The sequence below is a fragment of the Magnolia sinica genome, chromosome 3 (genome assembly GCF_029962835.1).
Source record: "Magnolia sinica isolate HGM2019 chromosome 3, MsV1, whole genome shotgun sequence".
In the NCBI taxonomy this organism is placed as follows: Eukaryota; Viridiplantae; Streptophyta; class Magnoliopsida; order Magnoliales; family Magnoliaceae; genus Magnolia; species Magnolia sinica.
Genome location: NC_080575.1, coordinates 102,512,250 through 102,584,338, shown reverse-complemented (window position 1 = coordinate 102,584,338; position 72,089 = coordinate 102,512,250). Strand labels below are relative to the sequence as shown.

General features: G+C 40.6%; 2 protein-coding genes across 2 annotated transcripts; both read left to right on the top strand.

Moving 5' to 3' along the window:
• Positions 1–15,932: 15,932 nt before the first annotated feature.
• Positions 15,933–24,741, top strand: LOC131240470 (uncharacterized). Its single transcript, XM_058238720.1, has 5 exons — positions 15,933–15,947; positions 16,506–16,811; positions 16,924–17,004; positions 17,475–17,532; positions 24,263–24,741. Exons 2-5 carry the CDS (start codon positions 16,606–16,608, stop codon positions 24,308–24,310), a joined length of 393 nt encoding a protein of 130 aa, XP_058094703.1. The 5' UTR covers positions 15,933–15,947; positions 16,506–16,605; the 3' UTR covers positions 24,311–24,741.
• Positions 24,742–27,450: 2,709 nt separating this feature from the next.
• LOC131240469 (uncharacterized) lies at positions 27,451–67,261 on the top strand. Its single transcript, XM_058238718.1, has 24 exons — positions 27,451–27,624; positions 27,714–28,106; positions 31,291–31,352; positions 36,004–36,141; positions 36,286–36,564; positions 36,929–37,015; positions 38,121–38,222; positions 38,299–38,364; positions 47,041–47,151; positions 47,266–47,327; positions 47,493–47,537; positions 49,239–49,312; positions 60,196–60,263; positions 60,375–60,443; positions 60,557–60,657; positions 60,749–60,830; positions 60,947–61,025; positions 61,118–61,205; positions 61,277–61,430; positions 63,858–64,049; positions 64,137–64,196; positions 64,567–64,868; positions 65,168–65,273; positions 67,056–67,261. Exons 1-24 carry the CDS (start codon positions 27,489–27,491, stop codon positions 67,107–67,109), a joined length of 2,910 nt encoding a protein of 969 aa, XP_058094701.1. The 5' UTR covers positions 27,451–27,488; the 3' UTR covers positions 67,110–67,261.
• The last annotated feature ends 4,828 nt before the right edge of the window (positions 67,262–72,089 follow it).

Sequence of the window (72,089 nt, the reverse complement as noted above, 5' to 3'; positions counted from 1 at the left end):
AGAAGGGAGTTTCTCTTGTGGTCGTTCGAGCAGTGGTTCGGTATGCCCACAATATTTTGGGAAGCTCTTCAGCCCATGCTCCTTTAGCTCGGTCGAGTTTAGTTCAGAGGTGCCGTTTAATAATCTTATTGACTGCCTCAACCTGTCCATTCGTCTGAAGATGATGGGGGGACGAGTAGACGTTTCCGATTCTAAGATTATTGCACATCTCCCGGTACTACTTATTATCGAACTGCTTCCCGTTGTCGGTAATAATGGTCCGAGGTATCCCAAATCGACAGATAATATCCTTCCAAACAAAGTCTATGATTTTCTGTTCGGTTATCTTAGCCAATGGCTCGGCCTCGGCCCATTTCATGAAATAGTCTACTGCAACAACAATGAATTTGGTTTGTCCCTTCCCCAAAGGGAATGGTCCGATGATGTTGATTCCCCATTATGTGAATGACTAAGGGCTGGTCATAGGAGTCAGTTCCTCGAGAGGCTGTCGTGGAACGGAGGCGAATCGTTGGCATTTGTCGAAGCTCTGGACGAGCTTCCGAGCGTCGTGCTGTATAGTCGGTCAGTAGTATCCTTGTCGTAAGACCTTATGTGCGAGTGATCGTCCTCCCGAGTGATTTTTGCAAATCCCTTCATGGATCTCCCATAACACATAATCAGCTTCATCGGGATTCAGGCATTGTAGCAGATGAGTGAAGAATCTTTTCTTGTACAACACCCCGTTAAGTATGGTGTAACGAGAGGCTCAAATTTTTAATCATCGAGCCTTGGCACGATCCTCGGACAACTCTCCACTGCCGAGATATTGGACGATCGAGTCGAGCCAAGTATGTTCTGAATCAATTGCATGTACGGTCAAGCTAACTGGGTCATCAATACTTAGCTTAGCGACGTACTTGATCGGAACGGACCTGGGTATGTTGTCTTCGTCAGCAGAGGCAAGTTTCACCAGTAGATCGGCCTTAACATTTTCTGTACGAGGGATCCAGGTCACATTACATAGTTGAAAACCATCGATCAACTCTCTGGCTTTCTTCAGGTATGCTTTTAGTTGCTCTTTTCGTGTTTATACACGCTAGTGACCTGGTTGACGACCAACCGCGAGTCGCTGAATACATTGAGATGAGTAACACCCAAACTGGCTGCTAGTCGGAGGCCGAGCAACGAGGCTTCGTATTCTGCTGTATTGTTCGAAGCTTGAAATCCAAGTCTTAAGGCATATTGCATATAGGTTTAATCGGAAGTTTCCAAGATGACTCCTGCCCGCTCGCCTTAGAGTTAGATGAGCCATCGACATAAAGCTTCTAGGGGATGGGGTCGGGTGATGACTAGGGAGAAGCAGTCGTCGATTGTTCGGTTCCAAGCCTGGTAAGTGAATTGGCTTGTGGTGTAACTTCAGCTATGAAGTCGGCTATATCTTGTCCTTGTATTGCTATTCTTGACTTATATTGAATGTCGAATTTACTGAGTTCGATCGCCCACTTCGTTAGTCGGTCGGAAGCTTCTGGTTTCTGAAGGATCTGACGCAGTGGGAGGTCGGTCATGACGATGATAGTGTGAGTTTGAAAATATGGCCGAAGTCGTCATGAGGAGACGACAAAGACTAGGGCCACCTTCTCCAGAGGCGGGTATCTTGTTTCTGCCGGCAACAATGCTTTGCTAACTTAATACATTAGCAATTGTCTTCCTTCATGCTCGCGTATCAAAGCTGAGCTTACGGCTGCGTCGAAAACCGCCAGGTACAATAACAAAGCTTCCTTGAGCTCGGGTTTTAATAAGACAGGTGGAGATCCGAGGTATGACTTCAACTGTTGGAATGCTGCTTCATACTCTTCCGTCCACTATACCGTTTGCCGACCCTTAAGTTGTTTGAAGAACGGGAGGCACTTATCGGTAGCTAAGGAGAAGAAGTGGTTGAGTGCGGCTACTCGTCTAGTCAGCCTTTGTATATTCTTGACCGTTTTTTAGGATTTCATGTCGAGTAATGCTTTGATCTTCTCTGGATTTGCCTAGATTCCTCCCTTGCTGACCAGAAATCTAAGAAATTTACCCGAGCCGACCCCAAAGGCACATTTACTTGGATTTAACTTCATCTAGTGTTTGCGAAGAATGAGAAACATCTCTTCTAGGTCAGCAATATGATCGGCCGCATGTATCCTTTTACAAGCATGTCATCAATGTATACTTCATGGTTCGACTGATCTGCCGAGCGAACATTTTATTTACCAACCGTTGGTACATCGCTCCTGCATTCTTTAGACCAAATGACATCACACGGTAACAGTAAAGTCATTTGTCGGTGACAAAGGTAATCTTAGATTTATCTAATTAATACATTACAATTTGATTGTATCCAAAATAAGCATCAATAAACTAAGAAGTTCGTATCTTGCCGTACTATCCACTAGCTGATCGATCCTTGGAAGAGAGAAACTATCCTTTGGCAGACTTTGTTTAGGTTGGTATAGTCAATATAGACTCGCCACTTCCCATTGGCTTTCTTTATAAGGACAACATTGGCTACCCATTCTGGATAGTAGATGTCCTCGATGAATTTAGCCTTGAGGAGCTTGCTGACCTTTTCTTCAAAAACAGCGTACCTTCCAGGGCTGACCGGACGTCATTTTTATTGGATCGGTCGGTAGGTTGGATCGATGTTGAGTCGATGAGTCATTACTGAGGGATCAATCCCTGGCATATCTTCATGGCTCCATGCGGATACATCAGCGTATCGTCGGAGTAGCGATATCAACTTGGCGATTGCAGAGATGATCTAATCTGTATTGTTTGGACTCGTCTGTCTCGATTAGGGGTATTGGGATAAGGTCCGCTACCGGTTGTCCTCGCTCATATGTCTTGGCTTGAGGGTCCAGCGATTCAATCGTGGTTACCTCGGCTGGAGCCTTTACAACCGTCACATAACAACGCCGTGAGTCATGTTGATCGCCTTTTACCACTCCTACTCCCGACTCGGTCGGAAATTTTATGGAGAGATGGTACGTTGATACCACAACTTGGAGAAGGCTGAGAGAGGGTCGGCCGAGTATAGCATTGTAAACCGATGATTGGTCGACTATCAGAAAGTCGACCATTACTGTCACTTGGTGCGGAGAGTTACCAGCAGTAAGTAGTAATGAGATGACTCTTTTGGGGAGTGTTCGTACTCCAGAGAATCTAATCAAGGGGGTGTGAACCGGCCGTAACGCTGATCGCTCGACACCCATTTTATCAAACGCCTGAGTGAATAGTACATCGGCGGACAACCCTGTATCAACAAGAATGCAAAATACCTTACGACTCGCTATAGTGAGAGTGACGACCAATGCATCATCGTGCGGATGATAAATACCTCGAGCGTCTTCATTGGTGAACGATATGCAGTATTTTTCCCTTTTCTTTTCTTTCAAAGGCCGAGCTAGTATTAGGATTTCTAACTCGGGCCGACTGATGCTCCTGACATGATTTTTTCGAGCATTGTTTGAGTCGCCTCTACCTCGGGGACCACCGACAATGGTTCGAATTTTCTCCATGGGTCGGTTGTCACCCGGGCGTTCTTCTACTGTTCCGGTTCTTTCGACGTGCTCTCTGAGACGGCCTTCTCGGATGAGTCGCTCGATTTCTTCTTTCAAGTGATAGCAATCACTTGTGTTATGTCCATGATCACGATGGTAATGACAGTACTTGTTTTTGTTCCGTCGGTTCGGATTGCTTCGGAGCCTATCTGGCCAATTAATGAATCATTCGCCTTTAATCTCCATCAAAACTTGCTCTTGCAGCTTGTTAAGTGGGGTGCATGTTGAAAACTTACGGTCTGGCCATTTGCCCGACTTACGATCATCATGCGTTCGATCATCTTTATGCTTCTTTCCACTGGCTGAGTCAGCTTCTTTCTTTGCTAACTCTTTGGCCATGACTTTTGTATTTTGGGCAGCTTCGTGCATGATCCGGGTTTCCTCGTTATCCGCATACTTATCTGACCGGATCATGAACTCGGCCAAAGTAGTAAGCGGGTTCTTATCCAGAGATGCCTGAAAACGGTTTATCTCTAATGCCTTGTATGATCGAGTTAAGTGTTGTTTCGTCCAAATGTTTTCGAACTTAGAGTGATTCAAAATTGAAGCGCTTGATACAGTCTTTCAGCAGCTCTCCCTCCCTTTGCACTATATTGTTCGGGTGCGCAGGCGGCTTCAGCTTTTTCTTCTCACCAATGAAATTGGTGAGAAAGGCATCACTGAGTTCTGCGAAAGAGCTAATGGACTTTGGCTTCAGCTGCTTAAACCAAAGTCGAGCTACGTCGGCTAAAGTGAGGGAGAAGGCTCGACACATCACAGCGTCCGAGGCATCGTGTAGTTCCATATATGTTCGAAATGATTTGATGTGCTCGGTTGGATCGGTCTTACCAGTAAAGGGCGTAATTTGCGGAAGACGTAATCGTTCTGGTAACCGAGCTTGCATTATCTCTTCTACGAATGAAGACACTTTTGTCTCGGGCCTCGTTTGATGTGCATCACAACCCTGCTTCATGTTAGTGATCTCTTCCTGTACCTCTCTCCTGAAGTCCTGAAGGTCGGCTTTCCAAGGTTCGTCACTATCGGTCGTACCTTCCATCGGAGGCCTGTTACATCTCCTCTAATCTATTTCGTGTCGTAGATTGAAAGCTGGCAGTGGGGCAATCACGGAATGAGGGGCCGTAGGCTCGGCCGGACCCTGGTGCTGACTCGGCTAAGGGATTGATCGTGGAGCGACAGGCTAAGGCTCGACAAATTATTGCGGAGCATTCGCCCGATCGCTGTCGTTTTGGGGCGAAACTTGCTGGCGATGGATCTGTTCCAGCATCTGCTTCATATAGTTAAGATCGGTCTTGAGCTCTTGGACTTCCTTATCTAACTGACCGTTTTATCGGTTCCGTTGGTTATGCCTGGTTGAAACGGAGGATGTTGGACGGGAGGCAGGGCCTTGTCAGTTGTCGGCTTGGTTTTGAGCCCCTTGGGCCCAGTGCATACTCGACGGACCTTCAAGTGCCGGTGGTCCAGTAACGACCTCAGCGAGCTCGTTTTGAACAGCTCTTCTAGTTCTCGCCATTGGAACTTGCTTAAAGCTACTGGATAGAGTCTAGAAAATGACTTTTCGTATCATTCCCATAGACGATGCCAATCTGTTGATGCTAAAAAATAGGTTCACCCTCTTCCGTCCTACCACCTGCAAAAAAGAGAGATAAAGGAGACCCCGGTTAGAGCCGGGGACCCTCTGAAGTTAAAGTCAATAATAGGACTGTGTGGGAAGGGTTTTGAGAATAGTTTTCTACGTACCTTTGAGCTTCGAGTTCTCCTGTATTTATAGGAATGCGAGGGTCCCATCGTGCAGCGATTCTTCTTGGAGATTTAATTTCAATTCATTTTTGGTTTCCATCCGATCCCGAGATCTTCGGGATCGAAGATCCTTTTACGAGATTTTCAAGATAGCGTTTTCATTCACGCCATCTTTTCCTTGCTCGCCCCAGTCCTGACCGACTCCAATAATGAGTTAGTCTGGGCCAGCTTTATGGATCGATTTTGCTCGCCATCTTTCGGACAAGATGGAGCCAATCCGTAATTGACATTCTCTCTTATTCCGATAGCTAACTTTATAACCGACCTAATTGGGTTGGTTTTATGGTCAATCAGGTGGCTTCTAAGCTTCAAGCCTTAATTAGTCTTTTAGATATCGCTGCCTTGTCTTCCGAGTCAACTTCATACATCTTATGTACTTTGCCTTTGGCTCACGACTTTATAAGTCTGGTCGGGGTTTATTCCCCATAATCCGATATAAGTCTCTCCTTGGGGCATTTAGTTCTTTTGCCTCGGTGTAACGCCCTGAAATTCAGGGTCCGAGCATAACTAAGCTCCCGAGTTTCAAAACATCACTTATGCAATATATTTAATGATGGATGTATGTTGTCTGTAAGAGTACATAAAACATGGAATAGATTACGCCAAACTGTAAACATAATTCAGAGATAAGTGAAAGACGCAAGCAGAAGACTTAAAGAAACATATGTGTACATGTGCCAGTCCCTGAAATACGTATACATACCAGGTCATACTACAAGTGTTTATATTCAATTAATACAAGCATTAAATGACATTATCTATTCCCAAAAGAAAATTCAGAACTCCCGCGCATCAGGACATGGCTCACTTGAACCCACCTGAGAACTACATAAAAGAAAATGCGGCCTCATCATCCTCGAACTCCTGCTCTGCCTCAGGGGTCGCATCAATATCTGCATCTAAGACAGAGTCTGGTTGGTGTTTAAACACCGTCCCAGAATGTGGGAGTGAGTGATCAACTCAGTGGAACAATAAAACAAAGGTTAACATGTTATCAATTCAATCAAGCAGAACAATCAAACATGTCCTAGTTACTCTTGTAAGTGCAAGGATGTATGTAGAATGATGCATGCCCTCGCCTGTACACCCTCAGCGTCTTCATCTTACGTTACGCATGACAACCGTCCTCAAGTGCTCCACCTCTTCCAGGCACATGCAATGCGGTGCATGAACATGATTACCAAGTTGTTATTAGTCCTTTTCATACAGCTGGATTGGGAAGCTAAGGTACCTTCCTCATATCAATTTCCACACAGTGATCCATTGTAGGGTCGTCAGTCCTAGATCATCTCATACGATCATATGGTTTTAGGGCGCTGCAAAGGGCTTGTCACCAATTAATGCACGCCTATCATACCTTCGTTACTACAAACAGGCTCGTCACCTCAATGCGGTATCCAGGTATGCTCGAGGTCACTACAAAGGGCTCATCACCAATCAATGTAGGCCGACAGCACGAATATAGTGTCCCATACCACCATAATCGGCTCACGAGTTTGGTTGCTCACTGGTCACTACGGGGAAGCTCGTCACCCCAGCGTAGGCCGACAGCTCGACCACGGTGTCTCATACCACCATGTCCGGCTCATGAGTCTTAGCGGATCAAGGTACAACGGTTAACGGGATTTCATCGGTATGTTTGGTACCCTAGATTCAAACAATAGCGTTCATACATGGTTAACATACATCGGATAATCGGGTTACTTGACGAACTCGACTAGCACGAGCGCACGTTGGGTTGAACGACATAGAGCGCGCAAACACTCCGTGTGGCCAAACCACTGCCGCCAACTCTAATACGACTCGGGTTCGTCAAATCACGTCCTTCGTGGCGAAAGCAACCTCGGCCACGAACTCAAAGCCGATTACCGATTTTCTGGACTATTCCATAGTCCCAAACACATTCCATTATGACAGATATTCATATCAACAATTTAGAATAGTAATGGAACAACAATTCACATCATGTAGCATGTGAGCGTTTGAAGAATGTCAACTTAACATGGATTTACACATAAGTGATACTGGAAGTTAAACAACAAAGAATGTGACTTACATATAGGCAATCATACACACCAATAGGAGAGTTGAGAATCGCTTCTCAACGCACGCAATTAGGATAATAAATTACACTTTAGACCATTCAGACATTTCTACAAATACTTAGACTACATAGTGCCACATACATGACGTATGTTGAAATACACGCATTTGAACAATTCATTTTGCCAAGGAGTTGACACACATACACAATTAGCACAAATACACGACAGTTAATCATGGCAAGTACATGTTCATATTTTATACGTATACGATACTTCCTACATATACATAGAATACACAAATCTCAATATAACACATACATATCAGGAACGCAAAATAAACATAGCATTTGGCATGTGAAATTTCACTAACAATAAGAATAAACCATTAACTGACATTGAAAGCCTTGAAAACCATAACCTATACGAATATAGTCCGCACCTTAAACCAGAAAAAGCACACTGAACTGATTCAGACGATATGTCTTCGTCAACGGCGACAAGATAACCTAAGGCAATAATGAAAATGAGCTACAACAACACATAGACTATTCTAAGCTCTAAAACAGATTATGGTTAGGTTAACTTACCCAAGAAGGAACTTAGAATCATCGGAATAACGATTCAAAAGTGATGGTTTAAGGATGTAGAGTAACAGGAAAGAATCTAAAGATGATTCACCAACTTCTCTCTCACTCTCTCTCTTTTCCTCTCTCTTTCTTAGCTAGGGTTAGGAAATTCGTATGGAAAAGAGAGTGAGGGTTTTAAGGTCTTTATATAGGCCTAACATTGATGAAAATAGCCCCAGGGCTAAGGTATACTTAGGTTATAATCAAATCAGGCCTCTCTCGATCCAACGGAGCACTTCCGGTGGTCCTTTCTCCACGTGCAGTCGGACTTAAGCTCACTGACCATGGATCTAGGTCAGGCTGAGTTTTCGTACCGATCGGCTTTACAGATCAGCCGTGGCGGACCACTCTCAATTCAACGGTCACCGAAACTCGATCAAGTCCACAAGCATCATGACACGCCTGGGCCATCTTCCCTGATCCGAGGGTGAAATTGGGTCAGAATCCAACGGTCAGATTGCTTAAAATCGTTGCGCAAGTGACACGACTCAGATTTCATAAAGTCATATTTAATTTCTCACCGTTCTCACACTCTTCACTCCAGACTCAATCAAATCGACCCAGGATATCATCTGGACTTGATTTTTGAGGTGATGGTCAAGTCCAACATGGTGACCAATACTGTCTAAGATCATCGCTATCGGACTTTCGACGCGCGGTCCAGGTCCGATCCAAAGCTTCTAAAAATTCCCAAGAGCAACTGGATTTAGCGTTGAATCCCAGATTTCAGAGTAACATAGCGCTAACTATTCTATAGGTTTTGAGTTCTGCAGATCAAATTTAAAGTGATTGATGCTAATTTCACAAGCAATCGAGTTTAACGCTAATTAACCCACAAATAGCTTCTAAGGAAAATAGAGTAGTACTCGGGTCTTGGCACGAAATTTTCCGGCTCATTACACTCGGTTAGGCTTATTGCCTCGGAATCCCGGGCCGTGTTAGTAGAGTTGGTCCATTCCATAACTGGGTCTCCAGACTTGTCATATTTTTCCCCAACAAGTACCTCTCTCATCCCATGTTCGAAATGACTAAAGTATAAATTCAAAGTCGCGAGAAATGACTTTTGCATAGGACTTAAGCCTATTTTTGGGACTAATGTGAATTTAGTACTACGAGGGGTTATGCCATCACCCTTAACTTACGCTTTTAACCACGTGTGTACGTTGGGCTAGGTGTAGGTCTAATTCTATGTGTGAATTGAGAGTACACTTACACAACAATTTTATACATTTCCACTTTTGTTTTTACGCAAAATTTCAAACCATGTGCCCTTTTGTTTGAGTAATTGCACCAATTGGGTTTTAACCCAACAGAACTGATTTGAAACGGTTCTTTACGCATCTAGTCATGGTCTTGGAAATGATTTACTCTTAATTGTATCTCATTTGTCCATAATTTATTCTCTTCACTTCATCTTCAAATTGTCTCTAGGTTCTTTGCAAACTATGTTCGCTGCTAAGTTAACTCACTTCGGTTCTAAGTTATGTATGTGTGCAATGAGTGCACCGCTAGGACCAGGTTATAGTCATTGTATCCTTGAGGCCAACTACTCGAGATTTCTATTATTACACTTGGGACACCATCAAATGAAGACAAATTTAGTTTCAAGCCAAGTGACTCAACCATGCGTTAACTCAATTTTGTAAGTCGTCTTTTTCTTTAATTTTCATTAATTTTATTTTCCATTTTTTAATTTTATTTACTATTCTTGGCACATATCTTCCAACAATGTGTTGGTGGTCCAAATGACTTTATCCTCTCAAAAGAAGTTGTAAATATAAAAGGTGTTCCGTCAAAAGCAATGGCTTTGACCATATGAATTTGAGGACACATCTTATTAATCCTAACTCCAGACTCACCATGCTGGCTAGAGTTGGTCACGGGATGGCTCGACTCGTCAGACTCGTTTAGATCCGACGAACTGAGTGAGTGAGTCAATCTAAACCGAGTTGACTTCGTTCAATCCGAACTCAAAATTGAGTTGAGTTTGAGTTACCCAGTTACTCGAATCGAAATCTAACTCAGTACCGGCTTGAATCGAAATCCGACTCAGTACTAACTTGACTAGATCCGAAACTCGACTCGTACATATATATTTTTAAAAAACTCATATATGACGTTTTAGATATGAGATGCCGTGTAGCTGATGTAGAGGCTGCAATTTTGACAAGTGCATTAGGTTTTTGAGTTGTGATTTCAGCCCGTGGATACCCGCTACACTAGACCTAACTTGGTGCCAACTCAACCCAACTCGGTAATTGTGACTGGGTCAAACTCAGTCCGGATTAGTCCAGGCAAAACTTGGACTCATATCAGGTCAAGCATGCCGGACTCGGTACTAAGTCGGGTTAAGTTCAAGTTAGGCCTATTTCAAAATTGAATCGAGTCGAGTTGACAATAACTCAAACCAACTGGACTCAATGCCCAGCTCCAATACTTGCCAGCAATATCAAATGGATCAAATGATCATGGTGGAGAGCTTCTACTCCACTGAACAAATCGCTGTGGTCAACACCACAAATGAATGGTTAAAACTAATCACCTTCTATCATGTGCTTATACGGTGCACATGTGCGGTTGAACGTGCATCATTGCGTTTGAATTGGTACACGTGACTGGCTCAATCGTTGGATATTAGAAGTTCACCCGGGTCTTTGATGCACCCCCTGGCAACCCATCATACTGAATCACGACCCAATGGCTATTTGACTACGCCAAGAGCCTAATCGCGGACAATCCTACGTCAGACTCGTCCTGGTTTTATCTTTCCGATTATCATGCTGTTCGCAAACACTCATCATAAGGATTATGTGGAAAATGTGGAGTACGTCCATATCAAAACTTGATACATGGCACATATATGTGGTGTTTGAAAATATAGTTGGCTTGTGTAGCATATATAAGATATTTGAAGATGGAGGGTTGTGAGCAAGGTGCATTCTACGTTGTATGGGGGCACACATGATATATAAGTAGTATTTACAACTTGGCATATGCCGCATATGGAGTGAATTTAAAGTTTGAATGTGGATTATGTGGCATACCAAGAAAATTTAAAGTTTGAATGTGAAGATGGATAGTGGCATTTATGGTGCATGTGGCTATAGGAGAATAGTCCAACATGCATACCACAGATAGACAAGCGTACATTTCAAAAGGTTTTAGGTGCAGGAAAAGCTGACAACGGCTAAGAAGTGGACAACTAATAGTCAAATATCGTACAAAAGACTATCCATGTTGGTCTGTTACCAACTTGGCTAGATACAAGAAACACCTTCTCTTGATTCAGCCAGTTCCCACCAGGGTTTTGTTTGCAAACTGATGGCTGGAACTTTTATGAAATGGGTTCATCAAGTGGGTCACCTTATTTTGACCATATAAACTAAAAACTGTGATAGTCAAAATTTCAGGCAGGCCACACTGTATGAAACGGTTGAAATAGAACACCTATTACTAGTTCGTGTAGGGACCACTGTGGTGTTGGTATGCCATCTAACCCATTCACAAGATGCACCTCATCAAAATGAAAGAATGACTCAGAAATCACACTATTCTAATAATTAGGTGGGTCATGTGGTGTGAATTTAAAGGTCTCGAGTATAAGCTTTTTGCAGTGGCCCAACTAAGTGTTGAAACATCCAAATTTTTTGGTTCAAAGCCAAACAAAGGGCGGTGCATGCGATGGACGGAGTGGATTTTACGTACATCAAGTTTTTTTCTCCCATGTTAGTGAAAGTAACCCATGACAACTAGGGCATGGTACCCTAGTGTTTTCTATCTTGTAAGGCTAACCACCGTGCGTAAATTCCACCTACAAAAACCAGATCTCTACTATCATAATGCATGCAGCATTGTCGATTAATACTTCTAGAAACGGATTGGCTACTCCCCCTGCCATCACCCCGGTGGTCGGTGGTCAGTGCTATGTGGCATTGGGATGCAAGGGTGATAATGGTTTCAAACGTGAGGTATACCGAATTGCCGCAGAAGTCGTAACAAAGCATACCAATATAGTCCTTGAGTGGCAGAATGTGTCAAATCGACTAAGGTATTATGAGAGGGAGTATACTGCAGTGAAAGATATGCTGACAGATAGCGGGTTTGGATGGGATAGTAAGCGGATGGTGGTGACAGCCCTCGATGAAGTCTGGGAGGAATATTTTAAGGTATGATTTTCGAAATGTACTGCTTCCGCCATATGATGTATTATTAACTTGCATAATGTACTTATAACTGTTGATTGTACGGCTGCAGTCTCACCCACATGCGGAAAGACTGCGCGGGAAACGGATTGAGAGAATGGATGATCTTGCAATGATCATCGGTTCGGACCAGGCAATGGGACGGTATGTCCATGGCAGTAGGAGTATAGCTGCATCAGCATCATCATCCCGTCTTTAACAAGAACTCAGTGATGCATGGAGAGAGGTGAATGATGATATGAACGATACAATTGACTTGTCAAATGATTTTGGCATAGAGTCCACAGGGACCATCCCATTATCGCCAAACAGTCATTTGATGGGACAACACGCCTCACGCAACACTCTCACTCACACAACTGATTCCAATGCTACTCAAAGTGGGAGCGCAGGAAGGAAATGATCGCGCTATCCTCGTCCCTGTGAAGTACTAGGGGTGTCTCTGCAGACTATCACCGATTCAGTGCTCAAATTTGGCCTCGGGAAGTCGATGAATCGCACTTCTAAAATACTTGATGTACTAAAAGAGGTCTAGGGCTTAACCAACTCAGAGTTTTTTTAGGTTGGTCAGCTCTTGAGCAAGGACAAGGAGCTGACGTCGTTCTTTGTGAGTCTGCGACCTGAGCGCTGCATTGACTGGTTGAAAAAAACTCTCCCTGACCACTTTGGGGATCGAGGTGACGGAGCCATCTGAGGATTTAATATCTGCGATTATCTTCTCTTACTTGTTAGGTGTTGGCGTATAATAACTTTGATTTACTTAATCTGGTGTTTAGATTTTTTTGTTTTTAATGATTTCTTTTTCTGAACTGACAAATATAGTGGTATATCCGTAATATATACAAATATGACTTGTGCTGAAACGACAACTTTTCTGTAGTTTAGTTTATTTATACGCTTTCATATAAACTAAATTGGTAAGTTTATTTTCTTAAGATAGATAAGACCATACAATCGCTAGCTTGGAAGGGTACGTACTGACAACTATATAGCCTTTTCATTTCCTAGTCTCTTTGTACTTTACGATGCTACTCAATAAGACAGTACTGCATGTAAACTTCGATTGCGAATTTTTATTCCAAGACACTATATAGTTTAGTTTATTTATACGCTTTTACATGAACTAAATTGGTAAGTTTATTTTCTTAAGACAGATAAGACCATACAATCGCTAGCTTGGAAGGGTACGTATTGACAACTGTATAGCTTTTTCATTTCCTAATCTCTTTGTACTTTATGATGCTACTCAATAGGACAGTACTGCATGTAAACTTCGATTGCGAATTTTTTTTCCAAGACACTATATAGTGCCAATTACGTCCATATTACTGTGATGGGAAATGAGAAGTATTATGTCGTCTTAATGGGATGTAGGCCTAGAATATACATGTGTTGGGATGACCCGAGGTTGGAGGTGGAAGGATATAGTGGAGCGATACAACGCTCATTCAGGAACTGGAAAGAGGCAATTGCATTCTGGGACGGTAACTCCGGTAAGGCATGTGCATCATCAAGACCTTGCACAGATTCTTATGCGGTTCAGTTTACTGCATTTTCTGATGATTTGGACATCCGCCACTCCTTGTCATCATCCATCTGACAGACGGTACATGCGACACCGGCCATGGTTTCTAGGGCCGTGTCGACTGATGATCTTTCCCCATCAAACAAAGAGATATTCTGTGCCCTTCTAGTTGGTCTTTGTGTCCTTTTTCTTGCCTTCCTTGTTATTTTCAAATTCTAGCATAACACGGATGACTGTATGTATCTGTAATATATCACCTGTTTCTTTTCCTCTCAAATCCCCACATAACCACTGTTTTGACATGTCATTGCACTTTTCATGTATTCATATATCTCTATTTTCGACTGCCATACATCTGTTGGGATCTATCTGTATCATACCACTGTCACGCGATGTGGTGCATGCGGATACAAGGCAATGTTCCATGGCGATAGTGATATTCATTGAATAAACTAGGTATTAAAGGCGCTGATGAGTCTATATCTTAATGTGGTGTGGTCCACTTGAGATAAATCGGGCCTTCAATTTTTGGGACAACGGTGTAAGGTAATATGTCAAAGTGGATGGACGCCATGGATGAAACATTTACATTGATGAGTGGCGCAGAGAGCACAGACAACCAGCCACGTTATAGGCTGCAACTTCTGTAATGCCATGCAATCTGTCTGTTGATGCGAATGGGATGCGGATTGGGTACCCCCCCGAGGGATTTGCCAACGGTTGCTGGTTGGTGACCTGTGGGCTCCAAAATAACTTATGCGTTTCATCCATGTAGACCATCTATTTTTACAGATCATTTTATGGTATGAGACCAAAAATGATGTATATATCATATTCAGTTGGAGCACATTACAGGAAACAGTGTCGAATGAGCGTCGACCAATTACAAATCTTTTGGGGCCTTCCGTGTTTTAGATGAAGCTGATATATTATTTTTTTTCCCATTAATCAGTCGGTGTATGACCTACTTAACACATTGGATGTCAAATAAACAGTACAGTGGGCTGTAGGATGATTTCCATGGTGGATATCCAATCGCTATTGTTTTCGTCTGGTGTGGTCCACCAGAGATATATCCCCCTCAAATTTTGTGTCAGGCCCTAAAATGATCTTTAAAAATGGATGAGTGGAATGGATGAAACACATAGATATGGTGGGTCCCACATATCACCGACCACCAGACACGAGGCTTGTGGTAGGCTATTCCTCTATCCAAGTGATTCAATCCCCTACAATCCATGCCCGTCCAAACGCATTATGCTAATGAAATCCAATCCCGTCTGCCCTTCCAAACATGACAGTAGATGGGCCGATGGATATAGCAATCCAGTAGGATTGCATGTAATCCACTTTCAAACTCATTTATGACATTGGATTTCATGCAATCCACCCTAATACAATCCACTCCCACCTAATCCCCGCATCCAAACATGCTTAGGTGTTACCCATGTAAAAGCTTAGTTGGCTTAGTGTGTGTTATCCTTACTATGGGGCCCACCTTGACGAATGTGTTTATATCCATATTGTCCATCCGTTTTTCCAACCCATTTTACGGAAGGGTAACAAAAATTATGCAGATCAAAATCTCTAGTGGACTACACCACAGGAAATAGTGGTGCTTTAGTGCCTCACCATTAAAAATTCCAAAGGGCCCATCATAATGTTATCAAATTGTTAATTTGCAATCCAACTTGTGGCCCACATTTTTTTAAATGGTTATTCATATTGTTTTAAAACTGTTGTGGCCCATAATTTTTTTTAATAATTATTCATCACTGTTTCTATTAGTATGATCCACTTGTTATTTGAATCTTTTTATGATTTAGGATAGCATCCTAAAATGAGATGAAAAACAGATGGACCGTGTGAATGTACCAGGGTGGCCCCCATGCGGTTAGGGTAACACCCACTAGGCTGTTACCCGGGTAACAACTAATTCGCTCTCCCAGTTAGGGCTGTCAACGGGCGCGGCCGGGCCTGGGGTAAGTCTTGCCAGGATTTTGAACTGTTTCGGGCTCGGGCCAACTCTATTTAAAATTCTGATTTTTTAGGCCTGAGCCCCGTCTCAACGGGCCACAACCCCGAGAAAGAGACGAGGACTCGAAGGATGCGGATCCAGTAACTCGGGTAGTCAGGGTATCCCATCGAACCCGATCCGTTCGCAGCGGTTCCAAGGTGAGGTAACAACGAGGGACGCGGATTGCGTACCGAGCAACTTAGCACGCTAAGCGTACTGAATAAACTCAGTGTGGTCCACCATAATTTACATATGTTATCTACTCCGTCCATCCATTTTAAGAGATAATTTGAGTGCTCTACCCAAAAATGAAGTATATACAAATCTCAAGTGGACCTCACCATGGAAAACAGTGTAAATTGAAATTCTATTGTCGAAAATTTCTCGGGGCCACATAAGCTTTGGATCGATCTGTTATTTGTGTTTTCCCTTCATCTATATCCGTGTAATCTCATGAACAGGTTGGATGATAAATAAACATCATTGTAGGTCCTACAAAGGTTTCAACGGTGGCAGTCATTATTACCACTGTTTCCTGTGGTGTGGCACATTTGAGCTCTGGGAATTCTTCAATTTCCTGATTAACCAATAAAATGAGCTGGAAAAACATATGGACGGTGTGGATAACCCATTCACATTCACGGTATTGCCCAACTGAGTTTACTCAGTACGATAAAAGCGTACTGAGTAACTCAGTACGCAATCCGATTTCAACGTGGAGATGAGATCCAGCGCATCCGGCGCAGTATAGCACAGGCCTCGGATTCGAAAGGGGGAGCGATCGTGGTAGCACCGAGAGAGCGCAGCGTCGCAGAGAAAGAATGGCGGGCAAAGCTGCGGAAGCGGCGAAATCCGCAGCGAAGGCGGTGAGCGGATACCAGTACCCATGGAGAGAGAAGCTGGCCAAGTACAAAGACGAGCTCTCCAAGGGCGTTTGGGGATATTGGCACCTCGGCGCATGGAAGCCCCTTGGCCTTAGCGGGCGCCATCGTGCACGCCTCCGCAAAGAAGTCCTACTCGCTGGAGAGTATACTCTCTCTCTCTCTCTCTCTCACCCCTTAATATTCCATTCCATTTCTTTCTTCAATCTCTTTCATTCTCTTTATTTATTTATTTTTATTGGAATTTCTAATTCACAGGGATTGGCCGTACGATCGTCCGAGGGGAGAGATGAGAAGCAAGAGGAAAGGGCATAAATGCGACCGAATTTCCGCAGAGAAGTCCGTCTCTCTCTTTCATTTTTATGGCGTGCTTGGATGCCACTCATTTTTCATTTTTTTTTTCCATTAAATCTGCAAGTGATAGTTGGAAGTAGAGAAAGCTACTCCTTACCGTTTTTATTTTTATTTTTAAAAAACAATTAATTCTCTAGGCATTGCTTGACTGCCTCTCACACACGTGTTAAACTTGAGATGCTTTCAAAAATCTGAACCCTTCATCAAATTCGCCATCACAACAGACGCATGGTGAAGTTTCAGGCTTGTTGGATGCTTGAGTCGACCAAAATCTCATATTTAATTTTACCCGCTGGTATACTTCGGACGGGTGCTGACTCAAAATCCGATGAAATACATTTTTTGTGGTTTCCAAACACATTAGGGTTGTATTTTATTATGTTCTTTTGGTGAAATTATAATGTAAGAGTATAATTTTAATTAATTTAATTTTTTGGTATTCTTGTTAATTTCAGGAGGGCAAATACTGCTGAGCTGATGAAGAAAATGCCGCAAATGTTACTGGATTACAAGGTCAGTTTTGGTATCTACTTAAAGCTCCTAGGAGTAAAATCCTTTCTGTACTTGAATTTATGCTGTAAAGCTTTGGAAGGCATATGCTTTTTAATTTTTTAATTTTTTCTCGTGACTGTTTGCTTTTATGCAATGCTGAAAAAAATCCTAGTAACAGAAGGATAAATAAGGACCACACATTTCTGAAACTAATTAAAACATTGGATGTTTGGAAGATTATGGAGTAGATTGCAATTCTATTACAATTTGGGTTATACATACCAGTTTCCAGTCTTTTTGTGTGCTTGTAACAGCGTCTCTCAAATGAACTGCTGGAAGATGGATGGTGGCACATGTTGCACATGTAGCATGTTGTCATGTGTGGTGCAAGTGGAATGATTAAAGATGGATGACAACGCATGTGGCACACTAGCACATGTAGGGTGAAACATGTTGCACAAGTGTCACATTGGAGTGTGGCACGTTGAAGATGGGCGGTTGTACATGTCACGCATGTGACATATTAGCACATGCATGGGCTTTAAGATGGATTGTTGCATATGTGGCACATTGGCACAGGCAGGGCACTTGAACATGGGTGATTGTACATGCCACCCATGTGGCACATTGGCACATGGGGGCACTTGAAGGCGGTCGGTTGCACTGTTGCACATGCTACACATGGACACATGTCATGCATGTGAAGTGCTTAAAGATGGACAGTGGCCATGCAGCACATGTGGCTCCATAGCACGTGGCATGTTGGCATGTTAGCACATGTAGGGTGTTTTGAAGACGAGGGTGACATGTGTTCCATGTGGCACATTAATAGCGGGGCACTAAAAGATGGGTGGTGGCTGGTGCTTTAAGATGGATGGGGGCACATCTTGCACATGTGATGTGACACACTATCACATGTGGGGCACTTGAAGATGAATGGTTGCACATTTGGGGCATTTAGAGGATGGGCAATGACATATATAATTACCATGTCGGGTACTTATTAATAGTGGGGCCATTTTCTTTCATTTCCTTTATTGGAAATGATGTTTCTTATGCATGGGCAAGGAAATGAAAAAGGGGCATTTAAAAAAAAATAAATGAGAGGGAAATGGAAATGACACTTCAGAGAAATTAACAAAAACAAACAACTGAGTTTCATCAATTTATGTTTTAGTGAATCCAAACAGGCAGGTACTGGATTAATAATTGCAGTTCAGTTTGATGATGCATCCAAACACACCATAAAGTGTATTGGCGGAACTTCTGAATGATACAATGGAATTACGAGGTATAGGTTTCCTCAGCACTTGGATTGAGGATAAGCTAATTGCAATGACGGTGCTTTTCAAGTTGGACAGAATGTAGCTGCAATTTGAGGGATAATTTGCAGTTATGAATTGCAGGGAATGCCAATACAATTTGTTCACATTCTTTTGATTGACCCGAGTGATTGGTCTCAATTCAGTCATGCATTCAAATGTTCAAGTAACTTACCATAATTACATATGATTGTGAAGATGTAGATATTCGGCAGGTAGGTTAGCCATGTTTGGAATCTTAATGATGAAGAAATGGGTGCGTTTTATTTTGCTTATAAGCTTTGGGAGACGAATATCGATGCGTCAGCGGAGGATGGTAAGATTTTGAAGTGGGCGCCTAGGAGAGACTTCTTCTCTAAATCTCTTTTCTTGATCCCCCTCTTCTGTTTACTAAAGTTTGGAAAGGTCCCAAGCCTCTAAGTGTTTACGCATTTGCGTGGAGTGCCACTAGGAGAAAATTCTCATGGTTGAACATGCATGTCATGTGTAGAATGGATGAAGAATCAGCAGACCATCTTTTTCTCCAATGTCGGATAGCTAGGACTGGCAGCATCTTTATCAGATCTCTAGGTTCATTGGGTGATTAACAGGTCGGTTTCTGAGGTGACTGTTGGTTGGATGGATGGGCCATTCTCACGCAGGGGCAGAATTATTTGCAATGTGTCCCTATTAGCTTTTTTAGGTGCTCAATTGCCTCATTGGATTTTGAATGGGCCCTCCACATTTTAATGGTTGCTGAGCTTCATGTTGGAGGAGAATGTTGTTTTTTGGGTGATTGGAGTCTCGGTTTTTAAGCCCTTTGGGATGGCTTGGATCTCGGTCTCGGTGCGCCCCCTTATTTTCTGTAGGTTTTGCTGATGCTGAGTGACAATAATTCACCTCTTGCTATTGGCTTGTATGCTGTTTGTCGTTGGCTTTTTATTGAATTTTTAATCTCTTGATGTCCCATTTCTACCAAAAGACTTGGAAATGTGTGCCATCTCTGTGTTCTACACTTCAACTTGAAGTGAAAAAGTTGGACCCATGCCATACCTGGGTGATTTTGTTTATGGGGTTTGAAGATTTTAGGGTTATCCATACCCACTCAGGAGCCAATGCAATGATAGATATCACCGAGGGTGGGGGTGGAGTTGCCAAAATGAATTGGAAATGTACCGTTGTTTTACATCAGGTCCTTAGGGGGCGTGATTCACGAAGTGTTTTCAGATGTACATGCTTGATAAACCTTAGCCTTTTTAAAAAAGAGGAAAAGGAAATTAAAAAAGGAAAAGGAAAAGAGCCTATGGGCACATGCTAATGTATGTATGGATACATAATCATATGGGCTTGTATATAACTTGTTTGGCAAAGCACTAGGCATCATCTAAGAAGCACATGAGCTGCCTTTCTTGTCTGCCTTATATATTTCTATCTACTGCTTTCTAAGTAGTCCAATTTTCTTCCTGATGAAATGCTATGCATGAGTGCCTCATGTTGCCATATCCAATCTCCTAGGAAATCTATGTATCTTTCATCATGCAAATTCAGCCAGGTAATCTGGCTATTTTCAGCTACTTATTGGTGTCTTGATTGTGCCCAACAACTTTAAGGGCGTGTTTGGATTCACGGTTTCAAGTGTATAGTATCGTATTAGTGGGGTTGATGGGACATGTCCCTCGTTTGGAAACGAACGGCGGGCGACGCATTCAACGCGCGCGAATACGCCCGAGAACCACTTTGCATCATCGATGGGATTGTACCACGCAACCGGCCGGACGTTCAGCCAGACGTAAATAGGAAGAAAACATTTTCTTCTTTCACTGTGTTGCTGGTAATGCCCAGTATGGCCGTCTTTTGACAAATCCACACGGTCCATTATCTTCCTCGAGATTTAAACCATGAATGGTGAGCTTTGATCATCCGATGATGTGGCCCACTGAGACAATCAAGCTGAAACAACAGCCGAACGGTCTTCTTTTGATAATTATAACGATCATGAGGAAGTACATGGCCATGAAAGGTCAACATGTTTTTGATGGGTTTTTCTCCCTCTAGCTGATGAACAGTTCAGATCCACATTTCACTGCATGATGGTGGCCCACAACGAAAAGACGGAACCTCTGTTTCGCAACAGAGTCGACGTACGTCGACTCTGTGAAGTTTGGTGGCCCACTTATTGAAGCTTTTTGGAAAATCCACTTCGTCCATTGGATTTAGGACGAAAAACCATCCGGAAGGGAGTGCTTTTGGAGTGAAATCAGCGTGGCCCATGAGGGTGTTTACTTCGCCGTCCATTTCATGTTTAACGGTTGAGATTCTGTAATAGTTTGCATAGAAACGAAAGGACACCTAGGCAAGGGTAATGCCCACCCTCTGAAGTGAATGAACGACCCAGATCATTCAATGGAACAGTGAGTGGGCCCCACTACACGTACGTATATACATCGTGTGGCCCTTATCCGATCGTTTTCAAACATTGATCTGACATGAAATTGTATACATGCTAGAGTAATACGTCCTATCCAAACATTGGTTAGTGGCACGTCTCCGCTGGATGTATTTTGAATATCGCCCAACGTATACATGAACAATACCGGATACAATACAATACAACCAAAACGTGAATCCAAACACGCCCTAATTGTATTTAGCTACAAGTATTTGATTTGAAATTATATGCAACTGAACCCATATCTCTAGTTACATTTGTTTTCACTCTTTCTTCTGATGAACCCCCACAAGACACCAGAGTTCCCGTGGAGCTCGCGGAGGGCCATGGTTATTTGATGGAACTGATTCAAGTTATATCTAGCTGTAGAATGTACCCAACTTTCTCTCTATCTCTCTCTCATGCCAGTTCAAATTTCGAGTTATATCTAGTTGTAGAATGTAATGACCTTTTCTCCACTCTCCCTCTCCCTCTCCCTAAAAGAAAAAGAAAATGACAGCAAGGGGAGGGAACCCACCAGTTACAAGGCTCACAAGATCAGTCTTTTTCCTGGTTGGAGTGTCGGCGGCAGCATTCATTTCTCTATGGGCATGAAAGAATGAAACTAAGTTGCTTTCATATCTCTAATCCCTTCCATCCAAGGGAACCTGCAAGGCTATTGTCCAGGAAAAGAGGCCCACCAGATTGCATTTGCTGTATCTCATTCTGTTAGAGAAGGGGGAGCATTCAGCCAAAGTAGTCCTTTCATTCCTTGCCAAATAGTCTGGACTTCTGCTTCATTAGAACCTGCCAGTCCACCACCCCAATACAACTAGCAAAAGAGCCAAGGACATCTTGAATAACTCCCCTATACTTGATGGGCCCGGATTTCCTTTGGAGCTGGCTGTCAAAGTTAAGCTTGTTATAACCTTCAGAAGAGGAGCAATGGAATTGCCAAATTCTCAATTGTGGGGGCCGGGTCGCACTCAATAACCTCCATCCAGCTTCTCTCGAGTTCTGAGACATGAACACCCCTGATTTCTCTTCAAGAAGAAGCCAGCAAGATGATTCTTCTTCTTGTAAGCTTCGCTACCCAGCCGATGCACCTCTTATTATTCCGGAATGTTCTACTGTTGTGTTCTCTCCAAATGGACCACCAAATGCTGATAGAGCGAGTTGCCATAGAATTCTGTCCCTTGTCATATTAAAGCCAAAATTTCAAGCCTCCATTAGGTTCTTGGCTGGCCAAGGCATTACCCAAAGAGCTCCAAGTAGCCGTGTAATGAACTTCCAAACTCCTTGAGAAACAGGCAATGAATAGGAAGAGAGCTATCTTTCCACTTGAAGGCACAAATAATATCTGTTTGCAGCAACTTGCTTTATGTTTCGAAGGTGGTCGAGCATAAAGATTTTGTTGGGTAAAAGCCAACCTCCCTAGGAGGATGACAGCCCTTCCTAGGGAGACTTGTAGAAGTTTTATGTGACCCCAAATCATCTGTACCATAGCTTGAGCTAATCCCCACTTTCCAGACATCATTCTCATCGGTAGAGAACCCTGCAAAGACATTTACCCAAGCGTACGGAATTCATGAATTGGAGGTTTCAAATGCCCAAGCCACCCTGTTGTTTGGTTTGCACAGTGCACACCCTTTTCCAAGCTACCAAGTGGTACTTCCCTTTTTCCTCCCACCCTTGCTGCAAAATCGCTTTGTATCTTTTCCAAGTTGTAAACAACGGTCTCTAGGGATTGGAAAAGCAACATGTATTAGACTAGCATGTTGGCAAGGGCAGACTTCATCAATGTGGTTCTTTCTCCAGAAGATAGATACTCTATTCCAAGCCAGTAGCCTCCGATTAACTTCTTCAAAGGCTTTCCTTGCACAAAGGAAGGCCCAACTACATGGTAGGGAACGAACTGGCTTTACACCCCAACAAAGAAGCGGTTCAGGAAACTTTGCTCTCCTCCATTGTAACTCCCAAAAACTACAGATGTGTGCCAATTTATCATCTGTTCTGAAACAACCTCATACTATCTCAGGATCATCTTCAAGTGTAAAGTATAGTCACTCGGATTACAAAGAAACAAGTGTCATCAGCAAACCGGACATGCGACACTTGGAAACCATTTTCCCCCATAACAAGCCCTTGGAATATCCCTTCCTCAATTCTTCTGAAATCATCCTACTTGATCCCTCATCCACTACAACAATTAGAAGAGGAGACAACAGACCCCGTAACCCTTTGGAGCCCTAAAAAAGGTTTAGCCAACCATCAGTGCATTCAGGTAATGCAAATAAGAATATGCCTAGCAAATAACATAGCATTGAATGTCATTCTTGTAAAAACTAAACATTACATAAAAATGTAGAATCATTTATAATGCCTGTAAAACAAGAAACACGAAGACCGCCATGACCATAAGATATGAACTTCCCTTGTTTTTGACTCCAAGATTCTAGCATTCTACCAACATTAGCATGTATATTTGTTTCTCCTTTAAGTGAAGCACAACACACAACTAGGTTCTATGCTTTTCACATGAGAGGAAAACCATCACGACTCAAAATGGATCCTCTCCATCTCACACACAATAAGCTGTCCAGAATTCACTGCATCTCTAAGGACATTCATGTAACTCCCACTTCAACATTAAGGTTTTGTGTGTGGTACTGCCGTTGAGAAGCTACGTGATCACTGGCACACCTGTTCTGTGTGAATTATGAAATCAAAGCATCAATTATTCAACCAAGCACACCAATAGTCCAGTGGGAATTACCAAAGATTGCCATCTCTATGTTTTCTCAGTGGCTTTTCCCCTTCTCCCCTTCATAAGAGATAAACATGTGAAGTCCTGAATTGGGCTTTGCATGGGGCTGTTAGGAATATTTCAAAAGCTCTTACATTCTTATTCATCGATCGTTATGCATGCCTGTATGCAATTTTAAATTGGCACTCATGTTCTTGCTTGTGTATCTTTTGACATCTTTCGTCTTCTTCCTGTTGGGCACTTCTACTTCCTCAGAAGCGCAGGTGGGAGAAAAAGATGAAAGCAGAGGATGCAAAAGACTAAGTTGGCCATGCAGAAGAAATAATTTGTTTTCTGTTTCTTTCTATTTTTTTCCTTTCCTTTTTCAATCTCTGTTGCTAGAGGTGTTTATATGGTGTTGATGAACAAGCCGCAAAGACTTGTTGTCTCAACAGAACATTTTTGTTTTCTTTCCTTCGAAACATGTTTTGCAATGCTGTCTGAGAAAGGGGGAAAAGGATGTTAGACTTCTCAAATGGCACCTCTCATTGTCATCCGTGCCCCATCCTCAAAAGCAGGGGCCCACCCTTGAAAGCGATCAGGGGCTGTCCTCAAATTCTGCCACTGGCATTAGGCCTGTGAGCTTTGCTGAGTATCTTTATTACGTTGTATTGTTCTGCAATCTGCATTCCCCGACGGGGTACTTGGATGACCTTCTTCCCTCAAATTGATATTGCTTCATGTCTTTTCGGTAATCCAAAAATGCCTCATGTATTTATTTGAGAACCAAAGTTTATGCTTATTTTATTATAGTTTGGTTGTCCAAACATCAGATTCATGGATATTTATTGGATGGTTAAAAATGAAAAATATCAACTGTCTTATTGCAACAAACATGTTCATGAATAAGAGGTTAGGATCATTCAAGCAATCTGATTTTTGGGCTATAACCTATAGACGGTGGTTCCCACAATTTAGCAGGTTTAATATAAGTTGGCATATGATCCGTGTACTGTATCTCTGTGGCCCAGCATCAAGTGTCATGTGCAACCAGAGTATCTAAACAGCTCTCCTAATTGTTTTCTTTTTGGTTATCAATGCATGCATTTCACCAGAATATTTGCCCCGCAGGTGATCTGGGGACTGGGCTACTGGAACTTGCCCTTTCGATTTTGTTTTGGAAGCTTGCTCAAGATCGGGCTGATTCTGCCTTTTGCTTTCATTCATGGCCGAGTCGCAGCACTGAGCTGGATATGAGCTGGTTGCTCAACGAATGCACTGTACCATTTTGTACCTGAGACACATGATTCGATGATCCAGGCCATTAATCCGATGTGTCCCACTGTAAATGGGGGAAGGAGATACCCGGATTGCATGGTCGGACCAGCCATGGAGATGGATCAGGTGAGCTAGAAGCCTGTTTGATGCAATGAACTGATCCAAACCATCTGGTCCAGTTGGTTCAAACGTTCGTTCTCCAATAAAAGGAGGTCGTCATAGCACGTGCGATCTGGGACGTTTATCAGGGATGGTCACCGGAAACATGCCTAGATTCAAAATAAACCTCGTCCCATCATCTGGTAGGCCATGGTGGTAAAAAAAAAAAAAACAAAAAACCAGTTAGTCAATTTCTTTCAACGGTCTTCTTTTGCTGTTTTGCACGTGTGGCCCTATTCTAATGAGCAGAGCGGTCTGATTTTTTGGGCCAAGGAGCTACAGAGAGACCTTCCTGATGACTAACGTGGCTCATGCATGCCAATTTCCACACGTGTGAGAAGCTGACTGCCGAAGAAGTACACTAGCTCATGTCTCGTCTAACTGCAGTGTAAGGAGCAGTTGTATAGCTACTCTCCCTACATGCATGACTCCATTCACGATCTTCATCCAGTGGGCTCTACCGTATATGTGCCCAAAAGGCCTGGCAAAAGGTGGGCCTGGGGCCAGTATAGGCTCGCTTTGGATTTTGAACTGGCTGGCCTGGCCTACCGGATTAGGCGCCTATTCATTATATTTATATGGGACGACCGACCCATTTGGGAGCCAGCCTGAGGTCCAACGTGAATGATGAATTAATTTTTGAAAAGTGCTTTCTAGATGCTACCGTAATTGGCGATCCACCTTATTAGCGTTCAACCAGCTTTGCTTTATAAGGAGGCGGATTAGGTGATGCTGCCGAGCGGTGGTGATGTGTTGGGCGCTGTAGGGCCCACCGGGATGTATGTGTTTTATATCCACACAGTCGGTTTTGCAAGCTCATTTTACGGTATAAACCCAAAAATGAAGCAGATCCAAAGCTCAAGTAGACCGCACCATAAGAAACAGTGGGGATAATGACACCCACGGTTGAAACCTTCCTAGGGCCCACTGTAATTTTTATTTGCCGTCCAACCTGTTGATAATGTCACAGAAACCTCGATGCAGGGAAAATTACAAATATCAGCTTGGTCCAAAACTTTTGTGGCTCCCGGAAAGTTTTTAATGATGGGAGTTCAGTCACTGCTGTTTCCTATGGTGTGGTTCACATGAGCTACGGATCTACTTCGTTTTTGGGTTCATGCCCTAAAATGATCTGAAAAAACGGATGGATGGTGTGGATATAAAACATATACATCACGGTGGGCCCCACGGTGCCCAACACATCACCACATCACCTGATCAGCGACCACTGTATCATATCCTCCAACATGCCAAGCCAACCTTCTTAAAAAGGTACGTCACATGTGCATTGAACGTGGACCGTTGCTCAACATTTTAGCTGTTCATTTCTTCGTACGTTTAGCCGACCTGATCGACGGACCAGCTGGACTTTTGGGGCATGTCAGGTAGCCCCAGATGTGCCTCGCAGGCATGTGGGGGCAGATGGTCGCCTTCAGAGGGTTGTGATTTGATGAGGTGCGGAACACGTGTGAGAGATCCGGGCCATTCATCAGGCAATACACACCAGCAAGCAACATGCCATATGCTTCAGATATTGAAAGTGTAAATCGGCCGATCCAATTCCACTTACCCATAATAAAACCTTTGATACGCTTGCAGAGTGTGATGGATGACGCACACATGCTTACAAATTGCATACAAGGAATCCAAATATTGTAAATTAAACTGTCCAAATTGTCCGTCCCTGTTTAGATGCAACATGAACGAAAAATTACCCTTATTCGATCCTCTAACTATTCCATTGGTGGATATTTATTGGACGGCTAGAAATGAAAATATCCCACATCACTCTTTCAAAAAACACGTGTACCCCAATCAGAGGTTAGGATTGTTTGACCAATATGATTTTGGGAGATCCGACAACTTAGTCGGTTTAATGTGAATTACGGTATGTCTCGCATACAAGTTTTGAGTGCCTGCTTATCAAGTGTCACAAGCGGCCGGAGTATGAGCGAACTCTCCAGTGCCCATTTTGCCCCTGCTCTTTTTTCCCGCCAAGATATCAGACCTTTATATTCTGTTTCTCTCCCTGGCATTCGCATCTGTTACTGTTAGGGCATGCGAAATGGAGATGGAAATGGACATTCCTCTCCCCGAAGAACTCGAATGGCTTGAAACCAATGCTCTCCTTCACGAAGAAGTAGATGAAGAAGAATACTACGCAGAGGAAGAGCTTCTTAAAGCTTCTTCTCCAATCTCAGGCAATATTCGTCTCTAAAAATACAATCCCGATCGTCCATTTCTCTCTGTCATTTGCTTATTTTTCCTCTTGGTTTTTCGTCTCCTGCAGATCTGCCCGTTTCTGAAAACCAGACCAGCAGAAAGAGGCCTTTAGAAGGACCTGATGGTGATTCTGTGAAGGCGTCTAATGAGAAGCGGAACAAAACTGCTGAAGGAACTGGAACTGATGAGGACTGGCTGAGGTATTCGCCAATGAAGAATTTGGAGAGTGATCCAGCCGGTGCTGAGAATTCGGAGAGTGATCCGGCCATTGATGCAGCACTGGCAGATGATGTGGCACCAGTGGTAGTCGAGGAGAAGGTCCTTTGTCGATTTGCTTCGGAAATTGAGGGAGATTGCTTTTCAGTGACTGGGCCATGTGGGGATCGGGTCTATGCTAAGATGAGTCCAGGGGAGACTAGCAGAGATGTCAAGAGGTCAAACATAGAAAGACCTCTCTCCGGTATGCATTTTTTGTGTCCTTTTTTTTTTTTTGGATTTGGTGTTTCTATTTTTCGAACGGTTCATAATTTACTTCCATTCCTAGCAAAATTAATGGAGAAATGGATTCCATTTGAATAACTAGGTAATTAGTCTACTCAAATTTATTTGTAGTTCTCAGTGTTGGTTATGAATTTGATAAAAATGCTTTGCCTGTTCTGAAGGCTTTTAAAGAGGGGAGATGGGGAGGATGATCACTATGAGTGTCTTTGTATACACCATCAAACTGAATCATGATCACAATTCGAATGGAGTGGAAATAACCAGGTTATGGTTTACTTCCATAGCATGCACATTGAGGTCTGATCTCTTATGTTCAATTACAGTACTTTCAAGTGGGACTCGAATGGAATGTAACTACAACTTCTGCTTCTTCCTGATTGTGAATACGAGGAAGCTTCACTGGTCACTGTCTTCCTCTTGATGATTGAACTGACTGCTTGCTATTCGATTCATTTGTGCATCCAAAACCAGCTTATGTGTTGTGTGCTGGAAAAACACTAGTTGGAGAATGGTTATGCTGGATAGATTTAGCCCCATCTCTATCATTTAGTAAGAATAACACTTTTCAGAGAACACAAGTGGGTATCTCAAAGCCTGGCATGGAGCAGATCTTGGAAAACAGAAAAAACTTGGTCTGGAGAATGTCTCTTGTGGCTGTTTGGTGGGCGGTGTGGGAAGAGCGTAATGGGAGATGTTTCAAGGGGGAATCCCATGCAGTTGGGCACTTAGTGAAAAGAGTCCACTTTCTTATTGTGGACTGGGCCTCCAATGTCCCTCAAATCAGCGAATGTAATCTGTTTTCGTTTTCTTAGGTGTTTCAGCCCGCCATCTCAGCGGGTCAAGCCCCTCTTTTGTAATCCTTTTTTCTTTATATAATTACCTTGTTACTTTTCAAAAAAATAAAATAAAAAATCTCAATGATAAAGGGAAATGATTGGGAGTTTAGATAGAGGGGTCATTTAGTAGCATGGATTCCATGTGAATTGGAATCCAAATCACAATTATCATGGAATCCATGTGAATTGGAATCATCATTTGTGTTTGGCACCATGCAGATGGATTCCATGTGAATCCAAAATTTACATTTGGCACCTTCCCTGCATGCATGATACGCATTCTACCAATTCATACATGTAGCCCACTATGATATTTTAGTGAAATCCACCATGATCACCGGGTGCGTCACTCCATTTTAGCCATAGGGCTGAAAAATCAGCCTGGTCCTATGATTTAGGTGGACCACATGTTTGGAAACAACACATGGGACACCCTTCTCCTAACTATTTCCCTTTGTATGGCCCACCTGAATCATGGATCAAGCTGATTTTTGGGCCCTACAGCTAAAATGGTGTGACACACTAAGTGATTAGGGTGAATTTCACTTAAACATCATAGTGTGACCCAACAATTCACAAAGTCAAATTTATGCCATTTTCATGCATAAGTCCTCTTATGTGAACCCATCCATGCCTAGAAAATTCTTAGACATGACCCACTATAATGTTCATGTGACTTTCACCTCGATCAACAAATGGGTCACCCCATTTTAGTTGTAGGGCCTAGAAATCAGCCTAGTCTGTGATTTAGGGGGGCCATTTGAAGGGAAACAGTAACCCTCACCCTCCAAATTCTTTCCATTCATGTGACCCACCTGAATCAAGGATGGGCCCAATTGTTGGTCTTGAGGCCTACATTTTAGCTTTGCATCTAACAGTTGGAGTTGATTTCATATAATCATTATAGTGGGCTTTGAAAAGAATAAAGGGTGGGCATCCCTCTCTCAAGTCTCAACTGTTTCCCTTTGTATGGCCCACGTGAATAATAGATTGCACTGATTTTTGGGCCCTGATGCTAAAATAGGGTGACATACTTGGTGATCAGGGTGTGTTTCACTTAAACATCATGGTGGGGCCCACCAATTTTTGAAGTTAAGCCACAATGATTTTCATGTCGACATAATTCATGGAAATCCATGGTAATAGGAATTGAAATCATGCCTCTATGCAGGGAAAGCAAAATGTGCGAAGCGGTAGAATTCATTTATCACTGCCGTATGTCTACCTAAACGCCTTTGTTTTGTTTTGTTTTGGTTTTGTGTTTTTTGCTTTTACCACCAATTACCACTGTTTCCATGTTGCTAAACGACCCCAAATTGGTAATTGGGATTCGACAACAAAGAATGTGGAGAAGATCAAATTCTTCACTTATGGATAAGAGTTTGATGCAAGGTTTTGAGTACTAGTATTGGGGATCATATCATTTAGGCCCAAAAGGGGACGATACATGGTGCATCAGACACATCCGGATAGGGTCCCAAGTGAGATGAATATTATTATTATTATTTTTTGTGCTTAAAAATCTTGAAAAATTATTGGGAAAATAGGAAAAAAAATGTAAAACACAAGAATCTATCTTTTTTGTGCTTTTAACATGTATTTGTATAAGACTATTCTTTGATAAAAATATTGCTTGTAAGGTTGGCTTGCTAAAAGTCAACCAAATAGGTCCTAGTCAAACACAAATCAAGCATGATTTGGTGGATTAGCGCGCATTACATTAAAATACAACAAAAGAGAAGAAAAAAGGAAAGAAAGTGATGGTTTACCTCTTCTTTCGTTTTTCTCAAGAGGGTTCATTCCATTTTTTATTTGTTGAATCTCCCTAAAATCTTGTGTTTTGGTCCTCAAAATAGGCTTGGATCTAGTCTACAATGAGTTTCTAAGCTTCCTTCATGGTCAAAATGAAGAAAGAGTGGGAAAATTACAGAAACTTTTTGAAGTCCTTTCAGTAAGGGAAAATACGAGAAACTAAAAATTAAAAAAATTAAAATTGAGGCCCTTTATGGCTTTGTCGGCACCGACTGGCCAATACAACTATTTTTTTTGGTAATAGATTGTTTCACCCTTATATCGTGTAATGAGGGTGATTGATATGGTTGCAGTTCGATCGAGATGGCCACATCATAACCAATATTTAAAACCTAGTTTATATCGTGTAATTGTATTGTGTAATTGTAGAACTTGCATAATGTTTCAAGGGTTTGGTTGCCCATGACCTTGCCATAGTTTATATGTGATCTTCATTTATTATTCGAGCCTACTTATCATCTAGTGTTGATTTCGTTGAACTTATGTATTGGACAGGTCTTCTCTCAGAGCCTATCAATGTTCTAATGGAAAGAGTCGAGCAAGAGACTTTCCGAAAGGTAAGTTGGTTTGAGCAAGCAACTAATTAATTTCTTGAGGTAAAGCCATATTAAAGAACACAACAGATTGTTAAATGATGAAGCTTCAACCGGTGTTTGAGTTATCGGCGAGAAATCGATAATATTGCCAATATTATCAGTGTTGCCAGACCTGCGATACCAAAACCCCAATATTTCATTTCTCTTCTGGATGTTGCCGATATTTTCGATATTATTGGTGAGATTTTCGGATCACTGGCCAAATCAACCAACTACCCTGTAGATTTCGATAAAATAGGCAAAACAAATGCCGTGTTTTCGGCGACATTAGGCGACGACCCTCTTATTCGGAAAAAAATATAGAAAAGAAGAAGAAGACGAAGAAGATCAGAAGAAGAAGAAGATCTCTTACCTTTTTTACTCAAGATCTACCTCAAGGAGTGGCCTTTGGCTGGATTTGGTTGGCCAATCGCGGTCAACAACACCGGATCTTTCACAAGAACGAAAAACCTAAAATCCCCTTTTTCCTTCTAATAGAATTGCTTTGAAAGGAAACTAGATTTCTACCTAGGCTTACGGGGATTTGATTTGGAATTTGAAAAAAATCTGAATTTGGGGAGAGATTTTTGGGAATTTTAACGGAAAAATCATCGAAATCGCCATTGTCGTTGCCGGTTTATCAAAAAAGGGAAGTGGATTGGCTGGTGTACCACATATAGCTATATAGCTGCTGTAGGTACGTGTTGTGCGCAGGCGAGCACTGATGCTCCTCAAGCTCCGAGTCGTATGAACAGTTCAAAGGAGATTAAAGTTACATGGGCTTTCATAGTGATGTATTTATTATATATACACCGTTCATCTATTTTTAGAGATTATTTTAGAGCATTATCCAGAATATGAATCATATCCAAAGATCATCTGGACCACACCACAAATAGCAGCGGAGATAATGATTTTCACAGTTAAACAATTCATGAGGCCCACCATAACGTTCTGTCGGCCCCACCATGATGTATGTGTTGTATCCTCATCGTCCATCTATTTTTCGAGACCATTTTAGAGTATGAGACCAAAAATGAGGTATATCCCAATCTCAAGTGGACGACATTATAGGAAATAGTGTTGAATGAACGTAGACCATTAAAAACTTTTTGGGGCCTATAAAAGTATTGGATCAAGCTAATATTTGATTTTTCCCTCATCAAGGTTTGTATGACCTAATCATACAGATTGGATATCAAATAAACAGTACAGTGGGCCTTAGGAGGATTTTAACGGCGGATATCCAATCATTATTGTTTTCATGTGGTGTGGTTCGTTAAAGATTTGGATCGGACTCATTCTGTCTCGTGCACTAAAATGATATCTTCAAATGGTTGGACGGTGTGGATACGAAACAAAAACCATGGTGAGGCCACATAACCGCTCGACATCACTTCGGTGGCAAGTCTCGCTGCTCAACCCGTCATAGCTAATCCGCGTCCCGACTCGGGTACATATGTGTCGCGTACTGAGTAAGTAAATTATGTGGGGTCCACCGTGATTTGCATATTTTATCCACTCCGTCCATCCATTTTAACAGATAATGTAAGGGCTTTAGCCTAAAAACTAAGTATATCCAAATCTCAAGTGGACCTCACCACGGGAAACAGTGTGAATTGAAATTATACCGTCTAAAATTCCATGAGGCCAAAGAAATTCTGGATGAATTTGTTATGTGTTTTTGCTTCATCCATGTCTCTGTGATCTTATGAATGGGTTGGATGACAAATAAACATCACTGTAGGCCCTACCAAGGTTTCAATTGTGGAAATCATTATTACCATTGTTTCATGTGGTGTGGTCCACTTGAGCTTTGGACATGCTTCAAATTTCGAAACAACCATTAAAATGAGCTGAAAAAACGGATGGACGGCGTGGATAACCCATGCACATTCATAGTGGGCCCAACATGTTGGGCAACAGTACTACTCTCAACTGTCATGGGATCCGGACAATGATTACGAGCCACCTTGTCATTCTATGTGGGGATGAAATGTGGCCAGAAATGTGTATTTTTTTTAAAAAAAATTCATTTACTTTTGCATGTCTTAATTGTTATAAGCTTGCATTTGTATTATATAAACTCATTTTACTATTTGAGTGATTTCTTACGACAACGCATGCCTTTTGGCCTCCATTAAATGGAAACTTCTTATTTAATGCATTCTTTTTGCAATTTTTTGATTCCTAAATATGTAGATGTGTATTTAGGCATGTTATGAAGTTTCACTGAAAAATTCCACCATTTTCTCCATGTTTCCCCAATTTTCCCTACATTTCTGGTCATCGGTGACATTATCGGCAATAACGATATTATATCTTTATCTCTGGCCAGCGAAACTTGTAGCGATACCGACAACTCGAACACTGGCTTCAACTACTTGTTATTGTTCTCTTTTTTCATTTGTTTCATTCGTCATAACTCAAGTTGAGGGTAGCCTGCAATAGTTATGATAAGGTGCATTGTGTGTCTTGACGATGTTGGCATTAAGTTGTGTTTCGTGTAGCAGTGGGTTCCTTGCTATTTCGTGCAGTTGACTACTCGAGCTTGGCTCTCTTGCTTGAATCCCTCATGGTATTTTATAAGGCTAATTTCGATGGTTGCTCGTTGGGCAACCTGGGCCCTGTGGGCATTGGTGGGCTTGTGCGCAACGACAAGGGGTGATCTGAGCTAAATTCTCGGGCCCTATTGGTATTCGTGATTTGAGCTTCGCATAAGCAGTGGTGTTTCTAAAGACAGTAAGATGGCGGTGTCTATGCAGATTTCTCTAGTGACGATCAAAGAGGACTCTAAGAATGTGGTTTCATGGATTTTGCATTGGTGTTATACTTGGTTATTGGTGGATATGGTCAGGGTTGCTATTGACGCCAATTCTCTTCATGTTCTTTGTGAGGCGAATGGAGAGGCTGACCTCCTAGTTAAGAAGGGTGCCATTGCATTAAGTTTTTTGTACGTAGATCTCATGATTGCAATCTTATGTTCTGGGATTGGTGCTGTTTTTTGGGTTTGGCTAGCCATTGTTGTTGTTCGATCTTTGCGGCTAGGCTGATTGTTCAATTTCTGTAAGTTTGCTTTCTTTTTAATAAAACTAGGGGTATGGTAGTTGCAACACACATGGAGAAGAAGTGGTTTGCTAGATGTGGGAAAGGGGTGGGAGAGGGAAGGTGCAAGTTTCTGTGGAAGGACCGGAATCCACTCCAAGACTGGCTATAACATCCGAACTATATGGGCCCCACCTTTTGTGCATGTACGTTAAATCCATTCTACCTGTCGGGTGTGCCCCTCGATGTTAGGTCTTGCAATAAAATATCTGCCCAATCCACAACTCTGATGGGCTACACCATGGTAAAAATTTGAAGTGGGAGGCCAACCGTGGGTTTGTGTGTGGGGCTCATAGCGATTTCTCTATTCCATCTAACCCGTTCATCAGGTTCTAATCACCTGGAAGAAGATATTTCCCAAAAGTCAGATTAATCCAAAACTTAATAGGGTCACAATGCATGAACTTAGAGGTTTTGATTGTTATTTAATACTGTTCGTCATATTGCGAACCACTGAAATTTTAAATCAGGATGATTTTTAGGGTTTATGGTGAATGTGAGGGGCTTGATCTGATGGACAGAGTGGATGTGAAACAAACAATATAGTGGCCCCCAAAATCTTGGGTGTTTTACAATCTTTTCACAAGACATTGCGTATTCAAATTGGTAGATATCAATGGATGCTTTTTATCTTTTTTTTTTTTTTGGGGGGGGGGGGGGAACAAAAAAAACCTCGAGCTTGGCCTCTTGTCTGTGTGGTCACTTCATGTTTAGTTGTTTGCTTGGGAATTTCCCCTTGTGACCCTACTTTGCTTGCTCACCCTCTAGGGTGTGCATGTAATAGGTGGGCTAGGGGTTAGTACTGTGTGAGACCATGTGCGAGCACTTTGTGTTTAGCTGTTTTCCTGGGAATTGCCCTTGTGACCCCACTTTGCTTGCTCACCCTCTAGGGTGTGAATGTAATAGGTGGACCAGGGGTTGGTATTGGGTGGGACCATGTATGAGGCTAAAAGCGCAGATGCTGCCACATAGGATGGGGGATGGGTGGACTGTAAGTAATCATCTAGTATCATGGCAACCTTCTTGATGAACTGTCAAGGTCCATCACTGGTCAAGAACCAAATGGAATCACAGATCCATTACATTAAAATACAATCCATATGATGCAATATATTGGAATAAGAATAGTTACTGTTTTTCCATTTGAACAGATGATATTAGTTGAACACACTACACAAGTTAAAACCGTACGAGATGTGAATGGTGTCAATATGAGCCTTTGTGATGATCGGTTCCAAGAGCTCAGGTAAAAATGAAAGGATGGTGTCTTGTGTGCATCCAATCTTGAAAACTTCTGCCAATCCACCATTTAAAAGCAAATCCCAAATTGCTGGAGAAAGGCTAAAATGATGATGACTACACCCCTCAAATGTTTACAAATGCAACATACAATCCAAGAGCAATAAAGGGAAGAAGTTACAGAGTAGTAAACTATAAAGAATACAATAGAGAAAAGCACCTGATATTACCTCATATCATATACACAACTTAAAAGGCTCCTGAATCATATACTTTTATGGTGGTGTAGGTTTTGGAAGCTAGCTCTGGGTCTGTTGATGACTCCATCCATCCAACAGTGCCTATAGTCAGTGAACAACTTTGGGTTGATAAATATGCTCCAAACTCCTTCACTGAGCTCCTTAGTGACGAGCAAACAAATCGAGAGGTACATATAGTTCTCACATATTCATTATTTGTCAATCATCTCTTTAACTAAACTTTTTGAAGGGTATCTGTGACTTATTTTGATCCTCCATCAATCTTGGCTTTGGATATAAATAGGCAAATCCTGGTTGTTGCTGTTTTGCAGGTCCTGCTATGGCTAAAACAATGGGATTCTTGTGTATTTGGATCTCAAATTAGGACTACTACAGATGATGTTTTATCTGCTCTTAGACGACATTCTTCGCTGGCGCAACACCAGAAAGTCTCCGACAGTAGAAGTTCCTTCAGCAAGAATAGAGCAGCCCCTTTTGGTAACCAAACATTTAAGCAGTCAAATGGTTTGAATCAAGGAGATGCAAAATCAAAAAACATTTCTGAACTTTGGAACAAAAAATCAATGGTTAATGATCAGCTGGAGCACAAGGTGGGCTGTTAGATTTGTTTGCACATAAAATCCTTTTACTAGTGCTTGAAACGCCTTTCGCTTATAATTCAGTGCTACTAAAATTCTTCAGTGGCATTCATGCAATAAGTAATATTGATGTGTACATTATGTTGTCTTATATATTTGCATTTCTAGGCATTGGGTATCTCCCGGATTATTAAGTACTCATTTTGTCATCTTTACCCTTTGAGGCCATTTTAGCTTCACACTGAATGTATTGTTCTGAAAAGAATATATTGTAGGAATGTATTGCTTTTCAAGAGAATAGAGTTATACCTAGAAATTATGGGTGGGTTGTCATGTTTCAAGGTCATTGATAATTAAAACTCATGCCTTCCTGCAGGTTCTTTTACTCTGTGGTCCACCAGGGCTTGGTAAGACTACACTTGCGCATGTAGCTGCTAAACATTGTGGATATCGTGTTGTAGAGGTTTGGTCCTTCTTCATTATATGTTCTCATGTTTGAGCAACTATATCCTCTCATTCTCATGACTTTGCACATTTGAACTTTGAAGGTTTTGCTCTCTTTTGCAACACATCTAGATTTGCTTTAATCTTGGAGGGATCAAATGATTTTCTTTCCATTTTTCCTCCATTTATTTTGTTTTTTCAGCTGGGACTCGCCTGCTTTCATCTAATGAAGCAACTCCATGACTTAACTCTAATTATATCATGTACAGACACACACACACACACACACATAGAGAGAGAGAGAGAGAGAGAGAGAGAGAGGGGTGGGAAACCCCGAATGCTCACCTGCGCACTAGTTCTCACGAGAACTTTTTGAGAACTCATCTCCCGTAATATGAGTGCAAGATCTGAACCGTCCATGTGATGCGACACCCCATGAAACTCCCTTGGCCCAACTTTTACCCTGATCCAAAACTTTGGTGGGCCATGGAAAAACGAAACAATTTCCTCCCTTGATTTGCCTCTCTTTTGCCATGACCCACCGAAGTATTGGATCAAGGTAAAAGTTGGGCCCTAGGGGTTTCATGGGGTGCTGCATCACTTGGACGATTCAGATCTTGCACTCATATCATGGAAGATGAGTTCTCAAAAAGTTCTCATGAGAACTGATGCGCTGGTGAGCATTCCTCTCTCTCTCTCTCTCTCTCTCTCTCTCTACACGCACACCCAGATTTTAATAATCTTCCACAAAATATCATCATTAGTCGATTGTTGACGTCTTTGAAACTTTATAGTGCATTTGTTTGATATGCTAATAAATCTGGACTTTTTCTATGGATGATTTGGAACTTCAAGATGTCAAAATCTTTACTAGTGAATTCGTGCATGGTAGATCTAAATTTGGTTGTGGGGACTTCTATTTCCTCATAGAGGAGTATTATCTATGGAAGTCTTGTGTTCTTTGCTTCAACGTAGTTCTATGCATGTTGGTAAATACAATCTGCAACCTTTCCAAATTAAAGAAACAAAATCTTTTGTCAGGCTCTTGGTTTCATGGTTGGAATTTGGTTTCTCTTCAGCCTAAAGGTCTTTAAAGCATCACTGAGATTTTTCATCTTTTGTAGATAAATGCAAGTGATGATCGGTCTGCCTCAACCATTGAGTCAAAAATCCTTGATGTGGTGCAGATGAACTCTGTCATGGCTGACTCAAAGCCCAAGTGTTTGGTGGGTTGCACATTGAAAGTCACAAAGTAATTTTATATTATTGATTTAAGTAATATTTGATTAAATTTTTGGACAGGTCATTGATGAAATTGATGGAGCCCTCGGTTCTGGAAAGGGTGCAGTGGAGGTTATTTTAAAGATGGTAAGGGATGCTTTGGACAACGCTGTCTTAAGGTTTCTCTGAGATAGGATTGGTATGCATACATGTCATTCATAGTTGGTAGAATCATTTCTTGTACTGTTTTCAACGCTATTTATTTTTTACATAAGCATGCTGTCTTTGTATGCAAGGGGATCTTTGCTCACGTGGATGGCTAGAAATAGGTTTTACCATTGTTGGTTTGTTGAACATAAGTAGGGTGTGAAGAAGTTAATGAAAACCCAATGTGATTTTATTTTTATATAGTCAATACTCGTACGACAAGTGCTGCAACTTATGTGAGGTACTATTGAAAAAATCATGTGTGTTGGGCCAAACAAGCCATGTGAGTTCCTTCTAGGGGTGCAACTTGGGCAGGTTGGGTCAGGTTGAGGGTCAGGTTGAGGGTTGACCCGAGCCGAACCCAACCTCAAGAGGACCCAACCCGAACCCAACATGAATCCTGTATACTTGACCCAATCGAACCCGACCCAATCCAAAACATGCGACTTTTCCAACCCGACATAATCCAATTGGAATTTGCTTAACTTGAATTCAAATCGGGTTGGCGTTTTCCAACCCGCACCCAATTTAGGACTTGATAACCCGACTCAACCCGAATCGAACTTAGGTGGGGTCAATCGGGTCAGGGTTTGACCCGAACCCCCAAGTTGCAGCCCTAGTTCCTGCGTTGTATGTTTAGAACTTTGGATAACATAGTTTATAGTATTTCTATTGTTTTTTTGAACTTTGATGATTTTATCGCTAGAAGGCCGAAGCTAGAAAATACGAGAAACAAAACAAAAAACAGAAAATGATACAGAAAAAAACTAATTACAAATCAACCCAACTATCAAGGAACTGAGGAGACACTACAACCAACGATTTGACTGCCCATTCCTTCACAAGATCTTTGGCCATATCATAGACCACCTCAATACCTCTTTTTCGATTCCTGAAACAATGATGTTTCTTTTCCGACCATAGAGACCATATACCAGCTAGCAAACATAGACGCTAGATCTTCTTCCCAGTCTTCCCTTTACTCCCACCTTGTCACGACATGAGGAGAGATTCAATGGAGCCCAGTCGAACACACTTACTGAGTGCCAAACAAGATAAAGAAACCTTCTCATAACTTTCTCGCAAATGAACAGTGAATGAAAAAGATGGTTTGCCGATTCCTCATCTTGATAGCATAGAAGATACACATTTGGTGATGTAGTTTTATATAGATTTTGGTTGAGTCAATTCTAAGTTGATGAGTTCGATTTGGCAAGGGGTTAATATTGATTGGAAACGTATCTTATATCTTGTCTTAAAATAGACCTCAATTTGAATGGGCAGTATGATGCACTATATCTTTTTATATTTATAGTATTGCAATCCACAATATAAGTTCATTATGCATTGTATTGGTGTTTTAAATATTGACGATATTGTAAGTATTTTGGATTGAATGTCCTTATTGTGAGGTTCCTCTGTTTATATAGAAATTCGAGGCTTAATTACAAGGCTGAATTGCGGCCATTAACATCAATATAGGCAAACAAACAAGGAAACAATAACTGTACAAGATATATACAATCAATAACTGTACAAGATATATGCCATAAATAGATGACCTAATTATGGCTAAATATATGCTGTCCAGATTGACTTGTTGTCAGGCTAAATATATGCTGTCCATGCTGTCCTGATTGACTTGCTGTCTGGCTAAATATATGCTGTCCATGCTGTCCTGATTGACAGATTGACATGCTGTCCTGACTGACATCCCCCCTCAAATTGATGCTGGTCAATTAAGAAGCATCAATTTGCCCACAAGGAACTGATGGCGCTGTCGTGTCATGGCCTTGGCAAACACGTCAGCTATCTGAAGGTCAGTGGAAACATGAGGAAGAGAAATGATACGAGTGTCTAAGGCTTCCTGAATAGAATGACAGTCCACCTCAATGTGCTTTGTTCGTTCATGGAAAACGGGATTAGCAGCAATCTGAATGACACTAGTATTATCAGCATGGAGAGGTGTAGGTTCAGATTCGGAAAAATCAAGTTCAGCCAGAAGCCCACGAAGCAAGACATTCTCAGAACAAGCAGCAGACATGGCACGGTATTCGGCTTCAGTAGAAGATTTAGAAACATGAGGTTGTTTCTTACTCTTCCAAGAGATCAAAGAATCACCAAGAAACATACACTAGCCTGTGACAAACCGACGAGTATCAGGACAGTCGGCCCAATCCACGTCACTATATGCAACAAGACGAAGAGGAGAGTCGGTTGGGAAGAACAACCCACGGCTAGGGGACCCTCGAAGGTATCAGATGATATGGCGAACGGCGGCCAAATGTAGATGGCGTGGAGTCTGCATGAACTGGCTAACCTGCTAGACAACGAAGGAAATATCAGACCGAGTAATAGTCAAATAGTTCAAATTGCCTACCGGCTGTCGAAACTGAGTAGGATTAGAAAGCAGATCACCCTCCTCACGACGATACTTCGTGTTTACTTCTAGAGGAGTATCCACAGAAGAAGTATCCCGAAGACCAGCTAAAGCAATCAAATCCTGTGTGTACTTATGTTGATTCAGAATGATACCAGAAGGATCCATGTGAATTTCCAACCCCAAGAAGTATGTGAGAGAACCAAGATCCGTTATATGAAACGACGCCTGAAGATGCTGCTGTAGACGAGTGATCAAGTCTGAATCCTTCCCGGTGATAACAATATCATCAACGTAAACAAGAAGAACAACAATACCAGCAAAGGTCTTACGAAGAAACAAAGAGGAGTCATATTGACTCTGCTCAAAGGAAAACTGAAGCAAGGTAGACTGGAACTTATCAAAGCATGCCCGGGGAGCCTGTTTCAACCCATACAGAGATCGCTTCAATTTACATACATCAGAAGAAGAGGAGGAGGTCAAGCCAGGTGGCAGGGTCATGTAAATTTCCTCTTTGAGATCACCATGAAGAAATGTATTTTTAACGTCCATTTGATGAAGTGGCCAGCCTTGGGACGCTGCAATAGAAATAACCATCCGCACCTCAGTCATCTTGGCGACTGGAGCAAAGGTCTCCTCATAGTCCACCCCATATTCTTGTCTGTTACCAAGTGCAACCAATCGGGCCTTATAGCGATCCAAAGTACCATCGGAAGGCAGCTTAATCAAGTAAACCCATTTACAACCAATGGCTTTAACATTTGCCGGACAAGGAACAACATCCCATGTGTGATTGTCCTGAAGAGCCTGAAGTTCTTCGGCCATCGCCTCACGCCAACATTCATGCTTAACAGCCTCGGAATAACATGATGGAATTGAAATAGAGGACAAAGTAGTATGAAGAGATGTATGAGAAAAGCCATACCGATCAGGAGGACGAGAGACTCTAGTAGACTGGCGAGGAACAATGTCAGAACCTGGATCATCCACAGAAGGAACAGTCTGAACAGGCTCAGATGTCGGGTCAGGCTCAGGAAGAGGCAAAGTCGGTCGTCGGCGTTCATACACAAATCCAGGTTTGAATCGCTCAAGAATAGGAGTCAAGTCATCAAAATGAGGAAGAACATTGATCTCAGGCAAGGATGCAACATGAGTAGAAAAGAAAGACTGATTTCAAAGAAAACAACGTGACGAGAAATACGAAATCTGTTAGAGCATGGATCATAGCAAACATAACCTTTATGTGAATTACTATATCCCATAAAAGCACATTTAACGGATTGGGCAGAAAGTTTGTGTCGTTCATGTGATGACAAATGAACAAAACAAACACAACCAAAGGTATGCATATCAAGATAGTTGGGATGCTGATGATGAAGACGATAGTAGGGAGATTCAAAATGCAAGACACTTGAATGCAATATATTAATTAAATAAAATGCCGTGGATAAAGCTTTCACCCAAAATTTAGAAGGAACGGAAGATTCAAGCAATAACGTTCGAACAACCTCCAACAGGTGACGATTCTTACATTCAGCAACACCATTCTGCTGAGGTGTATAAGGACAAGAACACTCAGAAACAATTCCTTTCTACTTGAGAAAGGCATGAAATTCATGAGACATATATTCACCACCCGAATCAGACCTTAACACTTTAATGCCTGAAGAGAATTGAGTTTCAATATAAGCCACAAATTGTTGAAACACAGAAAATACCTCAGATTTAGAATGAAGAAAATAAATCCAGGTATACGTACTATAATCATCAATGAATGTGACAAAATATTTATAATTTGCATGAGATATAACAGGAGTAATACCCCACACATCACTATGGATCAAATCAAAACAGCTTTCAACACGACTTCCATGAGCAGGAAAGGAAAGAGATTTACTCTTACCTAATTTACATGTTGAGCAATCAAAAGAGAGATGAGAGGAAAATTGATCTTTATTACTCAACAAACCAGTGTTTACGAAATGAGATAGAATAATAGAGTTAGGATGACCCAAACGTTTGTGCCATACTTCACCCTTATTGTTTACAGTAGTACAAGCCAAAGAAATGTAAGAAGGAATGAAAAAATGTAGAGGAAAAAATCGTCCAACTTTAGTCCCCTTCGCGAGTATCTTCCCCGACACCTGATCCTGCACAATACAACCATCACGAGAAAACCCAACATTACAATTATTATCAACCAATTGTCCAATGGAAATGAGACTAGTAGAAAGCTCAGGAGATACAAAAACTTCTTTAACTAATGAATTAATATCCCCAATAGCATGAATAGGTAATTGACTACCATCAACAATCTGAATGTATGATGAGCCATGAGCATTCCGAACATTGGTAAGAGTGTTGGAGGAACTAGTCATATGCTTAGACGTAGCAGAATCAACAAGCCTAGGTAAAGATGGTAGTGTACTGTTACCTTGAAGCCCTAAGGCTGAAAAGGCTGAAATAATCATTTGCTGAACTGTTTCAGGAGTAAGAACAAAGGGATCACTAGCTGTAGAGGAATTAGCGGAAGCAGAAGTACCCACCGCAGCTTGATAGACAGTAGTTTAGCGATTCTAGAGACGAGTTGGACAGTCTTTGATAATGTCCTGGCTTCTTGCAATAATTGCAAGATTTCTTGGCACAGTGAGCAGCAATATGCCCATATTCCTTGCAGCTGAAGCATTGGACCTTTCGCATATCCCTACCCTTGCCTTTTCTATGAGCTGCATAAGCAACGTCATTAGAGGTCATGCAGTTCTGCTGAAAAGTAGCTTGTGTTGCAAGACGATGCTCTTCACGAAGTAATTCCCGAAAGCACACATCCAAAGAGGGAGGAGGATCACGATTCATCAAATTGGAGCGAGTTGCCTCAAATTCCAACTGTAACTTCATTAGAAACTGATCTCTCTTGCTCTGTTCATGAACCTCCTGAACATCAGAGAGAGATGCAGCTGGTATCTTAGCATAAATAATGTCAGCAAATTCACCCCACAAGTTCTGAAACTCAGAAAAATAATCTTGTATGGAGAGATCGCCTTGAGTGTAATTGGCGATCTCATATTCCAACTGAAAGCGTCTGGTTGTGTGGTCCTGATTGTAAACCTTCTTTAAATACTCCCACATATCTCTTGCAGTTTTGTACGGCCTCAGATTTAGGACAATCAGAGGATCAACAGATCCTAAAATCCATGTCATGATTCTAGCATCTTTCACTCTCCACTGACCCAATTTAGAGAGGTCAGTAGGAGCTGGATCACTTTCATCTATGTGACCCCATAATTCTTTCCGCAGGACAAATAGGTGAATTGAAATTCCCAGGCAGAATAATTTTTGCCCGTGAAGCGCACACCAAAAGAATCCGAGTTGCTAGTAGACATGGTGCCCGGAACACAGTAATAAAGATAGATAATACTAAATCCACCTCACCCCTAGTCCAAAAACAAGCCTACAACCAGCAAGCCTAAAATAAAAGGAGATCAAGATGGAGTTTCTAGCAAGAACTGGACACGCTATCCATGCTGTCCTGATTGACTTGCTGTCTGGCTAAATATATGCTGTCCATGCTGTCCTGTTTGACAGATTGACATGCTATCCTGACTGACAGATATCGGCCGATATAGCCCACAATATATCTTGTATCCTACCAATGCGATATGAAATGCATAAGTAGTGCGATATATCCCACGTGTTCGATCTGGTGAACATTTTCGAATTTCAATCCTTTTATTATCTGTAAATCATGTTAAATTAGTGTCAAATTGTTACAAAGCTATGATTTTTCATGAAAAATCATGGATTGAGAGCTTTGATTTTGAGATTTGAAGATGGGCTAAGTTGTGGAAAATTGAAAAAAAAAAATCAAAATTTCCCAATATCGCGCAAATCGTTTGCAACTTTATCTCCAAACATCAAATCAAACATGTATGTAACCTAATCTAGTGATTCTTCTTTTGCTTTTGAATGTATTGCTTGTGTTTCCACACGTCTTCTTACATTTATAAATTACATGAATAGACATTGAATATGCTTATATCAATTCAGTTAAACAATGCATATATTAGGACCCCAAACAAAGAAAACCTATTTTGTGTACTTGTTTATTGTATTGTTTTGAATTATAAGTGTGTATTGATGGCTTTTTTAACAATCACCGAAGTTTCATTGAAAAATTCAACCAATTTCCCAATGTTTTCCCATGTTTCGAACAACAACGATACATTACACGATACAACCGATATATCCCATGCAATAACCGATACGTATTCGTATCCCAAGAATGCGATACGTAACGTGATAACGATATTTCGAACACTGGTAGAGACAAACATGGTGGTTGAGGTCCATACGCTTTTAAATGGTGTGCGGATATGTAAATCCATGGGAATAAATTTTATTGAAATTGAGTGTGATTCCAGAATTCTAGTAGAATGCCTCCATAGTTGGAATGATCCTCCATGGTGTGTTTGGCAAAAATAAGTGGAGCTCAAAGAAATCCTTATGCAGATGCAATATTTCATTGTTCACACTATCTGTGCATGCTTCAGTACTCCCATTGCATTGATTCTTTTTGAGTAATGATTGTATAGATCTTTTTTAAAATGGTAATTTAACAGTCTATTATGGATCTATAACGGATTGTTACGGTGCATTTTTTTTAGGGGTCATTGATTCAACCCCATATAGCGTAACGGGGTTGGCCGATAGTGTTAGTAACCATTTTGGCACACCTTGCTCATAATGCATCCCACACTTTTTCCAGTATTAAAAAAACATTGCATTCGTGCTAGTGGAAGGTTCCATACATACTATTCCACAACCACGTCATAATCTGAGCAGTCTCATGGATGCATTGATCATATGTATTAGTACTCTCATCAAGTTTTTGACTAGTCAAGTATTTTAATTTGCCCTTGGTAGTTAAAAACGCTTGGATGGATTTGGACCATTGAAGATAGTTCGTTTCATTTAATTTAATAGAGGTTATTTGACCCCTACAAATTTAGATGGATTTATGAATCCAGTTCTCGAATCACTTTTCTCTTTTATCTAGGACAAGGGACTAGAATATATATGACAAACTTATACAAACACGAGCTGACCTTTCGCAACCAACGAACACCCAACTTGCATGCTTCACACGGTATGCACACCACACTCGAAGAGAATGACCAGCCCACACATCCACATGTTCAACCAATCACAGGGGTCAATGATCATGGACATGGTATCTAAAGAAATCAATCAGCCTACAACGTCCACGCATCCCGAACACGAGAGCGATGATCATGAACACCTAACTCCCTTCTCATGCACGAACCATTACAAAGTCTCGACACAACAAACAAAAAAGAAACCCTAGGTTTCTTAAAAGATTTTCAGCATAAGAGGAAGGGGAGGGACAAAAACTAAGAGAAAGAAAGGAATTGTAGGATGGAAGGAAGAAATATGGATTAGGTCAGAAACAAGAGCACATTGATACTATGTAGAATTATAGATTAAAGAAAGTAGAGGAGAAGAAAGCTGAGAGAATAAGAGGAAAGGTGAGTTAGGTTTGGATGCCCATCCTCTCCCCTTTATATTAATAATAAAAAGTCAATATGATAAAAATACCCTTCAATAAAAGCAATTATACCATACACATCCCATACCAAAATAAACAACTAATAATAAGAAGAAATAACTAAAAACAACATCTAGTTGGGCAATATAGTGGAACAACCCACATCTCCACATCCGTTAACATTTCCAAACATATGTCAATTCATTTAACTATTGACACACTGTCAGAGTTTATTGCATATTGAGCATTCAAAAATAAAGTGGATTTCAAACTGCAATTTTAGAGAAATGCAAATTCCATCTAGATGAAAACATGATGCTGATGGGGTAGTAGTAAATCATAGTGAGAACTTTATTCCATGTACTCTTGTATGCTACGATATCATATATTAACACACACTTGTAATACCCGTGCACACACACACACACACACACACACACTCTCTCTCTCTCTCTAATAAAGTGTGTGCTGAAGTTTGATATTTTTTGTAAGGAATAATGAAGAAAACTAAGAATCTTCTGTTAATAAGGAAAATTAAGAGAATTTTCAGTTGACAGGACCTTATAGGTGACTTTTTTGTTTCCAGCTTCGTAGTTGGTTTCTTACTATCCATTACCTTGTCAAAGCATGTGTGCTGTATCAATTAAGAGTGATGCTCCTGTTATTCATGCAGGTGGCTGCTGAAAAGAGGTCTGTTCTTGGAAAGGGAAACGTTGCTCAAGAGGTGGATCCGGGAAAGGCTTCCTCGAGAAAAGGATCTAAAGCTGCAACACTATCAAGACCTGTAAGAAACAAAATGGCTGAACTTTCTTTTCCTTCGACTAAACAAAATGACATGGGAAAGGCTTCCTCGATATTTCTTCTGCTTCTTTGATAGATAAATTGTTTTGAAATGAAGGTGATTTGCATTTGCAATGACATTTATGCTCCTGCTTTGAGGCCACTGCGCCAAGTAGCCAAGTGAGTGTTTAGGTTTATCATTTTAATTATTTATTATACATTTTTTTACTAATTTATTTTAGCCAATACAAGCTTCCTTAGCACCACTAGAAGCAATATCTTTCTTTGTATCCATCTGCAATGCTGTCTTTGTTACCCTGACAAGTCGCATTTTTTGCTTGATAGGGTGCATACATTTGTTCAGCCAACCATTAGTCGTGTGGTGAACAGGTATGTGCATTGAACATGAATGGCTGCTGATTTGCTTGTTCATGGATCTGACTTCATCGTAATTGTTAAGCATCATTATCATCATCTAAGCCTTATCCCGATTAATTGGGGTCAGGTACATGAATCCTGTTCCACCATTCCACTCTATCAACTGCAATACCTTTAGTTAGAGCATTGGTCATCAAGTCTTTTCTTACTGCCTCCATGCACGTCCTTTTGGGTTTTCCCCTTGCCCTTTGAGAGCCTTTTAACTTGTACCAATGCACTCCTAATAAGCACAATTCTTGGTCTCCGATGCACACGACCAAAGTTAGTTCCACTTACAAGATCCTTCTAACTTGGTGCCGTTCCCACTTCCAATACTTGCTTTGGAGTTGCACTTGTGCTCCTGCACCTGAATTTGTTGCCGCTTAGCTTCACACTTCGTGCAACTAGAGACCAGACCATCTAAGTCTACTTTCCCTTATCTTATTGCCCGTTGTTGCTCCTCTTTAAGTTCCATCAAATGTATTCATTTCTAATTCTATTCTTCCTTGTCTGGCCACTCATCCATCTCAACATCCTAATGTCAGCTATGCTCATCCTATGAACATGTTCCTTGACCACTCAACATTGTGTCCCATTAAAGCATGGCTGGTCTTATAGCTATCCAATAAAATTTTCCCCTTCAGTACGAGTGGTACACGGCGATTGCATAAAACTCGAGAGGCACATCTCCATTTCTTCCATCTAGCTTGAATTCGATGGGTAACATCTTTCTCAATCTCTCCCCTATAATGAATTATTGATTGAAGGTATTGAAAATGGTCATTTTTGGAATTTTTTTTTTTTTGTCAACGATCTTCACTAATTCCTCGTTTCTCCTATTGTTACTAAATTTGCACTCCATATACTATGTTTTAGTCCAATTAATTTTAAATCCTTTTGATTCTAAAGCACCCCTCCATAAATCTAGCTTTTTGTTTACGTCCACCCTCGTCTTATCAATCAAAATGTGTCATATGCAAACAACATAGACCATGAGATCTCTTCTTGCAAATGACTCGTTTTAATGACGTCCATAATCAATGTGAAAAGGTCTGAGCTCAATGCCGACCCCTAGTGCAAGCCTACAATTGGGAACTCACTTTTATCTCCACTAGTTGTTCTCACATTTGTTACCGCTTCCTCATACATATCCTCAATCGTGTTAATATATCCTCATAAAACCCCTTTCTTTCCCAGCACCCACTAGATTAACTCTTCAAGGGTCCTATTGTATGCTTCCTCTAAGTCAATAAAGACCATATGGAGATCCTTCCTCCTCTCCCTATTTTTCTTCATCAATTGTTTAAGTAGGAAAATAGCTTTAGTGGTGGGCTTCCTAGGCATAAAATCAAACTCATTTTCTGATACATTTGTTTCATGTTTAATCTTTGCTTAATCACTCTCTTCTAAAGTTTCATAATATGGCTTGTAAGTTTATTTCCACAATAGTAGTGCAGCTTGTAGTTTCTCTACCAGGGTACTTTTCTCCCATTCATTTGGCATTTTCTTCAATCTTACAGTCTTGTTGAACAACTTGTTCAATCAATTATTATTGTTAACATGACTAAGAAAATAGTGGCTGCATATAAATTGTCACCTTTTATTGTTACCCTTATTTTATGCTTGCGTTCCCTTTTAAACTTGTTCTTGATATATGCAAAATGCCTATGGAAGGCTTAAATACATTTGCAACAAGGAAGGATTCAAGACAAGTTCTATTGCACTTACAGCTCTTGCTGAGTATACTGGTGAGTCAGCTTTCTCCCCTTGCTTTGGACATTTCAATCTTATAGGCTTAATTTGCTCCTATAAACAGTGTTTGTAGTATTTGTATCATTACATGTGTCACTAATTGGGGATTACAGAAACATTTATCGATTTCTCAGATATTATTAATGATGCCACGGAAGGTATTCTGACTTAGGGAAACATGGGGGAAACAGTGGAATTTTTTAGTGAAACTTCAAGAGATGGTAAAATACATATATTTACACATTTTGGAATGAAAAAAATTACAAAAATGAAGCATACATAATAAGTTTCCATTTAATGTAAGCCTCAAGCATGTGTTGTTGTAAAACAATAGCGCAATAGTAACTAAAATGAGTTCTTACATTCATACCTACATGACTAACCAACCATCCATCCATGCATGCAATGCATGCATACATGTCTGACCTTCCATCCGTGCGTACATACATTCATGCATACATACATACATGTGTAACCATCCAACAATCCATCCAACCATCCATCCATGCATACAACGTCAATCCATTCAACCATACATGCATACATACACAATTACACACACACATCAACATCAATCCATTCAACCATCCATGCATACGTACACAATTACACACACACACATCCAGGATTCATCCATCCATCCATGCCATGCCATGCATGCATGCATTTCATGATGCAACCATGCATCTAGACAACTAATTTTTCAAATGGAAAAATATTTTTTAAATAAAAAATTTTTTAAAATATTTTTCTTAAATAAATTGATTTCCACCTACAAATGCAACCCATTCATCATAAGCATGGAACCATAAATAAGAAAAAAAAATCTAAACAAAAAAGGTTGAAAAAAAAAAATTAAAAAAAAATAAATATATATATTTCAAATTAAACCAAAGTTTTAATTTAAATATAAATAATTTAAAAAAATCTGAAAAATCAAGAGATCAACATGAATCACATTCATAGCCAACCCTTATCATCATGTTACAAATTGGGCTCCCAATTACTTGAGCAAGAAATGGGAAAAGATTGGTTTTTTGCAATTTCTCCATAACCATTTTGATCCTCTAATATCTTGATTTTCCACTCAAATACATGCAAAAAGGAAAAAAAAAAAAAAACACATTTCTACAAATTTTCATACCTTGGGGGTTCCAGCTCACGAACCTTTAGATATTCAATTTCTTCCCCAATAATCTGTTTTGATTCTCAAGACTTCAAAAGGAATGGTTGAAATCAAGTCCCAACGAGATCCCTACCAAAAATCTCCGTTCTTCTCCTTTTCTTTTTTCACCTTTTTTTGCTATTTACGCACTTCCCCAACCCAATATTGGCGATAACATTGTTGATATTGTAGTGATATGTGAAAAATATCGATAAATCGGCTATATATCGACGATACTTGGAAATCCTACGATTCAAGTGGGTTCAGTATTGTCGGGTTGGTGATGATATTTTCAGCGATAATATTGATATTATTGCTGAAAACAAGAATACTGCATGCAGTATTCGAATTATCTCCGATATTATCGAAATATCTCCGATATTATCTTTATCTCTAGCTCAACAATACCGATAACACAGGTAGCGATACCGATAACGCTGGTAGTATTAGAAATTTCAGGCATTAACAATGTATCGCTAAGTATCAACAACGTATCAATATCACTAATGTAATCGCCAATATTTTCAACTATGTAAATTCTAGGTGTTGCTTGAATTGCCAATGCATCAATATTGCCAATGTATCGCCACTATTTTCGACTATGTAAATTCTAGGTAATGCTTGTATCATAAGTATATCGATGATATTTCAATAATATCGTCAATGTATTGGTATCATCAAAATTTTGTTTATTAGAAAAAAAAAATATTTCATTTTTTTTCATGGGGCATTGGTTGTATGTAGTGTTCAATTTGTCATTTAAAATATTGTTAATATCTCGAAATTATCAATATCGCAACATGCGCGATATCGAGACCACAGTCTTTTGTTTCCTTTCTAATTGTTGATGATTTCTTGGTGAAATATCATGTGCTGTTGATATTTTCCAATATCAATGGATGTTTGGATGGTTAAATAGGCCGGATGGAATGGTTGGACTGATTTCTTACAACAACGCATGCTTTTAAGGCCCCGTTAAATGGAAACTTGTTATATATGCATTCTTTTTGCAATTTTTTAAAATTAATTTCTAAATATGTAAACATGTACCTTTTAACACCTCCTGAAGTTTCGCTGAAAATTCCACCGTTTTCCCCGTGTTTCCCCACATTTCTGGTTATTAGTGATATTATAGGCGACATCGATATTGTTTCTGTATCCCTGTCCAACGAAACTTGTAGCGATACCGATACTTCTAACACTGACTACATGTAAATTAATAAATTATGATTCAAAAACCTTACAATCATTGATATTTCATCTCACATATTGATATCAAATTGCATATTGCAGAAGATTTTCTTGTTCAGAGTGGAAAGTAAGCAAACTTATGTTTAGAGAGATGTTGTATATTTGCATTTAAGTTGTGAGATTCAACCTCTAGAGGTGATTATTTGGAATAACATTTCACTAAAGGAAATTAAAATTTGTTGTAGAGTACTTAGTTTTAGATGATATGCATGGGGAGATTGTTTCTACCTATGTCCTATAAAGCCATTCAAACTCAAGTTCAACCTGAGCAGAACAAGACTACAACCATTACAGGCTTTGTTTGAATGATGATGTCTTCTTACTATGCCTCCATTTTTGCTTATGCATTAATCATATTTAATTTGAGATGATGTGTTCTTAGTTTGTACACAAAATGGCTAGAAATTGTGGGTTCCAGATCTTGCAAAAGCTTGTCAATATGTAAGTTTTATGCTGGTTAAATGTTGCCAAAATTAATTGGTGCCTACCGGTGTTTACAGTATTGTTTATATCAGCCAATATATCAGCTTGAATTATTGGTATTGCATATCTCTAATATGATAAATAGGGGGAATTATAAAATTTTCCCATGTTGCAAGATATATGGACCATATTGCAATATTGTCGATATCGTGATATCATTGATCAGCATTTTAAATAGCGAATAGCATGCAGTGTAGTGTTCACCCTCTGAAGCGTGAGGCGTAAGCTATATCTACTTGAAGATTTTTAATCAAGGATGCGCTTGGTTGCACCAATTTCATGATATTCACCAAATTAGACTGATTAATAATGAAATTAAACAAAATTTCATATTTGGTGCAACCAAATGTCAAACAACCATTTACTCCAAAAGCTTAAGCTGTCAGAGTGTGGTGTATCAATGTATATATATTGAGGGACTTTATTACTTGAACACCCCCTCACACGTGTGGGGTGGTAACTCCGCACGGGAACATACTAACAAGGGTGGAGGGACACTCACACCATAAATAGGCCAGGATTTCCCGGTCCCTGGGCCGGACCTGATTTTCCTAACCCCCCATGGGAGAATAATATATTAGCGAGGCATATTTGCTGCTCTCGAGATTCGAACATAGGACCTTCCGCTTTGATACCATGTCAAACAACCATTTACTCCAAAAGCCTAAGCTGTTAGAGTGTGGTGTATCAATGTATATTGAGGGACTTTATTACTCGAACACCAAACACATCCTAAAGTAATATGAAATAGTAATTAGTATAAAGGTAAAGAAAGAGTAACAAAACTGATTTAATACTGTTACTTATATTATTCTTACTAAAAGCATTGAAAAGATTAACTAATTTTTATTGAAATAAGAAAAATGTAACAAATCATTGAAAACATTAGTTGATTTGAATGTTGTAGTGAAAAATAACTTGTAATGTGACCTACGTAGTGTGTAGTGTATGCAAATTATCATGCAGCATAGGCTACATGCACTTGAGCTATTTTCATGAGCTACATAGCATTAAGTCTAAGCTACGCTAAGTAGCATAAGCAACACGCTGCATAATGTAGCTATTTAAAACATTGTCGTTCATATATCGTAATGCGTCGTCAAAAGCCCTTTGTAAAGTTCCCTTTTGTCTCGATATGTGCAAATCAATGCATGTTGATGATACTTGGATAGAGATGGTACCTTCTGAAAATTCCAAAAAAGAAAAGAAAAGAAAATCTAAAACCCCTTTTTCCGGAGAAGAAAAGGAGAAAAAAAAAAGTTGAGACCTGTAAAAGCTCCTCCTCCCCTTCTTACCAGCAACGTCTCTCTCTCTCTCTCTATAATTTCAAATAAAAGAGCTTGAAGAGGCTCTTCTCTTTCTTTGTCACATTTCCAATAAAAGAGCTTGAAAAGGCTCTGCCATGCGTCATCATTAGAAAAGGAGTTCTATGTTGATACGTTGGCACAAAAATTTTACACGTGGCATACATATTAACTCAAACTAAACCTAGTAACTTGTGGAACCCACAGTCACCAATTCCACCAGTCCCATGATCAGATTGTTTGAACAATCCTAACCTCTAATTCGTGGAAGTTGTTGATACAAAATCATTGGATGTTTTCATTCTTACCCGTCCAATGTCCACCATTTTGATTGTTAGATGATCAAATAAGCCTAATTTTTTAGGTTATGATGCATCTGAACTACAATTTATTTATCTGGACAGTTTGATTTGAATTACTTGTATGCCACATTTGTAAATTTTAAGTAATTTCTATCTGGCTGTGTATCATCCATCACACTTGTTACGGTGATAGAGTTTTTCGTTATATGGTACTTAGGTTGCCTATGACACTTAGGGGTGTACATCAAGTCGAACCGAGTCGAGCTGGCCTTAGTTCGACTCGGCTCGGCCACTGGCTGACCTCAGCTTGAACTCGGCTCGGCTCGGTCCTCGAGCTTGACTGGCCAGCTCGGCTCGGCTCGGTCAGTAGCTCGGGCCGAGTTCGAGCCAAGATCGAGTTGAGTTCGCCATTGAGGCATTTCCACAAACACCTGAACTACAACTTCAAAATTCCACTGTTTTACAAACAGACAATGGTTTTATAGGTATTTTTATCAAACACCTTCTAAGCAACATGAAAACCAAGAAAAACAAAGAGAAAAAGAGTATTTGTTTCATGTACATACCTTCCTTGCCACCAGCTTAGAAGGTTGTATCATCTTCGGAATGAGCACATGAAATAGAGATCAGCTTATCTCTATATTTTTCATTTCCATCTTTGTCTTTCAATTCGACAACGCTTCCATTGGTTAAGTTGCCAGACATTAGTTCTGATGCAAGAATCATCTCTGGAATAGATTGAGAGATTGCAATCAGAGACTCGCGAGCCAGTTCCTAAGAAACCACTGTAGTAGGTAGTACTGTGTCCATAGAATACTAATGTTGTAGTCCTGCGTAAAATTCAACCCCCAATTGTTATTCTTCTTGAGTAACCTTGTTTTGGAAGTAGAGTTCATTCCTTTCGTTGAATCATTTTATCAAATAGTTGGTGAACAACATCAATGGCAAAGTAACTGAGTCACCAAACTGGTTCGATCCGAGTTCGATTCGAGCTGGATTTGATCCGAGTCGAGTTGAGCTGGGGCCTGCTCAAACTCGGCTCAAACTCATTTTCGAGCTCAAAAAATCAGCTCGACTCGGCTCAAACTCAGCTTCGAACCGAGTTGAATCGAGCTTTTTCGAGTTGAGTCGAGCGAGCTAATCGAGCTAGCTCGGTTCGTGTACACCCCTAATGACACTAGATACGCAAGCATTCAAAATTGTACACTTGGTATATATTTACTTAAATAAAACCAAAGAGATTATGTAGCTCAGTGTCTCCAAATGTTAGTCCAAAGATCAAATTGGTTGAACAATCCTAACCTCTAATTCTTGGACACTTGCTTGCAGAAATGGGGCCGTTGGAATTTTTCATTTTTAACCGCCTAATACATGTCACTAATTCGATACTTAGATACTCAATAAGCTTACTCATTTTTTGATGAAACATCTAGATGGCTTCCAAGCGCATCCAACATTCTCTTTTCTCATTTAGAATAAACTTCCATGTTAATTTCACACCATATAAAAAAATGGTTGCGACTCTTCGATCATACGCATGGCATAGTTGTACAACAATCTAGACCATCCAAATTGTCGGCCCACCAATTTGATAGTTAAATAAATAAAAGTAATTTTTGGTTCATCATGCATTTAAATTGGGACCCATAATTTGGATGGTTTAATTTGAATTAGTTATAGGATATTTGAATGAGATGAACTCATTTAGGATATAATTGCCTCACTTCTGTCATCATTAGAAAGGTGTAGTTTAGGACCCTATACAAAGGAAACTTCTTATGCATACCTGTTTTTTGGGATGTTTGAAGTTCTAAATGTGTAATCATGTCTCTTTTAACAACTCCTAAAGTTTCCTTGAAAATTTCTATTTTTTCAATGTTTCCCTCAAACAATGATACATTCCCCAATTCAAGCGATATTTCTCTTATGGTACTGATATGTTTCTGTATATCAAGGGTTTGATACATGCATAGATACAGATACTGCGAACAGTAGTGCCTACTTAGCTCATTTTGTATTGTTCCCTTGAGCGCCAGCTCCTGCTTGTGTCCATGGATATGAATATCAGTAAGGGTGCACACGGGTCGGTTCGGTCCGGTTCTGGGGTGAAACCGGAACCGAACCGTTCCTAACGGTTCTAGGATATTCAGAACCGGAACCGGACCATTAGCACCCTAGAACCGAACCGAAATCGGACCGTTAAAACCGGTTTGGTTCTGGATCAGTTCCACTGTTATGGGCTTTTTATGATCCAGCCCAATTGCATCTTTTATTTTATAATTTAGCCCATGTCCATTCATGTTGCTATTCATTTGATGAATGGTTTAGATATTGTATAAGGTGTGCAAAAATACATTTATGGAAACAATCAAATAATGCATTGTAAACCATAAATCATGAGTCAAATATGGAAACAGTCAAAGGGTTTTTGGTTCGGTTCCAAGTTCTGTTCCAGGTTCGGTTCCGCGGTTTGGATCCACAGTTTGGTTCTACGGATCGGTTCACGGTTCGGTTCAGTTCTACATACCCCCAAACCGAGAACCGAACCGATGTCGGTTCTTTGATTTTTGGAACCGGAACCGGAACCGGTGCACTCTAGAACCGGACCAAACCGGACCGTTTGGTTGGTTCCGGTCCTGTTCCACGGTTCTCCCGGTTCAATGTGCACCCCTAAATATCAGTATCATATCGGCTGACACGGCCATATCATATCCGTATCGTCACAAGCCGATACGTAATACGGGGTCGTATCGGTCCAATATGAAAAAAATTGACCCATATCTGCCGATACGTAATACGGGGTTGTATCGGTCCAATATGAAAAAAATTGACCTGTATTGACAGGTCGATATGCCTATAAAAGCCCAATTTTGAAAAAAAATATATATATCAAAATTTCATACATGTTTTCTTTTCTTTTTTTCATTTAAACCATGGAAAAATCTTGAAAACTTATTTTAAGCTAGATCTGGACCTATTTTGAAATCAAAACAATTGATTTGAATGAGATTCAATAAATCAAAGTGAAGTGGACCGTTATGTGAAAAATTGAAAAGAAGGGTAAACCTTCACTTTCGTTTTTATATTTTCATTTTCTTTTTGTTATATTTAAATGTAATGGGCCATTGTTCACCAAATCATGCTTGATTTGTGTTTAATTAGGGACCATTTAGTTGACCTTAACAAGTCAAATCGATAAACAGGATACACCATTGAATACATGGTCAAAATACAAAAAAAGATATATTCTTGGATATATCATTTTTTCCCTATTGTTTAAAATATTTTTTAATATTATTTTGCTGTAAAAAAACAATCTGACCGATACAGGCCGATATGGCCCCAATATTGATACGCGACGCCGTATCGTATCATTTTTCTACCGGGCCGATCCGCTCACCGATACTGATATTCAGAACCATGCTTGTGTCAATGTCCAATTTGATTAATGAAGCTACTCTTACGGCAAGAGTTTCTTTTTTGAGCGGCATGAAATACGTTAACTGAGCAAATGGCGATAGTCAAAGACAAACCCAACATGTGCCCACCATAGCACCAATTACAAGGCATAAACCGAGCCAACCAATAGATCTTCCCTCTTATAAAGATTCATCCTGATTGTCCAAGATGCAGTCATGCAACATTGCCCTTAATCTAATGAAGGCTGCCTTGCTAGATTCCATGTGCCCATTAAAAGTTGAATCTTTTTCTTCTTTTCACAACAACTAGAGAATATGCAGCGGAGAAAGACGACAAAGGTGTTGGTTTTTGTGCCCTTAAAAGCCAATCTGTTACCCACTTAGTGATGCAGGACATGAAATTTAACGATGATATGCAAGATTTCAGGCTTAGATCATACTAATTCAGAAACAATAATATAAAAATTCCACATCTCACACAAAAGTCCAAACATTCAATTAAGGGGAATCTATGTGGGTCCAAGCCTACACACGTTAGGGCTGGATCAATAAAATTTATGAGCCAAACAATACTCAAAGGGAAATAGAAATCATCCGCACATGCATGACAATCAATCCTTAATCCAAGGAATTCACCAATGTCAAATCAAGAACCCTAGGGTGAGAAAAGCGATAGAAATTGGGGATTTAGGGTAATCTAAGGTTAGGGTTAGGGAAATCAGGTGAAAGAGGAGTGAAGGAGATGAGAGAGAGCACCTGTGATCGACCCGCACAAGTGGACAAAAAATGGCTTGACGCACGTGCGTGGATGGTGCCCCGCATGTGTGTGGGGCCCACGAATTTGGGATTGGCCAGCTAGGATCTGATCGGCCAAGGATGGGCCACCTTCTCTCTAAATTTCAGGCCAAACGGATGATCAGTTTGAACACGCTGCTTTGCCGAAATTTCAGCCCTCCTGTAGGGCCAGATACTAGAAACTTGCTGTAGGGAGAAGAATTGCTGCAATAGATGATTGATTCGAAGTGTAGATGATGGGGTGAGATGAGAAGAAAAGATGGTGGAAGATGGGTAATAGAGATGGCGATGGATGGGGGCGAATCGGGATAGATGTGACTTCACACCACGGTAGTTAGCCCTTCAATGAAAGGAGGACTTCGCACCCAATTAGGCTTCACAACTCATAGAGTAGGAAAATGCAAATTTTTATTAATCTTCAATGAATCAAAAGAACTACAAGGGATTCATATTTATAGGAAAACCCTATACCCTAAAAACTCGCACCATGTGCGCAACCTATTACTTGGCGATGAAGTAAACTAAAATAAAAATCAAACAAAGAAATCTAAAGCGTTTATGATGTTCTAAATAATAACAATAAGCAAAACCTAAAATATGAAATCAATCCGACTAGTGGGCCACGATCATGAAATCCCATGATCGGCTTTACTTGATTATTGGGCCCACTCTTTTGAACCAAACTTCATCTTCTAGCTAGGAGGCCCTCCTTGGATGTCGTCATCGAGCTAGATCGACGGTGGGACCCTCAGTACATACGTGCGTAGGTGGGCGGTGTGCGTGCACGTGTGCGCATGATGTCCTCATCACTCAGGCCGAATGATCAATGCAACATGGTTACTATTTAAGGAACAAATATGTTCAAATGCATATTATAGGTTATGCTTAATTGCATAATATGGTTGGATCCATGTAGTCCATGATGTTGTTTCAGGTCCTGTGTATGTGGTTAAGCCAATGTCATAGGAGAGAGGACCTGAAATACCTTGTCCTTGAGAATACTGTTCACAACCTACCATGTGCTTGGGTAGTGTATATGTGAGGTTGTCATGTTATTGGATGACTGTATCAATGGTGTTGGTGAGTGTGCACCATACTGAACATGGGATCATTGTGAAAGAATGTTCCTTGGTCCCACTATGGGAGCATACACTCCCATGCACCTTGTCCATGCGTCCTTTGACTTGAGGGCTAGGCATGGAGACTGTGTAATCTCCTAAGGTGGCTTTGACACGTGATTCTCAAGACTCATGAATCATACAAGTGTGGTTGGGTCACTTGAAGAGAAAACACGTAGTCTCGTGTGAGCACAATAAAGAATCCAAAATTGAAATTTTCTTTTATAGGCTAGTGTTCACCAGGGAAGATCACTTCGATTGATAGGCTCAATTAGTCACGAGCTCATGCAGTTTTTTGGGTCCAAAAGATTTTCACTAAAATAGTTATTATAAAAGAAAATATATGATTTTTAGTGTTTAAGTAAATCGATTTTCTTCTGATAATGATTTATCACTCATCAAATGGTGGATCTTCAAAATCAAGTGGGCCCATCAGCCCCCCCCCCCCCCACTTCCGTTTAAGGGTTTAAGAGGGAGGAAGGGTTCATCACCTGAGGGTGTGTAGATGGCTAGGTCACTGGGGGTGTGAGAACTTGGAGGGCGGAGCTCCCATCGGGGTTGTGACTTGATGCGCCTAATATTTGCTCCTTACCTTCTTCTCCCAAGAGGTATGTTCAAAAATTTATGCTTTCGTTTATGTCTGAATCCAAAAATTCTATGTTTAGGAATTGCTATGCCGTTGCTTGGAATTCATTTGATCCCTCCTTGCATGTTATGGGATTGAAATCCCAACAGGAGGATCTTTGGCCTCGTAACGATTGCCCCCGCATCCCAAGTCAACATAAGGTTGCCACAGACCTGGGCATGACCTAGGAAATACTGAAAATTTAGGAGATTGCTCCAAACTTTAAAGCAAATTCTTATGGTTAATATTTCTTAGTAGTCTGTACTGTCTTTTTTGGAGATCATTAACTATTTCTTTGATTGTGGAAATATTTTACATTAAATCACAAAATTATTGGGATTCCTTGATAGGGATGCAGACTGCATATCTCTGTGATCCTATACCTTGACATGTTATTTCACTTGGTATATTTTCCAGAGTGTGATATACGTTCATGTCTAAACACACTTCAATTTCTCAACAAGAAGAGGGAAGCTCTCAATACTGTAAGCTATTAAAGTACATCTTGCTCCTTACTTGGATGTGTGAGCATGCGTGTGTTTCATACATGTGGACCTGATATCAGTTAAAGTCAGTGACATGTTTCTCTGGTTCAGTTAGAGGTTGGTTCGCAAGTGGTTGGTCGAAAGGACATATCAAAAAGTGTTCTTGATGTATGGAAGGAGGTAATGAAGTTTTTGATGCTGTCATGCTTATCGTTTTCAATTTTAATATCTCATTTTCCTTTTCTTTTTTATGTATCCTTTTTCCTTAATTTGAGGACATTTGTGCTACTTAGGTTTTTCAAAAGAGAAGGGTGAAACGTGAAAGAAAATCCAGCAACAGCTGCACTAGTGAACCAATGGATTTTGGCATTCTATACTCTCTCATTTCTAACCGGTAGGATGGTCATTCCAGTCCTCGCCCAATTTCTCTTGTAATATTTTCAAATGGTTGACAAGCTTTCCTAAAACTCAGTCTGACTTTACAGTGGCGACTGTGAATTGACTATGGATGGGATTCATGAAAACTTTTTGCAGCTCCATTATCATGATCCGATGATGCACAAGACTGTAAGCCTTAGTTCATTTTCTCATGCTGCTGCCTTCAATAACATTGCTCTCTATCTTGTGCTTACTGACTTTGAACATTTAGCAAGATCATAATTACTACCTCTTATGATTTGAAGGTCAAGTGCCTGAATGCTCTTGGTGTTTCTGATTCAATGGCCCAATATGCAATTAGGACTCAACAGATGTCCCTTTATGGTAACTCCATACTTCATTTCTCTAATCTTTTACCTTCCCATGGTGTAATTAGTCAATTTGATACTCTTCTAAACCATCTTTTACCTTTTCAGTTTACCAACCTTCCATTGCAATAGCTATTCGTTCTCTTGTAGCGCAAGTAGAAAAACCAAATATTGAGTGGCCGAAGTCATTTCAAAGGTACCTTTCTTATCGAACCTGCACTCCCCAATTATTGTTAGTCAATAACATCTTTCAATACAAACTTCTAGATACCGAGCAATGTTGATGGAGAAGAAGGACCTTCTAAAGTTGTGGCACACCAAGATAGCACCATCTATTTCAAGGCATCTGACAATCGAGTCTTTTGTAGAAGATGCCATTTCTCCATTATTACATATTCTATCACCTCCAACCCTGAGGCCAGTAAGTAACTAATTCAGACCCCTTCCTTTTTGTGCTTGATTGCAGCACTATTGCTTGTTTTCCTTTTCATTTAATGAACCTGCTCTTACTTATAGATTAGACTTGTATTGAATAATTTTAGAAGATTAATAAAATACATGCATTGATCAAAAGCAGAGTTCCGTGATACGCAGTTTACTTCTATATCGATTTGATTTTCTGGGTAGGCTTAATTTGCTGGTTGCGAGTTTGTTAAGTCATTGACCTTCATTCATGGATTTAGTCTATGCAATTTGTAACCCATCTCAGTGATACAAAAGCATAATGTCTTAATGAGGTTTGCTAGCCCACATTCAGCATACATGCTAATGTAGCAGTTAGGGGACATTTGATTCATGCATTAGGTGGCGTGAATTGTGCCGATGACCTGGCATAAAAAGTCAAGCCGTTCCACTCATGATGTGTGCCACATGTGTACATTGAATGTACACTGTGGGCAAGTTTTTTAGGGCCTGTTTGGATTCGCGTATAAGGGTGTATTGTATTGTATCCAACTACTGTTCATGTATACATTCGATCAATTTCAGAATACATCCAAATCAACATGCCATGAATCAATGTTTGGATAAGAGGTATTGTTCGGGCAAGTATACAAATTCTTGTACAGATCAATGTTTGGATACGGCGTATTAGGGCTGCATATTATATATACGTATAATATTGGTATCACTTGTACGACGGTGGCTATTTTTAAGTTCTCAAAATGGGAACCCAGGTGGGGCCCACTGTCATGTCTGTGAATAATCCTACCCGCCCATCCATTTTGTGATTGAATTTTAGTACATGTTGCCAAAATTGAACCATCTCAAAAGCTTTGTATGTGTAATCCAGGATAATTCGACGTCCATAGTTGAAATTGGGATGGGGCCAAGGAAGTTTTGATTCATGCTAACATTGAATTATTTTCAGTTCATCCCAATAGGAATGACATTATTAACGGTATGGATGGCATCTAAAATGGCAACATGTCCTAAAATGAACTCACAGAACCTATGGACGAATCGGATCATTCACAAACATGAAAGTGGGCCCCACCCGTACCAGCGCAGGAACTTCCTACGAAAGGTGATGGCAGGAAAGTGGGCCCCACCCGATTTGAAAGGTGATCGCAGGCGTCCGATCTGACTCACCGAATCTCTACTCCGTCCCGTCCAAGAGCTCGAGGAGAGATTCAACTGTATGACGAACCTCAGACCTTCGGAGAAGAAACGGAGAAGGTTAACACCCACATGCAATGGAATGGAGATGATACAGGGCTATGCTGGTGTAGGATATTTCCATTCTCCATAGATAGAAAACATTCAAAGAGATAGCTACAATGTCTGGCGAAAATACAGCGCAATGACTGCACTACACTGCATGATGCAGTGCCGTCTGAAATTACACTACCGCCTTTGAAAATTTTGAGATGCTGATGTATTCGTGCGCATGGTAACCCACGGACGCCAACTCCTATTCAAACATTGTATAATGTAAAAATCCACCGTTAATACAATAGTATACACCCTTATACGTGAATCCAAACAGGCCCTTAGACTTCCCCTTTTTGTACAAGGGCAGCCTACCTGATGAGTTGACTGGCTTGATTTCTATTCTGGGCCATCTTTGTAGTGGGCTTTACCTTATGTGCCACTTGGATGTCCCAATTATGTGCCAGGTTGGCATCTGCTGCAAGTAAATATGCTTGGGGGAAATTGTCTTTATAACTTATTATGTTTTAAATTATTATCTATGTTAACTACAGAAATCAGTATCATTCAGCACACGGATAGTTTTATAGGTAGATACTGGCACCCAAATTGATCTTAAGTTGCCAAATAATTCAAAATTGAGTCACATGAATTGAATTTATTCTAAAAATCTACGATATATTCAAACTTGAACTAGATCTGATTTTAATTCTGTAGAGCCAATTTACATCACTGAGCTGCACTGGAGTTAGTCACCATGGTTGGAAGTGACACGAGTTAGTATACAAAGGTGAATCGTTGATCGTCACAATCACATATATACCCACAAAATGGTGTGACATCTGCTTTGTTATATTCAAGGTTTCTAGGTTTGTTCCAAACAATTTTTGGGTGGGTAAATAGGGGGGCTGCTTGCAACACAGTAGGTTGAGTTCAATTTCAATTCGGATAGAGAGAAGTGGTAATGCGAATTTCTGATGCACATGAGCCACACAACTGAAATAAATTTGAATGTGAATTCGAAGATCTTTAATTCACCGGAAATCCATTAAACTGAAATAAATAGAAAAAGTTTGATGGCTACTGTTAGAAAATCTTCAAATGGAATAACTACTAGGTTAGTGCAGGTCATTTTAAATGGTTGAAGTGATGTGCTTTAATGCTTTGATTTTTAGAATGTTTTGATGTCTTTTCTCAGGTAGCACTGCACTTGCTGTCAGAGAGAGAGAAGGGTGATCTGGCTCAACTAGTGGATACAATGGTTTCATATTCCATTACATATAAGAACTTGAAACCTGAGCCTCAACCCATTACCCAGAGACATGAAGCAACTTCTGATGCTTCAACACTTTCGTTTGATCCACCAATCGGTGACTTTGTTAACTTCAAGGTTCAATTGCTCACCATACCTTTTGAGAAACATAACATGACCTAAATCCGTTGTGTGTCTTGACTTGATTTCTTTTGGTGTAAAAAGGGATACCATTGTGGACGTTCTGGACTCTCTTTAGCCATGAAGCAGATCTTGGTGCATGAGGTGAGTCATCAGGGTGATTTTCTTTGCAGGAATTTGAGATTTCCATTGATATGCTCTTCGACTGGTTGATAGTCATTGCTCCTTGATTGAGAAACCAAAATCATAAGGAAAATTTGGTCTTACACTTAATGTGAAAGTTTTCTAGATAGCAGTTCTCGGATGTTCCCTTTTTTATTTGCTATATTTTCTATTGGTTATAGAATATTCACTTTCTATCGGGAACTAAAACATTGAGGCCTTCTTCTGTCACTACTTTTCAAAAGAACCAATCTTATTTATTTCTATTAGTTTGAATCTCATTGTTGCTAACATCCTAAAACTTTGGTTCTATTTCTTTGCGGCTTTAAATATTTACAATGACCTTACACAGGTTGAAAAGCGGAAAATACTGCGAGAAAGCATTGGTAGGCCTGTACATCTAAATGATGAGAATGAGGTTTTGCTCCCCGAAGGAAGTGCTAAACCATTTTCTTCCAAAACAAATTCTACAACTGCAAATTTCCAAAACAACACAGAAGATAAAAAACCTGTCTTGACTCAGAATCTATGGAAAGCCAATGGCTCCAGAAACTCAACTATGGGATCTAATAAAAGCATACCTGTTGGTGTGAAATTAAAAGCTACTGGAGACGCAACGAAGCCATCCGGTGGCTCTACTAGTTTTTTTGACAGGTGAGATCCATGTCTTATAATTCTATTTGTTAATTTTGCTCTCTTTTACCAATGCTTGGAGCTATGAAACAATTTTAAAAAAGTAAAAAAAGAAAAGAAAAAAAGACTTCACATGTAGAACTGCTCTTTATTTGGTTAGGTTATTATAGTGTGCTGCAAGAATTCAGGTGCAGTATTGCCATTTCTATGGATCCTGAACAAAAAGAACCCAAGTGAAAAAATACCAATGCATAGAAAATAAAAGTTTCTGTAACTCATTTACCTTTTCTACTTTTATTTTTCCTTTTCTTTTGAATCAGGTTTAGGAAATCGAGCAGTAAAAGCTCCCAGAATGCTGATGATGCATTGCAGAAGTCAGCAACATCAGAAAGAGATTCGCGGCCTCTGCTTTTCAAATATAATGAGGTAATTATCTGTTCATATTACCAATCCTGTTTTCTTTCTTTTTTCTTTTTTCCTTTTGATTTATGAGCAAATTATAATTCCTTTCTTCATCTGAATGCACCAATATCAGGGTGCTGGAGTACACTACAGGGTACATTCAGGGTTGGCACACAAATCCTGTTCCGCCATTTCACTCTATTGAGGACCATATCCTTGATTAAAACATAGGTCATCAAGTCTTTTCTTACTACCTCTTCCCATTTCCTGTTGGGCGTTCCTTTGCCTTTTTATAGCCTTCAATTTGAACCCACTCCTGACTGGCATAGTTCTTGGTTTCGGTTGCACATGACCAAACCATCTTAGTCTACTTCCCTTGCTTTCTTACCTATTGGTTCTGCACCTAAGCTCCCTCAAATGCGTCCATTTCCAATTCCATCCTTCCTCGTCTTGCCACTCATCCATCTCAACACCCTCATTTCAGCTACACTTATACTATGAACATGTTGTTCATTGACTGCTGAACATTCTGTCAAATAAAGCATGGCTGGTCTATAAAATTTCCCCTTGAAGTCTGATTGGTATGCAACAACTACATAAAACTCTAGAGGCACATCTCCACTTTTTCCACTCTGCTTGAATCTATGACTAACACTTCTATATCTCTGTGCCTCGTGAATTATCGACTCAAGATATCGAAAATAGTCATTTTGGGTCACTTGCTGGTCATCAATCTTAACTAGTTCCTCATTTCCACTCCTATTGTTACTAAAATTGCATTCCATGTACTCTGTTTAATCTTGACCAACTGTAAAACCTTTAGCTTCTAAAGCATTCCTCCAAGTTGTAGTTTTGTGTTTATGCCTCAGCCTGTCAATTGAAACCATGTCATTTGCAACAACATACACCACAGGAACTGTTCTAGAAAATGCCTTAATTAACTAGTCCATAACCAATGCAAAAGGATATGGGCTCAATTTGAACCCCCTCAGTATTAGCCTATGGTAATTGGGAACTCAGTCTCCACTGGTGTCACATCTCCCTACTTTCTTCAATTTTGGCTGCATCATCAATAAAAATAAGACACAGAGTTGATATTCTAATCTTCAAGGTTGTTCCCTTCTTAAAAGATGTCTGGCCTTCAATCCTTCCTAATTTCCATCTTGAAGCAGGAAATATTAGAAATATAAGAAAACCCAAATGTTGCATTTTACACATTCTGGGGATGCAGACTTTGGATTGATTTTCCTTAATTGCAGACTTTGCATTGATTTTATTAATACGTTGAGGTTGTCTTTTTGGGATTTGAAGATTATTAAGAAAATGTCTTCAAATCTGCATTCAGCGCTCAATTGAAATTGAATTGGAATGTTCAATTGAATAGTGGAAATTGACCAAAGTGGAGCTCGCTAACAAGGGACTAGCACCCAAATTGCAATTGAGGTCGTTTAACATGCATGGAACTGCAATTTGGGGTTTGGTTGTCAATGTGAATAAAATGGTGCTGCCCCCACTATGGCCATTTCATACATATTGCATTAGATTATATGGCAATTTGGTTCAATTGAGTGATTCAAATGCAGCATAGGTTTCGTTGATGAATCTCAACAAACCACTGCTTGTCTAAATAGAACAGGAGGAAATAAAGCGAATCTTTTTTTCCCCCTTGGTAAGATGGTACCGAGCCTGTAAAACGCAGTGCATTTGGATGTGATGATCTAACTCATGGGCATTCACAATATACTTTTTCTTTGCATGACATTGGTATATCCTTGTAACATTTATACACATATATGAATGCTCCAGGGTTTCACAAATGCGGTGAAACGGCCTGTGCGAATGCGTGAATTGCTGCTATGAGGGATGCTTTTATGTGATTGAACTACTTGGAAAGATCCTGACTATGGGTTGCATCACAAATATAGTTAGTTTTAAGATTATCTAATATCAATTCCAATAATCTTGTCTGCAATCATTCATTATGTAGTAATCTGTAAATACAATTCTTCTCATGTTCTCTCCTGTCATGATTTTGAAAATTCACATAGCTATGCTATACCCTTTGAGGAATTATAAGATGGTTGACCTAAGGATATCCACTGTTTACCTGGGTTTTCAGTTTGTACAGGTAGGGCCCGTGTTTCAGTGAACGCGATTCCAGACCATTGGTCTGTTGGGACCACCATGGATGGCTCGTGCCCTGCAAAATCTCTCAGATTGGAAGATCCTAGCTGGCAATCTTTGGTTTATTCTAGTTGAATGTTGACGGTAGCTGCATTTATCTTAGCCATTGATTTCCAGGCTGCCACGAAATGGAGTTAGGATTTACTAGCGAGGTGTTCTGGGCATGGTCCATTGGCAGTGACTTCCTAACTGAACAATGGTCTGGATCACTGAAAATATGAGTATGCAGTGCATATTCTCAGGTTGGGGATCTTATAATTTCATTTATTAGTTGTCTGAAGGGTTTTTCAGACATGATGAAAGTGGCTGGTTTTCTTATGATCCAAAGAATAATGACGTACTGTACAAGGGTGCGAACTACAACACTTGGGCATCATTTTCCACCATTTAAAGAGAGTTTGGCGGGAGTCTACATGCATTTAAGATTTTAAAATTTCAAAAATCCATTTAAATGCATGTTATAAGATTCCCTTCCAGGACTTTTGGATAGTGGGAGATGTATTTGCGAACTCTCCCGGTCCAAAAGTTTGCACAGTACCTTTTGGGTTGTAAGTTTTTATCAAGTAGGGTGTATTTTAGGAAAGAATGAAGCAATGGTGCACATTCAACCCAACGAAACGACCGTGCATGGGCCATCCATGATGATGACCGTCATATCAGCTGTTTGGATTACTGAACCATGTGGATAATGAAAACCCGAATTTCCTACACTCAGCCAAACCATCATTGCTTTGCACCTCAAGAAATTTACCTCAAGTGATGGACTGTTACATGAGTTAATCAGCTCTCATGTCTACTCGTTTGCGTTTCAGCTTGTAAATCTGCGTTTTTTTCTCTTTCTTTTTTACTTATAAATCCAAAATCACATAAATAGGGATTAGCCAGTAATTTGTTGTTGATCTAACGGTCTCCAAAACGCATAAACAGAAGCATCCAAACAGGCCCATTTGACGGCAATTGTTGATTATGGGTGTGGAAAGGCATTCCACATTTGCGAGGAGAAAGCCTATTGGATGGACAGGGATCCTCTACAACGTCTGTTGCACACAGCGGGTAAAACATACAGAGACTCTGGCCAAAATGTACCTTATGTAGATCCAATCCGTCCATCAGATGCCCTCCTGATGATAGGCCCCTGTGCAACATCCAACCAGTCCAATATGTTGGGGCCACCGTGAGGATCACCTGATGCTAAAGTCAGCCTGGTTCACCCACTAGGTGGGCCACAACATAGTAAGGATGCAATTCCGGTGGGTTGGGTCGTGTCGTGTCGAGGTTCAACCCGAGCACTTTCCTACCTCAAGAGGACCCAACCCGCGGTGCCGAAGCCAACGTCCCCAATATCCAGCCCGACCTGACCCAACTCGGGTTGGGTCAATTGGGTTCACGTTGACCTGAAAGCAAGTTGCAGCCCTACGGCATAGAAAACAATGGTAGCTACTAATTTTATTTTATTTTATTTTATTTTTAAAAAAAAAACAGCTGTGAAATGCTTCATAAGTGGATCGACTTAAATTTTTATCCTCATGGTGGGGCCACCCTTCTAGATGGGTTGGATGTTGCACATATGTCACATGATGAAAATTCTCCGTCAGTTGGATGGTAGATTAGCGGTCCAATGAGTTGCATGTCAACATATCTCCTTTTATATAGGGAATTTTCAAAAAAGTACCCGCTTAATGTAGAGTTTACATTACAGTGCCTTTTTTTCTTAGTGGTTTTCAACAACTACCTCTCTAACTTTAATTATCATGGGAGTACCTTCGGTTTAAGTTTCTAAAGGAAGTTGGGATCTGCCTCGTTAGCAAAGGGTCGACGGCTCAGGTGGGCACCACCGGGTGCTTCACCCCATGTTAAGCCAGGGCTCTGTGGGGCTTACCCGAATCAGGGATGGGCCTGATTTTTGGGCTCCATACCTAATTTTTGGTGTAGCAACTAATGGTTGGAGTGGATTTCATATCATTACCATGACGGGCCTGTAAAAATCTAGGAAGGATGCCTCTCTCCCAACTATTTCCTTTGGCGTGGCCCACCTGAATCACAGATCAGCCTGTTTTTTGACCTTGGGTGTAGCACGGGATTTCTCATAAAACGGAGGGGAGTAGATTTCACATGCACATCACTGTGGACCCTAAAAAGATTAAGTGTAGGCATCCCTTGGCTGATATATGAAGGGAATTTTACTGACCTGTTGATTTTTGGCAGGCCTGCCATGATGTGTATGTGAGATCTACTTTGACCATTAAACACCTAATCCCATGTTAGGCCCAAGGCCAAAAGCTCTAGCTGGCATGTAATTTAGATGGGGCACACCAAAGAAAAAAGTTGGGAAAGATGTCTACCCTTGATTTTTACGGGATCAACTGTGATGATTACATAAAATCCACTCCAACAAATAGATGTCACACCAAAATTTAGGCCTGGGCCCAATAATCAGGCCGATCCATGATTCAAGTGAGCCACACCAAGGGAAACAGTCTAGACTAGATGGTGAGTGTGTGGTCCCGTACACTTTTCAATTTAGTGGTCAACCTGAATAGTGAATGGAGCTGATTTTTGGTTCCTGAGCCTAACATTGGGTGACACAGTGGTCGGGGTGGATTTCACATAAACATCACCCTGGGGCCCACCTCATCACAGGCCCCTTTGCTCTGGGGGCCAACCCCAACTTCCGTTAATTGGAGGGTACTAAATGATAATTCTTAAATTAATCGGGTAGCTTATTAATAATCTTCTTGAAAAAGGCACCGGATCATATATTTTATATTAAGTAGGTAGTTTTTTGTAAAATTCCCCCAAAAAACCAATGCTCTAGACAACTCAACCATGGCCCCCCATTTGAGCAGAGTGGGGCATCAGCACAGCCGCATCAGCACAGCCTTCACATTATATTGTATCTGGATTTTCCAACTCATTATATTGTATCTTTTTTCCATCTCGACCAATGCGAGAAAATGCCTCAAAATGCATTCCATACAAAAACTAGAGAGACATGAGAGCCGCTTTCATGAACAAGAAATTCATTGTCTCCCCCTATTGGGAGTGAAAATGGGAACTCAAGACCCCATATTTTCCCCTCTTTTCTCTGAAATCTGAGGGCCTTTTTGGGTGCCACTTAAAAATGAGTTCATCTCATTTGAACTAATCATAATTACGCTCTAGAAATCTTATCTCTTTTGTATTTATTTATTTTAAATCTTGATAACCAACAATCGCAATCTCTAATACATAATTAGATCAACTAGAACGAAATGAACTCATCATTAAGTGGCACCCAAACAGGACAAAACAAAATCCCTGCAAACTTTAGATCCCCTTCATCCATGTGGGTTGCTACAGCAAGAGGCAGTGCTAAATGTGAGGACCACGTGCAATGAGAAAACAAAGAAGCATTGGAAACGACTCAATAGAATGAGTAATATAAAGCGTAGCTCAAATCAACTACTACTACACAGATACCTCACTGATTAAATGCATTGTTTCCTTTGGTTGAGGTAAGGCATTTGAATCCCTCTCTCCACTTTCTTTAATTTTTAACATAATCTCCACCCAGGAGTAGGGCTGCAACTTGGGTTTGGGTCAGCCTGAATCTGATTAATCCAACCCTAGTTTGTGTTGGGTCGGGTCGGGTTGTCAAGGTCCTTGGGTTGGCTTCAGGTTGGAAAGTGACAACCCATTTCGAATGTGGGTTGGATTTGGTTGAGCGAATTTAGGCCGGGTGGCTCAGGCTGGGAATGATAACATGTACTTGGGTGGGCTTGGGTCAAGACTAGAGGACTCTGGATTGGGTGCCTCAGGTTGGAATTCAAGTGGGGTTTGGTTGCAGGTTGGGTCCTCTCGAAGTTGTGTTGGGCTTGGGTTGAGGGTCGACCCGACCAAGTTGGCATACTGCACAGGGGGTGACTGACTCCATTTGAGTCGCACTGAGTCATGTCAAGTTGACCGAACCATCAAGTCAACTCATTCGTTATCTCCGAGTCAAGGCTGAGTGTAGGTCCAGTACCAAGTTTTCCAGTGACTTGGCCTAGTTTCAAGTCGAGTCAGTGAGTTTTGGACCTATGGTGTAAGCATGTTTGAGATGGGGAATTATACAATGTGGTCTTATTGTTTTGATCCAGGACTTGCCTTCGTTTTCACAGATATGAAGGAAGAAAAGATCACAGTAGTAGAAATGGATCCCATCCCTACCATGAAGAAGCTGAAAGATCCACGCTGATATAATTACAGTCAGCTCTGCTAGTAGTAGTGTTTTGTCTTTAATTTTAATAAATAAAGAATGAAATAAAGATTTAGCAGGAGCGGGACTGGGCAATTTCAATGCTCTCCATCATAACACAAGTTTTATGTGAGCGGCATTTGGCGATCTCTGCTACAATGAGGTTGCAGTGTACCAACAATAACAGTATATTGACCTGATACAAGTCATGAATTTCATAAATTCCAAAACAAGTAATGTTAGTCACTCATCACAAATTCAAAAGCTCCAAGAAGAAGGAAAAAAAGTATGCAAGCTTAGTATGTAATCATGAAAGGACAGACAATGAAGGATTTAATATAATCATTCGCCTCAGCATCTGGTAGATGGCTCATGCAATTTGAATCTTCATCATCATCAATGAGGGGATCTAGATCAACATCATCTAAAGGAAACATTAC

Excerpts from the sequence above, each read along its gene's own strand:
- LOC131240469 (XM_058238718.1), top strand. The coding sequence starts at position 27,489 with ATGGAGATGGAAATGGACATTCCTCTCCCCGAAGAACTCGAATGGCTT. Across the intron at positions 36,565-36,928 it reads ATGATCAGCTGGAGCACAAG|GTTCTTTTACTCTGTGGTCC; the intron begins GTGGGCTGTTAG and ends GCCTTCCTGCAG. Across the intron at positions 61,431-63,857 it reads CACCTCCAACCCTGAGGCCA|GTAGCACTGCACTTGCTGTC; the intron begins GTAAGTAACTAA and ends GTCTTTTCTCAG.
- LOC131240470 (XM_058238720.1), top strand. The coding sequence starts at position 16,606 with ATGGCGGGCAAAGCTGCGGAAGCGGCGAAATCCGCAGCGAAGGCGGTG. Across the intron at positions 16,812-16,923 it reads GAAGTCCTACTCGCTGGAGA|GGATTGGCCGTACGATCGTC; the intron begins GTATACTCTCTC and ends TCTAATTCACAG. Across the intron at positions 17,533-24,262 it reads AAATGTTACTGGATTACAAG|AAGCGCAGGTGGGAGAAAAA; the intron begins GTCAGTTTTGGT and ends CTACTTCCTCAG.